General features: G+C 42.0%; 1 protein-coding gene across 2 annotated transcripts; it reads right to left on the minus strand.

Moving 5' to 3' along the window:
- Nucleotides 1-28,803: 28,803 nt before the first annotated feature.
- On the minus strand, nucleotides 28,804-47,272 carry pih1d1 (PIH1 domain containing 1). 2 transcript variants are annotated; one of them, XM_085402937.1, is made up of 11 exons: nucleotides 47,195-47,272; nucleotides 44,721-44,811; nucleotides 42,123-42,180; nucleotides 41,805-41,993; nucleotides 38,129-38,190; nucleotides 37,895-37,976; nucleotides 36,549-36,645; nucleotides 36,333-36,359; nucleotides 36,166-36,253; nucleotides 35,025-35,168; nucleotides 28,804-28,915 (listed from the first exon to the last, which is right to left on the minus strand). In XM_085402937.1, the coding sequence occupies exons 2-11, from the start codon at nucleotides 44,799-44,801 to the stop codon at nucleotides 28,880-28,882; spliced, it is 864 nt and encodes a 287-aa protein (XP_085259063.1). In that variant the 5' UTR covers nucleotides 44,802-44,811; nucleotides 47,195-47,272; the 3' UTR covers nucleotides 28,804-28,879. The 2 variants fall into 2 exon arrangements, with proteins under 2 accessions (XP_085259063.1, XP_085259064.1); XM_085402938.1 differs by lacking the exon at nucleotides 47,195-47,272 and adding an exon at nucleotides 47,094-47,187.
- Nucleotides 47,273-72,089: the final 24,817 nt, after the last annotated feature.

Below are 72,089 nucleotides of genomic sequence, written 5' to 3' on the forward strand. Positions count from 1 at the left end.
CTCTTTCATCAGTTCATCTCAGGCGCTCCGGTCCCTGTCGCATTATTGTGTGCCCTAATACAGTACTGTGCAAAAGTCTTGAGTCAGCCTCATAACCTCCACGTAGGAGGTTATGTTTTTGGTTGTGTTAATGCGCATCATTGTGTCTGTAAACATGATAGCTCAAAAAATTGTGAAGGAATTCTGATTAAACTTTGTAAGCGGTGTGTCACGTTAGCAACCCATTAAAATGTGAAAACTGACCCAACAAAGCAATATAATTTAGAAACTACAATGTGGTAATGTTGGCTCAGCACATTTGCACATTACAGTATAAGCACAGTGTGAGAGAGAGCTTGAAAGAGTGTTTGATTGATTTCCTGTTTAGATTTAAGTTTAACAGACAGTGAAAAAAGTTCCATGTAGGAAGACCGGTCTGTTAACAATTAAAAAAATAAATAAATCACAAGACCCGTTTATCACCATTTCCATCGTGGCCTGGTCCTTTTCCTTTCATCTTGAATCATTTATGAATTTGTGCAGTTGAACTGAAAGAGGCAGAATTGTTATTCTAGGCCTCTGTGATGCAGTGCCAGCATTAGACCCACAGCTTTGGCATACCCATCGGCTCCTTAATGCTACGTCTTAAAATCTGAAATCTTCCATGTGTTGTTACTCACCCCCTCACTCTGTGTGCATGTGTATATACAGATGGAGGAAGGCCTGTACATAAATCAGCCACAGCATTCGGAGTTGCAGCATGGCCTTAATTTTCTCTCTATGCACACTAGCCACAGGTTAGCTTAGCTTAGTGCATGATATATAACTTCCAGAAACGTACTGATCCAAAACACTATCATGGATAGACATAATTATTCATCTTAAAGGACTCATCATTAAATCAAAATATTATAAAGATTCAGTCTCACTTAAAGACACTTAAAGATCATATGCCAAAAGTACACCTCCAAATCATTTGGTATGTATAAAACATAAAGCAAATTCCACACACTCACGTGGAAAGGAGGGTTAACCTTTCTGGGATTTTGATTACTCTTTATAGCAGAAAGGCCTTGTTTAGCACCCGTGTCCACGCCATTTATTAAATGCTGGATGAAGGGGCCTTTCATGTAATGTCCTTTGTGGTCTCTGGCCAGCTGCAGAGGAGGGGTGACGCAGTGAGCTCCCGGGGCGGCGCAGGGGCGGGGTGAACAGGTGTGCTGGGATCTGACAGTGATTGTGTCTCTTTATATGTTGGCAGTGACAGTCGGAGGGGAGAAGCGGACGTGACAGCAGAGAGAGCGGGAGTGTCTGTGTCCCAGTAAACAAACCACAGTATTAAACAAAAGTTATGCTGTCATCATATTCGCTCCAGCGTATGTTTCTTGGGTCCAACGTTACACCCTTCCTGTCCACCCTCTTAGCTATGTTCATTCAAAACAATATTACACATCTTTCTCTTACAAAACACATGATGGGCATCATGATTGTTAATTAAAATAACACAACTAGCAGTAAATTCCCAGTAACGGACACTTATGGCAGATAACCTTAAAAATATTCTGCAGTAGATCAAAAATGGAAGAAAACCATGAATTAACATATAAGTATTACCTGATGCTGCTGAAGTGAAGCAAAGTCACAGAGGTTGGATTAGACACAGCTGAGCATTTTGCAATTTGGCATGATTTTAAACAGTTTACATTTCTTCAGTATTGAACAGAAATGAGACTTTCTTGTCGGAAAACAGTTAAATTAAAAAAAAACAAAAAAAAAACGACAGCGCTGTATAACGGTGGATTTGTGCAACCTGCTCTCATTTAAGTTTTTAGCTGTTTGTTGGTTGTCAAACTTCTGTGAGGTTTAACCTGAGATTCTGGCGTTTTGGGCAAAATAAATTTATATTTAAAAACCGATTCAGGATTTTAATGAATCGATATCATATTATCCAAGCTAGAATCGATTTCCCGATTAAAATCGATTCTAGCTTGGATAATATTGGATAATCAAAACCCACCCCTAGTTATAAAGCTGGATTGCATTTCATTTAAATTCATTTTTAATGAATTTGAACTTTTATTTTAATGCTTTTATAATACTGGTTAATTAGCACCTTTTAAATAGAGCTGCAGAGCAATTGTTTGCTCAAAACACTTCTTATCAGGAATGTAAAATCCTAGAGCTTCATTAATATCATTCATTTTATGAAGTGACATTTCCTGCAGCTGTACCACCCGATTTTTACAGCTATTTCTCATTCTAACAGACTTTGTCATGGATCCAAATGAAATATATGAATAACATTTTCCGAGAACAGCGTGGTTTGAAAGTCAGGGAACAACGAAAACAGGAACTGAGCATGAGATATTGTTGGAGTGCAGACAGAAAAACGCATTAACCTCCATGTAAACTCAAATCAAAGCCATGTGTCTGAAAGTACAACGATGGGTAAAACCTTAATTATACAAGCTCTCCTCTCCCATTGGGCGAGTGGGTTGTGCTTTCTTGCAAGAATAACAAAAGTGTTTTCAGTGCATTGACTGAGGTGGATTTGGAATGAACACCAACCTAACTGGTTTACTGGTTTCATTGTGACTGTAGGCCCACATCTGGGTGGGCCCAGCCATTTTTTACAGCAGTGAAGCCTATGAATAAAGTTATGACGCATGGTAATGAGAGAAATGACAATTGGATTCCTTAAATATTTATATTTCAACACTTCTTGCCGGTATAGCTGGAAAGTGCCTATTTGGAACTGAATGGAGGGAGGATAAGTAAACCAGGGGATCTGGAGAAGGGTCAAGTTTCAGTGGGCAACTAGCACAGGCTTTAGTGGGTTAATTTTAGTCAAGGACAACAGGTGTGTGTGTGTCATGCACAGCGCACAGCACAATATATCATTAGTTTATTTTGAGTACGAGCTATTGTGTTGTCATACTCAAAAGAGTTTGAAAGTTGGAGTTTGGAAAACAGTTTGTAAAAGGAAACAAAAATGATTCCAGAACAGCTTTTTTAAAAGCTTTTTTTACAGGCTTGTATCCATCGTTGTCAGCACATCTCTGCTTCAGTGGTTTTTAGGTTGTGTGTCCAACTTAGTGTAACAGGAGTGTAACTTTATTTCTTAATGAGTCGCCTTTTTAGTCTCGTTGACCATTCAAAGTACTTTAGACTACAAGCCCTATTTTCAGTCATACAGTACTCCATGCCCTTTATCCACCTCACACACGTCCAACTGAAATGGCATGCGTATCTTCCAAATGTGGGAAAGATTCCAAAATACTTGGCAGAAACCTGTACAAGCACAGGGAGAACATGCAAGTTCCCACTGTGTTGTTTGTTTTGTTGAAATAAAGGCTCTACTGAACACGGGAACAATCCAGGCCTGAAAAACACTGGATAGTGACTAACCGGATGATGAAAGAAACAGGCATGATGTAACTGCTGGAAATGTACCACAAGCACATTTGTGCACACTTGTTAGTACATCATCCGAGTGCTAAATGAACCAGTCTGATATCAGACTATCAGCAACTGTGTCTGCTGCTGACAGTGACTGCAAAGCCACAGCGCTGATGGTGGTATGCTACTAGGGGTGGGTTTTTATAATCGATTCATCGATTAAAATTGATTCTGGCTTGGATAACGTAAAATCGATTCATTAAAATCCTGAATCGATTTTTTAATATAAATTTATTTTGCCCAAAATGCCAGAATCTCAGGTGACATCTCACAAAATTTCAAGAACCACCAAACAGTTAAAACAGTAAATGAGAGCAGGAACACGGATTCTGCACAAAGACTTAAACACACAGCGCGACCCGCGGATCAGAATCAGTTAGATGTCGCTTTTCTCACAGTCGGGGCTGAAAGCCGACAGCTCGCTGATTCTGATCTGTCGGCGGGTCCGCGCTTTGTGTTCACGCCCTTTTTGCGCTGATCATAAAGCTGTTAGTTTTATCTCTCTCCAAACAATATTGACCGAACCAGCAGCAGAAGAAGATCCAAACGCTTCACATAAACATCGTCATGAATTCACTCTGACTTTTACTGTTTTGCTTCCACCGCGATGCACAGCTCTCTCTCCCTCTCTCTGTACTTCAAGAACAGTTTCCCTTTCTTCATTATTCGCTTGCTTGTTACGCACAAGTCTACTGTTGTTTACAGGCTGTCGGCCGCTGTTTTTTTCCCTTTTACATTCTTCCGAAAAGAAAACCTCATTTCTGCTGTTCAATACTGAAGAAATGTAAACTTTTTAAAATTATTCAAAATACAAAACGCTGTGTCTGTAATAAAACCGCTGTAACTTCAGAGGTGATGTTCATATGTTGATTAATGGTTTTCTTTCGTTTTTGATGTACTGCAGAATATTTTTTATAAAATCCCAGGCCAGGAAAACCACCTTCATGTTTTTCTGTGTTTTATCTTCAGCTACTTTGACACAAAAGCATCTGCTGTGACGCTCACACCTTTGATAAAGTCTTGCGTGTGTCAGCTTCCTTTTTATTGATACAAAAATATGTAAATGTACTGATCTGAATTATATTTCTGACTGTCAAAATTTCCCAGATTTAAATCGAATCGAATCAAATTAAATCGAATCGTGGATCGAATCCATTCGGGGCCTTGTGAATCGGAATTGAATCGATTCTAGAAATCAGTGACGATACCCAGCCCTATATGCTACACACGCACACACATACTCATAAGAGTTAATTTGCTGTCAGACAGCAAACTCTGAAGAAGCTATACAACAACTGTGTTGTGTTGACCTCTCCTTGAACACTTAATTGCTGCCTTAACAATTGTCCTGTGCAGTAACAAATCTAAAATTTATTTGGATTTTTCTCTCATATTAACACATTTAAGTTTGCTGTGTTTTCCATTTATTTTATCTGGCCTGAATTGCTGATTTTAATATTCGTATTTTACAGATTTCTCCTTTGTGGTGCGTTCAGGGATGAACATACTACAAATTTAGTTTTACTTATATTATCCCACAGAGGGAAAAAAAACCTCCAGAAAAATCAAATTAGAAAAAAAAGGTTATAAAATTTGCACTCTATGATGTTTAATTGTCTAACTGTTTAATTATGCTAACTGGTGAGAATAAAACCCCAGAAAGATCTCATTAAAAACCTGAAAGACATACCTGTGTGATGATGGGGTATCAGCAGACGACAAAGGCAAACAGAGGGACAGGGACAGACAGAATGGCTTTTGTACAGAGACCAGGGCAGTTTTATAGAGAGCGGCGGCGTGGCACAGTGAGTACACGTGTGCTATCTGAATGACTATGCGTGTATGCATGCTGTGAGAATTACTGAGTGTCTGACTATACAATACAAGAATAACTGCAAGTCTGTGTGCAAAAGCATGCACATGTGTATGTGTGGCTGGAGCCAGGGGCCACAGGCGGATTAAAGGGAGGCAGAAAGATGAGCACCTCGCAGGATTAGATGGAACAGAGGGATGACCTCACTAGACAAATGGAGGGATGCCACAGGGCAGGTGGAGAGGGGTGATAAAACAGAGAGAGGGTGGGTTTGATGGATGGGGTGGATAAGGAGTGTTTTTCTTTTACTAAGTCAAACTGTTTGAACACTGGGAGGTGAATAATGAGGAGTGGAGAAGATAAAAGAGAAGAGAAGAAGCTGCTACTACAGAAGCTCACATCACGCTCGCATTTAAATCCGTCTCTCCGTCTCTCTCTGTACGGGGCCTCTACCACTACACGCTGTCTTTGGAGGAGGGCAGGACTGGGACAAAAAATCAGCCCAGGCATTTTGACCATTGACTGGCCCACCGTGGTATAATAGGAAAAGCCATAAAGCCTTTATAATAAACTTAAACTTACACCATCCTCCCTATTCTGGTATTCTAAACAGTACTTAGCAAAAATATAAAACAACCTGATTTATAATTACATATATCTCACTAATAGGGTTGCCAACTCCCAGCAAAAAAAGAAAAGAAAAAAATAGGGAACCACTCCCCCACCCTCTGCCTCAAGATGCTTAATTGACAAAACCGATTTTAATTTAATGCACGTATAAAACAAATGCACAGAAATCTGTTATTTTTCTCCAGTAATTAAGTAGATTCAACATCTTTCTTCAACAGAATTGCAGACTGCACTGATGGTACCTTCCCAAAGGAAAGAATACCACAACTTACTAGAGTATATACTAGACTTGATATTTACTGAATACAATAATGGATTTCTATACATTTTACATCAGATGAAAACTTTGGTTGTAAGATTCAGATGATTATTTATTAAAAGCTCGACATTTTAAATGACAAAAAGAAAGAAAAGTATTTCTATTAGTGGCATAATATTTAATAGTAGGGTGACCACATTTTGATTTCCAAAAAAAGAGGACACTTGGCCCAGTCATGAAGAATTTTAATAATACTGTTTGTTTAAAGAACATTTTAACATATTTAAAAGATACCTTATCTGTGCGGTTAATGAATGGTGAAATAAAAAATGTCATATAAGCTTTTACAAGTCAACAAGTGCAAAAAACCCCCCAAAACTTAAAAACCTCTGGAATTAAATAATGTTACAGAAATAATGCTTCATCTGTGTAAGAAATATTGCCAGTGAGGTATTGTGCAGTGGTTTCTGCTGCCTCATTTGTCGTTTCTAACCTCAATTAATTTTGTTTGCACACTACCATTCTTCCAGTCAAAGTATGATCGGGAATATTTTCTCTGCTCCATGATTACTTTTTTTGATGCCCAACGGGTTAACTTTACCAAATGGACCATCCCAGCCTTACAGTATTGGTCTATTTGATTCACCTTTTATATTTTATTTTATCTTATTTTCACTTGTTAAATACAGGACAGACTTGACTGGGGAAAAGGGGAGAAAGAAAGAGGGAAAGAAAAACAGCGGGGAAGAGGAACAGTGATAAAGGGCACAAAACAAAAACCAACAAAACTAACAGACAAAAATACAAATATCAATCACCTGGATCAGCTGTTGAGAAAGAAAAAAGAGAAAACAAGCAAAAAAAAGAAAAAAAGAAGAGCAACATAATAAACAACATCACGATGATCTATGTGAATATAACAGTAAATACTAAATATTAAACATTATTGTGCAGCACGTAAGATCAACAGCACACAGTGTGCTTTGAGGTAGGAGCCAAAAAGGGTGTAGTTTGTGGGTGTGATCACCCGTGTGTACACCTGTGAGCATGGACGCGCTTGTTTTTAAAAGGTTCCTTCATGTAATGATCTGTTAGAGGGTGTGGGGGGGCCACAGCCCCGTCCTCCAGGGTATGAAGCAGGTATGGAGGAGATCCAGGCTCCAGACATCCAGAGGCCCTCAGAGCACAAGAGACCAAGGTTCCATGATTACTTAAGTCTGAGAAATGCCACAGTACTGGATTTCATTAAGAGCTTCAAGAGTGATTTCCACTGAGTGTAGCACTATCACACCACTGACAACAGCTTCAGTCTTGGTGGGGCACTGCTGAACTTTTTAGCTGTGTTAAAGTCTGGAAATGCTTTTGATTTTTTTAAGTTATTATTATTGTTGTTAGCAACACACTATCCATAGATCAGTAGCTATTGGGATGCTTCATATGAAATGCCAGTGCACCTGCTGCTGCAGATACAACAGCATCCTCGTTTTTCCCAGGTGTTTTCACCTCGCACAACCTTTTTATGTTTTTCTGTGTCCATGTAAGCAGCAAGATCTACGGTACCTTTGTTAGACACACAAACGTCTGTGCCAGCTCTGCATACAGTGCACTACGCTTTCCATTTATTCCGAGCGGGATGGTACGAGGGAAATTTCTTTTGCAGTTTGTCTGAAAAGATGCTCTTGCGCTTTGACATCTTTTCAGTGCGCCGCTGTCCTTTCTGTGAGCGTGGAACAACACTTAACACAGCAGTTCGGGGATGGCGTTGCACATATGGGTCCTCTGTAGGCCGATAGGAAAACCCCAGACATTTTTACCCGTCTCGAAAATCCCCCTGGACAAAACGTGAAAAGTGGACATGTCCGGAGAAAAGAGGACGGTTGGTCACCCTAGATATTAGCAAACACTGAAATACATTTTTTGCACGCAGCAATGAATTTTGTTTACTCAAATTTAGCTTTTCTTTGCTCAAAATAAATTTCTCCTTAAAATGCAAGTCTTGCACCTGCAATTTTTTTTTACGTGCGCTCAGAACAGTGGCACAAAAATAACCCATACAACATCAAGTGGATGAGCTAGCGGATAAATAGGGATGAGCAAGTTTAGGATTAGAGAAAAGCGACTTTTCCAGCAGGTGAGAAAGTCGGCATGACATTGTTGTTCCAGTTCCTCTCGCTATGATTCCTGCTCGTGTAATTCCGTTTCCTGTTGATGCCACAGTTAAAGCATAGTCACTAATCAAAATCTGCAGAGTCAACTTTAGTCCAACAAAAAGATCTGTTTCCCAGGCATTTTAAGGACAGTTTTTTGTGACTACTGGAGAACTGAATAAAGTGGAAAAAGAAGCTCTGCCAGTTCTCTTTTCCTGGAGTCATAATAAAATACCTACACCATAGGCTCAGGGTTGGAGCAGTTGCCCTGGACAAAGAGTACGTCAGACTTCAATCACAGCTCTGTGGCCACAGTAAATGCAGAGGAGAAGGGAGCGCCAAAACCACAAAGTGTCACGATGAGTTGTGTGGCTGTCAGTGGCTGGACCCACGTGCAGGACTCGGAGACAAAACATTAACTTAAACGACGGCTTTATTTGCTGGAGAGTCACCCTTGGACGATACATAAACAACAACTTAAACTAACTAGACAGGAGATGCTGAAGGTAGCCGACCATGGATACACACACAGCAAACGTGGAGGACGCAACAACTGGCAGGGAAAAACACAGGGCTTAAATACATACTGAGGTGATTAGGGAATGTGAAACAGGAGGAGAGCACAGCTGGGACTCATCAGACATGACAAGACAACGGGAGGCAAAACTCAACACATTGACATAGTACACAGACTTTCAAAGTAAAACAGGAAACTGAACAGACGTGGACTAAACTAGGGGATACAGTGACAGAAATCAAACCCAAGAGAATCAAAACACATCATGAAAACAAAGATAACTAATACAAACAGAAAAACACTGAGTCCACAGACTCAGGACCGTGACACAAAGAAGTGCTATCAGACAACTGAGCAATCCCTGACCCTCACTGAGTTTTCATAGCAGTCTACATACAACTGACGCCAAAGCAATCAAACATCTGTGCCAGCTCTGCACACACACACACACACACACACACACACACACACACACACACACACACACACACACACATTGAGTAGCTTTTCTGGGAATGGGGGTACAACAGCCAGGAAAAATGTGACTTCTGGAATAGCAGTATGCGTGCTGCTCCAGACGCCACAGTGGCAGTACAAACCTTCATAAACCTCTCATTGGTACATCCCACATGGCACAGGAACAGCTCGTGCATTGACAGTAAACGCTCATCTCTTGAGTGCACAGGTCAGCGGCAGCTCTCATCTGGATAATCCTGCACTGCAGTCCCTGGAACACTTTGCTGTGCCAGGAGAGTGCAGTGTCCATTCATTTCTATCAGAAGTTTTCCTTTTTTTTTTCTTTTTTTTTTCTTGGGCATATCAAATTTTTATTTATTTATTTATTTTATTTTTTTTGCCTGTCCCGTTTGGCTCTTTTGCCATCAGAATTGTTGTCTAAAGGCAAAGAAAGATGCCCAACGGATTTACTTTACCAAACTGACCATCCCAGCCTTGCCATAATGGTCCATTTGATTCACCTTTTATTGTTTATTTTATTTTCACTTACTGAATACGGGACAGACTTGACTGGGGGAAAGAAGGGGAGAAAGAAAGAGGGAAAGAGAAACAGCTGAGAAGAGGGACGGGGGAGAAGGGCAAAAGACAAAAACCAACAGAACGGGCAGAGAAAAAAAAATGCATATATCAATCACCTGGATCACCTGCTGAGAAAGAAAAAAGAAAACAAGCAGAAGACAACAAGAGTAATAGAATAAACAACATCACAATGATATATGGGAATATGACAGTAAATACTAAATATTAAACATTATTGTGCAGCACATAAGATCAACAGAACACAGTGTGCTTTGAGGTAGGAGCCAAAAAGGGTGTAGTTTGTGGGTGTGATCACCCGTGTGTACACCTGTGAGCATGGACGCGCTTGTTTTTAAAAGGTTCCTTCATGTAATGATCTGTTAGAGGGTGTGGGGGGGCCACAGCCCCGTCCTCCAGGGTATGAAGCAGGTATGGAGGAGATCCAGGCTCCAGACATCCAGAGGCCCTCAGAGCACAAGAGACCAAGGTTCCATGATTACTTAAGTCTGAGAAATGCCACAGTACTGGATTTCATTAAGAGCTTCAAGAGTGATTTCCACTGAGTGTAGCACTATCACACCACTGACAACAGCTTCAGTCTTGGTGGGGCACTGCTGAACTTTTTAGCTGTGTTAAAGTCTGGAAATGCTTTTGATTTTTTTAAGTTATTATTATTGTTGTTAGCAACACACTATCCATAGATCAGTAGCTATTGGGATGCTTCATATGAAATGCCAGTGCACCTGCTGCTGCAGATACAACAGCATCCTCGTTTTTCCCAGGTGTTTTCACCTCGCACAACCTTTTTATGTTTTTCTGTGTCCATGTAAGCAGCAAGATCTACGGTACCTTTGTTAGACACACAAACGTCTGTGCCAGCTCTGCATACAGTGCACTACGCTTTCCATTTATTCCGAGCGGGATGGTACGAGGGAAATTTCTTTTGCAGTTTGTCTGAAAAGATGCTCTTGCGCTTTGACATCTTTTCAGTGCGCCGCTGTCCTTTCTGTGAGCGTGGAACAACACTTAACACAGCAGTTCGGGGATGGCGTTGCACATATGGGTCCTCTGTAGGCCGATAGGAAAACCCCAGACATTTTTACCCGTCTCGAAAATCCCCCTGGACAAAACGTGAAAAGTGGACATGTCCGGAGAAAAGAGGACGGTTGGTCACCCTAGATATTAGCAAACACTGAAATACATTTTTTGCACGCAGCAATGAATTTTGTTTACTCAAATTTAGCTTTTCTTTGCTCAAAATAAATTTCTCCTTAAAATGCAAGTCTTGCACCTGCAATTTTTTTTTACGTGCGCTCAGAACAGTGGCACAAAAATAACCCATACAACATCAAGTGGATGAGCTAGCGGATAAATAGGGATGAGCAAGTTTAGGATTAGAGAAAAGCGACTTTTCCAGCAGGTGAGAAAGTCGGCATGACATTGTTGTTCCAGTTCCTCTCGCTATGATTCCTGCTCGTGTAATTCCGTTTCCTGTTGATGCCACAGTTAAAGCATAGTCACTAATCAAAATCTGCAGAGTCAACTTTAGTCCAACAAAAAGATCTGTTTCCCAGGCATTTTAAGGACAGTTTTTTGTGACTACTGGAGAACTGAATAAAGTGGAAAAAGAAGCTCTGCCAGTTCTCTTTTCCTGGAGTCATAATAAAATACCTACACCATAGGCTCAGGGTTGGAGCAGTTGCCCTGGACAAAGAGTACGTCAGACTTCAATCACAGCTCTGTGGCCACAGTAAATGCAGAGGAGAAGGGAGCGCCAAAACCACAAAGTGTCACGATGAGTTGTGTGGCTGTCAGTGGCTGGACCCACGTGCAGGACTCGGAGACAAAACATTAACTTAAACGACGGCTTTATTTGCTGGAGAGTCACCCTTGGACGATACATAAACAACAACTTAAACTAACTAGACAGGAGATGCTGAAGGTAGCCGACCATGGATACACACACAGCAAACGTGGAGGACGCAACAACTGGCAGGGAAAAACACAGGGCTTAAATACATACTGAGGTGATTAGGGAATGTGAAACAGGAGGAGAGCACAGCTGGGACTCATCAGACATGACAAGACAACGGGAGGCAAAACTCAACACATTGACATAGTACACAGACTTTCAAAGTAAAACAGGAAACTGAACAGACGTGGACTAAACTAGGGGATACAGTGACAGAAATCAAACCCAAGAGAATCAAAACACATCATGAAAACAAAGATAACTAATACAAACAGAAAAACACTGAGTCCACAGACTCAGGACCGTGACACAAAGAAGTGCTATCAGACAACTGAGCAATCCCTGACCCTCACTGAGTTTTCATAGCAGTCTACATACAACTGACGCCAAAGCAATCAAACATCTGTGCCAGCTCTGCACACACACACACACACACACACACACACACACACACACACACACACACACACACACACACACACACACACACACACATTGAGTAGCTTTTCTGGGAATGGGGGTACAACAGCCAGGAAAAATGTGACTTCTGGAATAGCAGTATGCGTGCTGCTCCAGACGCCACAGTGGCAGTACAAACCTTCATAAACCTCTCATTGGTACATCCCACATGGCACAGGAACAGCTCGTGCATTGACAGTAAACGCTCATCTCTTGAGTGCACAGGTCAGCGGCAGCTCTCATCTGGATAATCCTGCACTGCAGTCCCTGGAACACTTTGCTGTGCCAGGAGAGTGCAGTGTCCATTCATTTCTATCAGAAGTTTTCCTTTTTTTTTTTTTTTTTTTCTTGGGCATATCAAATTTTTATTTATTTATTTATTTTATTTTTTTTGCCTGTCCCGTTTGGCTCTTTTGCCATCAGAATTGTTGTCTAAAGGCAAAGAAAGATGCCCAACGGATTTACTTTACCAAACTGACCATCCCAGCCTTGCCGTAATGGTCCATTTGATTCACCTTTTATTGTTTATTTTATTTTCACTTACTGAATACGGGACAGACTTGACTGGGGGAAAGAAGGGGAGAAAGAAAGAGGGAAAGAGAAACAGCTGAGAAGAGGGACGGGGGAGAAGGGCAAAAGACAAAAACCAACAGAACGGGCAGAGAAAAAAAAATGCATATATCAATCACCTGGATCACCTGCTGAGAAAGAAAAAAGAAAACAAGCAGAAGACAACAAGAGTAATAGAATAAACAACATCACAATGATATATGGGAATATGACAGTAAATACTAAATATTAAACATTATTGTGCAGCACATAAGATCAACAGAACACAGTGTGCTTTGAGGTAGGAGCCAAAAAGGGTGTAGTTTGTGGGTGTGATCACCCGTGTGTACACCTGTGAGCATGGACGCGCTTGTTTTTTGTTTTTTTAAAAGGTTCCTTCATGTAATAATCTGCTAGAGGGTGTGGGGGGGCCACAGCCCCGTCCTCCAGGGCATGAAGCAGGTAATGAGGAGATCAAAACTCCAGACATCCAGAGGCCCCCAGAACACAAGACACCAAGGAAGACCAACAGAGGGGCAGCCGCGCCACTGTCCCAGAAAGAGCTGAGGAGAGTCCCAGATGAGGGCTCACTCAGCAGCCGCGGAGCAGAAGCCAGGGGGAGTTGCAGTGACGCGCCCGTGAGCTCCGCCGGCAGCCAGCCGTGCCTGAGTGACCGAGCCCCAGGCCGAGAGGCCGGGGGCACCCCACCTCCGAAGTGGCCCGAGCGAGCCCCAGGCTCCAGGCCCCGATAAGCGGCCGCCAAGGAGTGAGCCGGTGTGTACCTGGACGCCCATCCCCAGACACAAAGAACCACCAACGCACCGATGTCTGAGGGAGTCCACCACTGACAGGGGAAGTGGTGGTAGGGGGAGATAGACCTCCAAACCTTGGAGGGCCTGAGATGTCCCCAGAGAGGTGGCGCCTGACACCCAACCTGACATATAGACACAGACATACAGGCACACACAGATACAAACATCCATTCCCACCCTCATGCTCTCATATGCACTTACTCCACACTCAACCAACGTGGAGACAGACATAAAGAGACGCTGTACACACGATCACACTCCCCAAGCATACTCTACGAACCGGGTCTAGGTACCCTTGCCCCTGGAGGGGGAACTGCACCCAGACCCAGGTGGTGTTACCCTTTTCCCTGCGGTGGGGGGAGGCAGACCGCCCCGACTCCGCAGCAGCAGGAAGGCCCCACACTCCAGACCGCAGTCGGACGGCCAACTCCTCCTCCTAGCCCCCCCGCTCCAGCAGGTCGCAGAGAACGGGGGTGAGAGAAGACTCCGAACCTCCCTCCACCCGCTCATTGTAGTGTTGATGCATGTGTGTTCTAAAGTGCATTTAAAACCCAGGAGGGCATGGAGCTACCTGCCAGAGAGCAGCAGGTAAGCGCATAGTCCCTCCTGCTGGCCCTCAATGTCTACGTGTATTTAACCTTGAGAGGTGGGCAACGACGCCAGGGGTGGGGTGTACACCCTGATGGTACTTTGGATTCCGTGTATCGTGCCCACCCCCAAGATCCTATATGTATGTGTAATGAGAGTGTGAGTAATGTGAATGTCTAAGTTGTGGGTTAAAATTGAGGCAGAGGCAGCCAGAAGGGGACAGGGGGGGGGGGGGGGTGGCCTCCTCTGCACCCTGGTGACATACCCCTACTCCAAGGTCCTGCATGTGTGGGTGGTTGTGGTGGAGCGGGAAGAGGGAGGCAGCTGGAGATGGGGAGGGAAGGAAGGGAGGGGCAAGTGACCCCTCCCTGGGGCCAGCTCCCCCGCACTAAGGGGGAAGTTGGAATGTTACATTTCAGACACTTTGATAAGTCCTCACATATCTCGCGCCAAAACTTCTGAACTGGTGGACAGAACCAAAGAGCGTGGATATAATTGTCCGGTGAATTGGTTTGGCAGTGTGAGCAGTTGTTGGTAGACGAAAAGCCCATCTTGAACATCCGATGACCTGTATAGTGCACTCTATGTAATATTTTGTATTGAATTAATTGAAGACTGGGATTTCTAATTAGATGAAAGGTTTTTAAGCAAGTCTGAGACCAGAAGTTTAGGTCTAAGTTAACTGATAAATCCGCTTCCCATTTTGCAATAGGAAGTGATATTGATTCATCTGTTTTAGAAAGCATTCTGTATATTTTGGATAGTAATTTGGGGGGTTTAAGAGTAAGAAATTGAACCACACTTGGTGGTGTTTGTAGTTCAACTTGACCCGGTTTAAATTTCTTTTTTACTATGGATTTAATTTGTTGATATTCTAAAAATCTTTTCTTGTTGATCCCATATTGTGTAACTAGTCCGTCAAATGAAATAAATTCTGTTCCTTCTAGTATATGTTCTAAATATTTGATTCCTTTACCACTCCAATCTGAAAAGTTTATCATATTATTGTTTTGTAATATGTCAGGGTTGTTCCAGATAGGTGTACGTTTGCATGGGATTAATGAAGACTCCGTCAATTTTAGAAACTCCCACCATGCTGTCAGAGAAGAGCTGATGTTGATGCTTTTAAAGCATTCATGTCGTTGGATGTTTGAGCTGATAAATGGTAGGTCTGAGATCTCTAGATTATTGCAAAGTGCTTGTTCTACATCTAGCCAAGGTTCATCTAAGAGGGTATGTTTTAGCCATCCTGAGATAAACTGAAGCCTGTTGGCTAAGAAGTAGTGCTGAAAGTTAGGCAGTTCTAGTCCTCCTTTATCCTTGGTCTTTTGTAGTGTTTTTAAGCTTATACGTGGGGGTTTATTTTTCCAAAGGAATTTGGACATTCATGAATCTAGAGATCTGAACCAATCTTGTGGCGGTTTAGTTGGGATCATTGAGAATAAGTAATTTATTTTTGGTAAGACCATCATTTTTATAGCGGCAACCCTTCCCATGAGTGATATGGGTAGACATTTCCATCTAGCCAGATCATCTTCTACCTTCTTTAAAAGTGGGATATGGTTTAATTTAGTTAGATCTGCGAGCTTGGGAGAAACATTAATACCTAAATATTTTATATTTCCCGATTGCAGTGGTGTAGAAGAGGAATTATGGAGGGAGCAATTAATCAGTAGAACTGTAGATTTTGACCAGTTAATTGAGTAATCTGATATTCTTGCAAAAGAGTTTATCAATTCAATCACCCCAGAGATATTGGTTTGTGAATTTTGGAGAAAGAGTAACACATCATCCGCATAAAGGCTGATTTTATGTTCCACGTTCTTGCATTTTATGCCCTTAATTACTGAATTCTGTCTAATTGCTGCTGCTAGTGGTTCAATAAAAATTGCAAACAGTGAAGGGGAGAGTGGGCATCCCTGCCTGGTGCCCCTCAAGAGACAGAAGCTGGAGGATGTCTGGTCATTTGTTCTAACACAAGCTGTTGGGGAATTATATATTATTTTTAACCAGTTTATGAAAGAGGATCCAAAACCAAATTTGTGTAAAGTTGCAAATAGAAATTTCCAGTTAACTCTGTCGAATGCTTTTTCTGCGTCTAAAGAGAATATTGTAGTTTCTAGGTTTTTACTGTATGAGTAGTCTATCAAATTAAGTAATCTACGTGTATTTGTTGATGAGTGCCTACCTTTTATGAAACCAGTTTGGTCAGGATGAATTAAGAGGGGGGTTATTTTCTCCAGTCTCTTTGAGAGAGCTTTGCAGATTATTTTAAGGTCTACGTTTATAAGGGATATTGGACGATAGCTTGAGGGATATACAGGGTCTTTGCCTGGTTTTAGCAGGAGATTAATGTTTGCAGAATTCATATTTGATGGAAGTCTGCCCTTTTCTTTAATTTCCAACAACGTTCTGTAGAAAACTGGTGCTAGAATCGACCAGAATTCTTTGTAGAATTCTGCAGGAAAGCCGTCTGGACCTGGAGCCTTATTATTGGGCATACTTATCAGGGCTTCCTGGAGTTCACCTGGTGTCAGTGGTGAATCCAGTGCCATTGCTTGAGTGTCCAATAATTTTGGAAGAGTTATGTTGTCCAAAAACTGATCAATTTCTTTTTTAGATGGGTTTATTTGTGGTGAATACAACGTTTTATAGAAATCCCTGAAAATGTTGTTTATTTGTATCGGTTCATATAATGTGTTCCCAGATGAATCTTGAACAGCACATATAGTTGTTTTTTCTTTATTTATTTTTAGCTGGTTTGCTAGAAATTGACCGGATTTATTACCGTGTTCATAATTTTGTAGGCGTAGTCTTTGTACTAAGAATTTTGTTTTTTTATCAATTATCTCATTTAATTCTAGTTTTGTTTTGCGTATTTTGTTCAATGTTTCCTGATCTTGGTGGGACGCGTAGGCTTCTTCTAGTGATTTGATGTTTTTTTCTAATTCCTGAATATTTTTGTTTTCTTTTTTCTTTTTATGTGATGAGAAAGAAATTATTTTACCTCTCATCACAGCTTTCCCTGCTTCCCATAGAACAGAAGCTGATGTTTCGGGAGTGTCATTATAGTCCAAATATGAAGTCCACTCTTTTTTAAAATATTTAATAAAGTCTTCATCTTTAAGTAGTGATATATTAAATCTCCAGTTTTTTCTTGGCGTAGTATTATTCTTGTGCATTAGTGTTAAAGATACAGGACCATGATCGCTGACAGCTATAGGATGAATCTCAGTGTCTGAAATGTCGTTCAGCAGTGAGCTGCTGACCAAAAAATAATCCAGACGAGAGTAGGAGTGATGGACATGTGAGAAAAAAGTATATTCCTTACTGGTGGGGTGAAGGGAGCGCCATGCATCGCAAAGACCAAAGTCGCTCATATACTGTTTGATTATATTTATGGACTGCCAATTACGCTCAGTTCCCGCTGTATTGAGCCTATCCATGTCTTCATTTAGTCCAAGGTTGAGGTCGCCTCCAAGAACAAGTGTGCCATCTAAGTGTTCAGAGAGTGCACTGAAAAAACCGTGAAAGAATGAGGGATCATCAACATTTGGACCATATACACTTGCAATACATAGCTTTTTATCAAGTATAGATATTTTAATGATTAAGAATCTGCCCTCTGGATCTATAACTGTATCGAGTACTGTGAAATTAATATTTTTATGTATTAAAATTGCTACTCCCCTTTGTCTAGAATTATAACAAGCTGAGAACACATTGGGAAACTCAGGTGTTTTAAGTTCATTCGAACCTCTAAGAGGTCTGTGGGTCTCTTGTAATAGGACAACATCCGCCTGTAGTTTTTTGAGTTGGTTAAATATTTTTAACCTCTTTACTCTGGAGCCAGCTCCATTTATATTCCATGTAATGAACCTCAGTGTACCCATAGATGTTTGTGTATAACTAGGGATGTATGCTGTGTGCGTCGCTTAGCCAGGTGGAGAGAATACGTCACTTGTTCATAAATAAAGACAAGGAGAGAGAGAAAAAATGTGTGGCGAGATGCTCCCTGAGTCTGACTTTGTGTATGCATAGTTACTAATATGAGTAGGCTTGGCTTAAGTGTGTGTGTATCTTATATGACTGTGTGCGCTGTCTGACTGATGTAAATGTGCTGCCGTTGAGCGCATGGTGCGTATGTGTCGAAATAAAGGATGTTTGTGGATGAGTGTCGAAGCAGGTGATCGAGGCAGTGAAAGGAATAAAGAAAGAAACCAAGGACAGGGGTGAGCAGCATAAAACCAAGAGGGGGAAAAGAGAGGAGGAAAAAAAAAACGAGAAGAAAAAAAACAGAAACAAAACGTAAACATTCCAATTAAATCACTGACGGAGAGTGACGGTGTTAATTCTGCTATGAAATCACACTTTAAGATGCGATTTGATGCTGGTAAGTTAAACAGATGTTAATGCAAGTTAGTGTGAGTGGATAAGGAAAGGGTGCAGCTGATTCTTATCTGGTGTGAGGTTAATACAGCCACGGAGTGATGTTGGGGTCGCGGTGGAGCTGTCCGTCCACGTACAGCCGGTCCACAGCGATGACAGCGCGGGAGCCCTTCTGGATGAAGCCGCGTCGGATTGGGAAGAGGACCCTGCGTCGTTCCAAGATCTCTTTGGGGAACTGGTCGTTCGCGCTGAAGTCCGTTCCTTTTAATTCCCTGCCGCGGCTTTTCACATGTTGCTTTTGTTTGAAGTGGCCGAATTTGGCCACGATAGGACGTGGTCTCCCGGCCGTAGCCCGAATGGGGCCGAGGCGATGTACCCGATCGAAGACGATGTTCTTCACAGTGTCCTCCGGCAGCTTCAGGTGGGTTTTGATGAAGCTTTTTACCGTGGTCTCCGCGTCCTCTCCAGCGGCTTCTGGAATACCAGAAAATACCAGATTATCACGCATGCTACGAGCTTGTAGATCGATAACTGTTTCTTTTATTTTTTTATTTTCTCTATTGAGCTGGGTAACATTTTCTGTGAGACATTTCACCGACTCCCTTAGCGTGGCATTTTCAGCAGCAAGCGTTTCCACCTGCTGCTGGCTGTACTCCAGGGATTCTCGCAAGCATTTAAATTCTCGGTGAAGAATCTCCACCAAGGACAGCCTTGCGTCGAAACTGGACAATCGCTTGTCGATTGACTCCAATATGTCGGCAATATCTTTGCCGGCTGGCGATGTTGAGCCGGGGGAATCTGCCGGGCGTTGTCTTTTCGACGACGGCGTCTCAGGTTTGGCCGGGGGAGCTGCAGACTGGGTCTTCTTCATCACGAGATCCTGAAAGCACTGATCGATGTAATCTTGGAGAGTCTCTAAACTCTCCTCGTTGTTCTCCAGGGTGTTGGAGATTATTTAGACAAATAGTGTTAGTTATAAGACAATTGATAAGTGTATTTGGTAATACTGAAGCTTAAATGAATTTGTTCAGATCTAAACTACCATTTGCTTTAATTTTCCGCCAAAATCTCCGGCGTCTGACGTCAGTTACAACATGAGTCGCTTACCTTGTCCGTCACTTCCGTCACTTACCTCACTTACCTTATCAGAAGTTTTCCATAATATCAAAAACATACTGATTCTCCTTCAGCCTCCTCTCTTTGCTTGAAGCATAAGCGTGAGTGTCATGTTCGGAGGCAATAAGACGCAGGGTTCTCAAGCACGAACCACTTTTTATTGAATTGTAGCAGCAGTGTACGTGGCTACATCAATTTCTGGAAAAACACATATACACACCGGTCTGCTAGCGACCTCTAGTGGCTGCCCTCATGGTAGCCTTACTAGGACAACATAAACAGATTTCACAACATCTCCCCCTTTAACAAAAGTACTTTAAACATAAAACAGTGTTGTCAGAACGCAGGACATCACGGGGGTAGACTACCCTCAGTCCTGATAAGGGATTATTCTGCCCTTAGAACATAGAAAGGAGATAGTCCTCAGTCTCTGAATCTGAGAGGTACTTTAATCTCCCGCCCCCTGGAAGTCACTCTCACAGGTGTGGTAGGGTGGAGAGGAGACCCCGGGACAGGGATTGGCAATGTCTGCCTTACTAGTGGTTCTCGGGAAGCGGCCGCCCCTTTAGTTGGAGTAGTCGGTGTAGGTGGAACAGTGCTCTGCTGCTGCTCCTCAGGATCAGCGGTGCCTGGGACAGGCTGAAGGTGTCGTCTGTTGCGGCGAGTCACGTTCCCATTCGCCATCTCCACCAAGTAGGATCTCGGCTCCTTAGACTTACTGATGACCTTGGCTGGAGTCGTCCACCCCTTTTCCCCGTCAAGCTTCACTACAACATCCTGGCCTGGGAGAAGCTCAGGAAGTGGACGAGCTGAATGTCTGCGGTTGTAGAAGAATCTGTAAGAGTCCTTAGCTGCAGCATCTCTTTGGCACACTGTGTCCCTATTGACTGGACTGGGCAGCAATGTCTTTTCGAGTACTGGGACGGTGGTGCGGATTTGACGTCCTGTCATAAGTTGAGCTGGGCTTGCACCGGTTGCTGCAATTGGTGTAGAGCGGTAACTCATTAAGGCTAAGCAGGGGTCAGGCTGTTTGAGAATGTACTTGGCCGTTTGGACAGCTCTTTCAGCAGCTCCATTTGACTGGGGGTAATGAGGGCTCGACGTAGTGTGGGTGAAGCCATAACTCAGTTTGAAGTCTTGGAACTCTGATGATGTGAACTGCGTCCCATTATCACTGACCAGTTCTAACGGGATGCCCCATCTAACGAACATGTGTTTAAGCTTGTTAATGACCTGTCTGCTGGTTGTTGTAGTGAGGGAAGCAATCTCAATGTCTCTTGAAAAATAGTCAACAACGACAAGAAAGTTCTTACCCTCAAGCTCGCAAAGATCAGCTGCAATCTTTTGCCAGGGGCCATTGGGCAGAGGAGTAGTCACGAGAGGTTCCCGTCGCTGTGTAGGCTTGTGCTCTCTGCAAAAGTTGCATGACCTCACCTTATGTGTTATTTGAAGTCCAATGTTGGGCCACCACACTGTTGATCTTGCGCGCTCTCTACTTTTAGTTAGTCCTTGGTGGCCTTCATGTAATCGGTCAAGGACACTGGGTCTAAGTGCTGTGGGAATTACGATGCGATCGTGGTAGAGCACTAGACCATCTGATTCTGAAAGGTGGCTTCTGGCTGCATAAAAGCCTTGCAGTGGTGAGCTCTTTGCCATTTTCCGAGGCCACCCTTGTCTGATGAAGATGATTGCTTTTTGAAGCTCTGGGTCCCTCTGTGTAGCTCTACGAATTTCCTCCAACTTATGTGACTTGATAGGTTTGCTTGTCACTACGTTGCTCACATATGCCTTGACATGGCTGTCTGTCTCGGACGGGTAGCATCCATGCAGTGGATGTCTGGAGAGTGGAGTGCGTCCGCCACCACTAACTGTTTACCGGGAACATGCTCAGCAGTGACATTGAATCGCATCAGTCGCATCAGCAATCTCTGACATCTCAGTGGCGTTTTATCAAGGTCGTATGAGTTGATCAAAGGCACCAAGGGCTTATGGTCAGTTTGTAGACGTACATGACCCATGCCTTGGATGTAGCGGGTAAAACGTTCGCAGGCCCAGACAGATGCTAAACACTCTTTTTCGATCTGCGAATATCTTTTCTCTGCGTCTGTGAGCGTGCGAGAACAAAAGGCAACAGGCCGTAACTCCCCGTCATTGTCCTGTAACAGTGCAGCACCCAGGCCATAGCTGCTGGCATCCGCACTGACAACTGTTGGTCGGCCTGCATCATAATAACAAAGTGCTGGTGCAGCCACGAGCATTGCTTTTGCTTTGTTGAATGCTTGCTCCTGAGGCTCACCCCACACCCATACAGTCTCTTTTTTGAGTAGATTGGAGAGGGGGTGCAGCACCGTGGACAGGCCTGGCAGGAATTTTCCAACATAGTTTATTAATCCGAGTACCTGCCTGAGTTGTTCTACATTGGTGGGGCTGGGCATCCTGGCAATAGCCTCCACCTTGCCACCATCAGGTTTCACACCATCCGCACTGATGATGTGACCGAAGAACTGTAGTTCATTCTCTCCAAAGTGGCACTTGGACCTGTTGAGCTTAAGTCCTGATGCTTTGATTGTCTGTAATACTGCACCTAAGCGTTGGTCATGTTCCTCTTTGTTAGCCCCGAAAACCAATATGTCGTCCATCACGACGACAGTCCCCTCTAGGCCCTTGAGCAAGGTGCTCATGAGCCGCTGGAAGATCTCGGGTGCTGAAGTTATGCCAAATGGCAGGCGTCTGAAGCAAAACCTGCCCATGGGAGTTATGAACGTGGTTAGTTTTTGGCAGCTGGGATCCAGTGGTATTTGCCAGAACCCACTGGAGGCATCCAAAGTGGAGAAAACTTTAGCCCCTGCTAACTTAGGAGTTATGTCATCCAATGTGGGCAAGATGTACCGTTCACGCTTTACTCCCTTATTCAGACGTTTTAAGTCCACACACACCCTGACCTCATCCTTGTTGCGCTTTGGAGCAGGCACCATTGGTGCACACCAGTCTGTTGGCTCGGTGACTTCCTCAATGATGCCAAGTTTGAGCATGCGCTTTATTTCCTTTTCCACTTTTGGGAGGAGAGGAAAAGGCACCCGGCGTGGGGTGGTTACACTGTACGGCACTGCATCTTCGGTCAGCTCGATTTTTACAGGTTCACAGTTCAGCAGGCCAATTTCTCCGAACACATCCTCTGTTAAGTCACTACTGATTTTGTTAACTCTAGTGACTAATCCCATGCGCTTTGCCACTGTCTTCCCCAGTAGGTTACTTGCATATTGCCCTTTTATAACTGTAATCCAGTACTGGTACTTTTGGCTTTTGTACTCTGTAGTAGCAAGGAATTTACCCATGCACTTGACTTTTCCACCAGGGCTGTACACAGTTGGCTTACACTGGATAAGTTTGGGTCTCTGCTGTAGCTTATTAAGGGTCGTTTCTGTCATAACAGTGGTGTCTGCGCCTGTATCAATTTTGAAATCAACTGGACTGCCATTTACCAATAGCTCAATGTCCCAGTCACCATCTGAGCCTGACTCCTCAATGACTGTTGTTTTTGGCTCAATTACTGCTCCCAGGAAACGCTCCCCTATGAAGAATGAATCCTCATCTGAGTCCTCTACAGCCTCAGCCCTGACCTCTTTTAGCATTTTGGTTTTGCATACAACTTCAAAGTGTCCCAACTTATTGCACTTTCTGCATCTTTTATTGCGGGCTGGGCAGTTTTCTCTTTTGTCATGCACCCTGTTGCATCTTTGGCATTTTGGTTTACTCTCACCATGTTGTTGCTCACGTACCTGATGAGGTTGGTAGTAACTCCTTCTCATGCTGTTATAATGCCTCTGTTTCACCTCATTCACCGTGCTTTCCACTCGGTCTGCACTTTGCTGTTTGACTTGTTCGCTCTGGCGTGCTAGTTGAATGGCTCTATCCAAAGTTAAGTCCGCCTCGAGCTGGAGTTTTTGTGAAACATCTTTGTCAATTAATCCAATGACGATACGATCCCGGATCTGCTCGTCTTTACTGCCGCCGAACTCGCAGTGCTGCGCGAGCTCGTACAGGCTCCGCACGAAAGCCTCGACCGTGTCCCCGGCCCTCTGGCTCCGTTTGTGAAAACAGGCACGGTCGTGGATAACGTTTCTCTTTGGGACAAAGTGCTCATCGAACTTTTGTATAACCAGATCATACTCAAACTGCGGACTTGGCCTGGCCTGCGTAGCAGCAGGAAACACAAACGAGCCATATATTGGTTCGGCATCTCTACCCATGGAGTAAAGAAGCGAGTTCACCTGCACTTCGCCGCTCTCCATCCCTAGCTTGGACGCCACTCGAAAACGGGAGAATCTCTGCCGCCATATCGGCCACTCTGCCGGCTGTGTAAAGTCGAACGGCTCCGGAGGTCCAAATTTAGCCATTTCTTCGCGTAACTTGGCGTGAAGTCCTCCATTCTGGCACGATGTCATGTTCGGAGGCAATAAGACGCAGGGTTCTCAAGCACGAACCACTTTTTATTGAATTGTAGCAGCAGTGTACGTGGCTACATCAATTTCTGGAAAAACACATATACACACCGGTCTGCTAGCGACCTCTAGTGGCTGCCCTCATGGTAGCCTTACTAGGACAACATAAACAGATTTCACAACAGTGAGTCTCAGTCTGAATCTGAGTCTCAGTCCTCTGAGACAAACAAAAGTGTGTTGTTTGTTTCAGAGGACTGTTTATATATAAACAAACAAAAGCAATCAAGCAACTTACTAGAATATGAAAAAGTACAAGTGCACCAACAACTTTTAATGTACACCAAGTGAGTACACTACACAGCCCTGATAAAAGAGGTTTCTGTTAGTTGTCCTCTTACTAAATCTGCCCCATAGCATCTAAACCAGAATATTTTCTTGTTATCCGGTGCAACTCCTTTGCTCCCCTTTCCCTCCTCCCTAAGCTTCCAGCTGAAAATTTGAAAAGGACAGTAAAAATTAATTTCAACAAACTTTTCTTTTTGATTTTACAGAACCTTAAACACACTTTGATCAGTTCAGCTTATAATGAAATGGAAAATCCAGCTACAGCTAACATTTATATGATCTCCACCACTTTGTTTATGATGTTGACTGTTCGTCGAATAGTTCGCCGCGATGAATTATGGCATGACAGTCTCTCCTATTCTTTCTTAAAAGATGGTTCCAGTGTTTCCTGTGCAATAAAGGAAGCACTCAAGAGTTTTTCCTTTGTTTTTGGAAAATTAGAACAGCTCTTATTGTGGTGGCCACGCAGATACTTCCAGGTCACTTCTCTTGGCTATTGGAATACACCCTAAGACTAACACCAGGACACAGGGAATAAAGGGGAGGCTTAAAAAAGAGAAAACTCCAGGACTTAAATGTAACCTATGAGGAAACTCAAAAGACAACCTAATGACAAAAGCACAGGGTGCCAGTGGTGAACGTGTCATTTCTGGTATTCTATGGCAAATGCCAATCATGCTCCATGGTAGTGAGCACAGGACCCACTAGAGGACCTCAGGCTAAACTCATGAAGTCTGTTCCTGATTCACACCAGTGGCCACCTGAGGGTCATTTTGTAGCTCTGGCATGGCTCATCTTGTTCTGTCTTGCATAGAGGAGCAGGTAACAGTCCTGCTGATGGATTATGGATTTTCTACGTCCCTGTCCAGATCTCGTAGGGTAACTTCCTGTCTCCTAGAATCTCCTCCATGCTCTTAAGAGCATGCTGGGAAACAGTAAACCTTCTGGCAATGCCATCCTCGAGTGGCTGGACTATCTGCGAAACCTCTATAGAGGCCATACTGCTTCACGCTAACGTCTTCTAGGACAATTACACAGTCTAATAAAATGTAGTCAATCAGATTCAAAAGCTAAAGGTCATCAGTTCTGTGCACATAAATTGATGAGCTTTATCAGACCTTCAGCGCTAAAGCTAAAACAAGCAATAATGGTGATTGTTGTGCTACCTGGGACAGTTCGGCGAGTATTAGGAAAATGTATGGAACAGTCTGGTGATCTGCTGTGAACACACAACTGATATTCAAAGGTTATTTTGAGATTCTTGGATAAGAGTTCATTCTTTGAAGACTTGGATCACATGGGTAGTGTAGGACACCAGATATCCAGCCCCATCCCGGAGTGAACTGGAAATAATAACTAAATCAAAACTGTTTTTAATGTTACGGCTTCCTCCCCAAGACCCGAGACAGCTTTTGATCATTCACGGTGACTAAAATCAATAAAAGAAACAATTCAAATAATGAACACATGAACAAGCAAAGCCACCTGTTCTGGTGACGCATACACATGCATGGTAAGGAAACATTATATCAACACTATTCTGCTTCTCGCCTTGTGGCATTGAAGTCATTAAGTGAAAGAAAATGGATGGATGGATAGTCCCAGGATACCTGGAATATAAAACTCAATTTACAACATACAGTTCACTTTGATGATGAGAAGTGAACTCCCCTTCTGCATGACTGTTTGTGCTTAAATTGTAAGAAATTTGTTTGTAAAATACTAGAAAAATGTGATTTGTTCATCTTTCATTTATTTACTTTGTAGTATTAATGGTCATTAATTGGTATCAGCAGAAAAAGATGTAAAAACACAAGTTTTACTATTTAGTTTTTTTCTTTCATTTGAAGGCGACTGTGGGCTGATAAACTGCTTTAAAAGAAGTGCAGTCGAATCAAATCAACAAACAAACAAACTACAGAGACCTACTTGTTTTAAACGGCTTGTGTGGACACAGACGTGAATGTTTGTGTTGAAGGAGCTGATTCTGAAACTGCTGAGTTATAAGAGTGATACGAACACAGGGGAGGGTGCCGTTGAGCAGATCAGAATGGGTGAGGAAATGTGTGCGGGACAATTCCTGATTGAGAGATGAATGTTTGGGAAATTCCAAATTGTTTCTGAAAGATCAGAAGTATTTTGTAATTTTACAGCCAAAATTGCAAAATAATTCCAGGCAGCCTGTTTGATAATAATAATAATAATAATGGATACTTTATTGATCCCCATGGGGAAATTACTTGTTTTTTTTTTCTCTGCATTTGACCCATTCACTCAGTGAAGCAGTGGGCAGCCCACTAAGCAGGCGCCCGGGGAGCAGTGTGTAGGGACGGTACCTTGCTCAGGGGTACCTCAGGGTAGCCGTTAAGTGGATTCGAACCGCCGACCTTCCGATCATGGGGCGACCACTTTACCTACTGAGCTAATGATGCTTGGGTAATAACATTCATTGATGAGCCGAGGGTGTAACAGCCTGTGCAGCCTGAGAACATATCAGCAGATCATGCCATGCCTTTAAAAAGAACAAACACTCATTTTTCCAAGATCTGTGATTTGCCAGTCATGTTGAGAGCTTCCTGTCGTAAAGGATCCTCCAGCGCTTTCACAGATACTTGCGGGTAATTTCATTAATCGTCGCAAACATATCTGACAACACTAAGCTCTTTGGAGTGAGACCATGTTTTTACTCCAAGCTGATTACCTCTGAGCTTTCAGTTACAGAATCTTCACCTATCCAACATCAAGATTGCTTCACAGATAAAACTGAAATCTTTCCAAGTTTTGAAAACATATTAATTTCCCACCAGACACAAAGAACCAGCAGCTGGCAGCAAATGGAGCCAAGCCTGGAAACCAGTTCAGACAGGTAAATCGAGCCACACTGGAACCACACACTCTAATGTATCTCACACTCTCTGTATTAAACACCTAGAGTCCCAGAGAGCAGCCATTTGGCTTTTCTACCTTTTAAAACCCGCCTTCCAGCCAAATGGCTGGTAGGCTTTTAGCTAGGCTTTAGCTTCAGCCAAGTGGAAGCTAAATTGTCTAGTCATCAATTTATATTGAAATTAAGTTGTTACCTGAGAATTCTAACTGCCAACTGCCTCTTTGTTTGTCTGGAGGGGGGGGGGGGCTGCTAAAGGCTGTGAACTTCCTTTTGTGTTCGTCTTGATGCATTCTCAATCATCCAGGGAACTAAATCTCCAAAAGTCACCAACTTGGAGTGGTTAGTTTCCTGAGCCACAAGGAAACTTGTGTTTCAGTTTGCCATCTTAGGGAGAAATCATCACACATGGGTGTATGTCCTTTGTTGCTGAGATTGATTGATAAAAACAGTACAAAAAACCCAACTATTTGTACACATATTTACAAATAATAGTAAAAAGTGAGTCAGCACATTTCAACATTTTCAGCAATCACTCACAATCCTGGCACTGCCATGGTATCTGTAGTCTGCATTTACCACATGTGTATCTGTAGCAGTGAACACATCGCATTTCCCGGCGACTCTTGCTGGCTGTGCCGAGGATGGTGGTTTTCCGTCTAAGAAGTTTTTGCTCAAGTGAAAGCGATGTGAAGAAATTGTCCGTGGTAACATTTCTGCCCTTGTCTAGGAATGGTTGCACAGAGGAAATCTGGCAGTCAGTCAAAGTTGCAAAATCACTTCTTGCTCTTTCATCATCTTCACTGCCCTGAGGGACCATGGTTGGTATTTACTGCACTGGCTGTTGTTGGTTAAAGTAACTTTAAAGTAACTCCAGGCTTCTCTACAGTCAGAAATCTTCTCCAACAAGATAATGAATTATTATGAGCGTTTTATGTGTTTATGATATATGGCAGTCCTTTTGCTGCTATGTTTGTTTCTTGTCCTTTTTCTAAAAACATTTGGTTTTCCAGAATAATGTGAAGAGGCATTGCCTCGCTTCACTCAACAGGTGCTCATTAAGCAGGAGTTTCACAGAGATTAGAGGCTTTGCTACAGGATTAGCAAAATGTGAAGTGTTATTAATATTTTCTTTTCCACCTTCGAGCGATTTCCCTGTTATAACATATGTCATCGACACCTGAAACTTACCTGTAATTACTACATGGTGTGTGAATATTTCAAAATGTCAAAGCACTCAATCTGACAGGTCTAACAACTGCTGAAACATCTGCTTTAGAAAAGAAAAATAAACATGAACTGTGGGGCAATAGCCTGAGAAAACTTTCAAACAGGTTTTACAGACTTCAGGCCCTCCAGATTATCCTTGTGATAACTGAGGATTAATGGAAAAACAACACTAAACGACTTTATGAATAACACTTTTATTGCTGCAGTATTATTTTTTAAAGAAACATCACAAACTGAACAAGACTTCTGCAGTTTCATGAAGACACTACGGGCATGGTGACTGTGAGGATCTGGGGGAAAGAAAACAGAAACACATCGTACAGCAGGTTAAAAGACTGAATTTGACTGAGTTGTGTGTGTGTGTATGTTTGCTGCAACGTTAAGCTGTTCTTTGCTGGTGTGGTTCCTGTGGCTGCTGCGTCATTTGAATTCTGAACTGTTACTCGTCATCTCACGTTGTGCAGTCTGCTAATTCACTCATTTTTATACTTATTTCAGATTTATTTTGACTGTTCATCATTTGGCACTTGCAGATTTGGGTCGTACATCACCACCTGCTAGCATCTCCTCCTCTTATTCCAGAAAGCATGTCCAACAAACTGTAACGGATCAACTCGCAACTCGGGTGTTCTCGAGCAGAAAACTCCAAAACATCCGAGTGTTTATCCTGAGTACTCCTACATCAGTAGGGAAAGAAAGCATCCAGCAATGCAGCTTTGAGATCAGGATTCACCATGGCAACAGGTAAATGGAGGGCTGACCATGATATTTATCAACCTCGTTTCATTATTTCTGAATTATTAGATAAAAATGATTAATGACATTCACAGCAAACCTTGCTTTAATGCTCCACAGTTTTCTAATCTGATCTAATGTCAGCCTTCACTGATAGATGTTGGCTCTCTAACAGCCACAGCAGGGATGCTTTACTGAGTTTCTGTGATAACCAGAGCTCTGTAGTCGTTTCACGTTTAGCTGAAATTTAAAAGAATGTTTTAACACTTCACCTCAATACAGATGTATTGTACTTGGTCCAGCCCAGAGTCGATCATGACCAATTGGCTAATCCACCACCTTTCATTGTTTATACCGTTACAAAAACAACAAATAAACATAAAAAGAAAAAATCACCATCGGCCCACCGGGTGTGCCCGATGGGCAGTCCAGCTGTGCGGTCAGCTGGTGGGTAACAGGCATCTCGGAAAACGTTAGAACACTTATGCAAATATGTGACGTCTTGATAAATCGAGCAGGTATTTGAAGTTTACACAACAACATTCTCGCCTGAAAATACAGTGGCTTGCAAAAGTTTGAACTTTCCCACATTTTGTCACATTACAGCCACAAACATGAATCACTTTTATTGGAATTCCGCGTGAAAGACCAACACAAAGTGGTGCACACGTGAGAAGAGGAACGAAAATCATACATGATTCCAAACATTTTTTACAAATAACTGCAAAGTGGGGTGTGCGTAATTATTCAGCCCCCTTTGGTCTGAGTGCAGTCAGTTGCACATAGACGTTGCCTGATGAGTGCTAATGACTAAACAGAGTGCACCTGTGTGTAATCTAATGTCAGTACAAATACAGCTGCTCTGTGACGGCCTCAGAGGTTGTCTAAGAGAATATTGGGAGCAACGACACCATGAAGTCCAAAGACCACACCAGACAGGTCAGGGATAAAGTTATTGAGACATTTAAAGCAGGCTTAGGCTACACAAAGATTTCCCAAGCCTTGAACATCCCACGGAGCACTGTTCAAGCAATCATCCAGAAATGGAAGGAGTATGGCACAACTGTAAACCTACCAAGACAAGGCCGTCCACCTAAACTCACAGGCCGAACAAGGAGAGCGCTGATCAGAAATGCAGCCAAGAGGCCCATGGTGACTCTGGACGAGCTGCAGAGATCTACAGCTCAGGTGGGGGAATCTGTCCACAGGACAACTATTAGTCGTGCACTGCACAAAGTTGGCCTTTATGGAAGAGTGGCAAGAAGAAAGCCATTGTTAACAGAAACCATAAGAAGTCCCGTTTGCAGTTTGCCACAAGCCATGAGCCACGAGCTTCACCTTCCAGCAGGACAACGACCCTGAACATAAAGCCAGGGCAACAATGGGATGGTTTAAAACAAAACATATCCATGTGTTAGAGTGGCCCAGTCAAAGTCCAGATCTAAATCCAATCCAGAATCTGTGGCAAGATCTGAAAACTGCTGTTCACAAACGCTGCCCATCTAATCTGACTGAGCTGGAGCTGTTTCAAAGAAGAATGGGCAAAGATTTCAGTCTGTAGATGTGCAAAGCTGGTAGAGACAGACCCTAAAAGACTGGCAGCTGGAACTGCAGCAAAAGCTGGTTCTACAAAGTATTGACTCAGGGGCTGAATAATTATGCACACCCCACTTTGCAGTTATTTATTTGTAAAAAATGTTTGGAATCATGTCTGATTTTCGTTCCACTTCTCACGTGTTCACCACTTTGTGTTGGTCTTTCATCTGGAATTCCAATAAAACTGATTCGTGTTTGTGGCTGTAATGTGACAAAATGTGGGAAAGTTCAAGGGGGCCCAATACTTTTGTATGTTAAAAGTTTATTTTGTGATCCAGAAAGAGTAATATTTTAAACTCCGCCACTCTGCGTTCTTCCGCCGCTGCCTCATTTGAGGTTTGGAAGAAATGCATTCTGGGATATTTGCCTGGGTTTGGCTACAGTAGCTAGCAAGCTGATTGGAGACCAAAACAGCCAGTTAGATTTTTTTTGCATCCAAGTCTGTGATTGGTTGGTTTTGTGACACACTTCTAACGGTGTACAGAAAGAGTTGAGCGCACATGAAGCAGAAATGTTGTGAGCGCGAACGACACACTGAGAGCAGGGGCCCGTTCTTCGTACGTCGCTTACTACATCCAAGATCAAATGACACATCCAAGATCAAATCATCGCGCTAACCGTGAGCTCGCTAATCCGGTTCCCCGAACACACCTGCTGTTGACGATTAGTACAGCTGGACGCAGTAATGTGACATCACTGGGTGTCGTAAAAGGGGCCACGCATCGATAGTAGAAACATTGATCGGCAACCCTCTGATTGGTCGGCGAAAATGTCGACGGAGCGCGCTCGGCTCGGTATTTTTCGGCAGCAGAGCAAGAACTCTTGAGTGAGGGATTTCAGGAGTTTCAGAGTTTAATCAGAACGCAAGGGAACACTGCAAAGGCTGCAAAAGCAAGGAGCGAGGGCTGGCAGGAAGTTGCTGACAAATTAAACTCGTAAGTAATTTAATAATAACAATAATAATGGAGTGGATTGATATAGCGCTTTTCAAGGCACCCAAAGCGCTTTACAATGCCACTATTCAGTCACTCTCACATTCACACACTGGTGGAGGCAGCTACAGTTGTAGCCACAGCTGCCCTGGGGCAGACTGACAGAAGCGAGGCTGCCATATCGCGCCATCGGCCCCTCTGGCCAACACCAGTAGGCGGTAGGGTAGATTTATTATATTACACTATATTATCCAATATTATATTACATTATATTATAATATGTTATATTTTATCCTCTTTCACATTAGAGCCACGACAGGACCCACTAGAACATGGGAACAGGTAAAAGTGAAATATAAGAATATCCTACAGAATGGTAATATTTATCACTTATATTGCTTTTAGTCTCTTGGAAAGAGACCCTGGAATAATCTGTTTGTTTATAACAGCAACCAAGAAAAGGGCAGAGGAAAAAAAGACAGGTGGTGGTCCTGCACCCCCTCGTCAACAAGTTGGTTAAGTGAATAATACCCTCACGGGAATATCGATATCTCTCTATGAGCACACTGTCGCGCTGAGCTAAAGGATCCTGTCTGTCCCGCAATATACGCTGAATTCTGAGGACTCTCCTTATCAATCTTGCACCTTCCGCAATGGGTGGCTCGCGTATACGGACAGGACATGGCTGCGACAGGCTTCCCAAATCCACCTTCGCTTTTATAGCCGTGGTCTCTCATCTTGATTACACGAAGTAATTTACAATTGCTACTCTGAAATATGAATTGAATCTGTAATAATCACATACATGTAATAGAATGTTAATAGTACATTTCCCTTTTTTAGGAAATGACCTGTGTGAAATCAATAAATGGATCAGGTGCTGCATTGTCTTTAGTTACATTGATGTTATTTATTTATGGTGAAACAGTGGTGGAATATCGCTGTTGCTTTCGTATGATGACGCGGACATACCTGCGTGGCCGCGATCTAATCCTGTTTACATAAAGTAAACCTGCTCCCGAGCAGGTTTACGCTTACGGCTCTGTTGCTATGACAGCAAGTCCCGGATGAGCTTTGGGGAACCGACTGATCCAGGATCACGCGAAATCGTCAACAATCTAATCCGGCTAACCTACTTAGCGAGGTACGAAGAACGGGCCCCAGGTCCGCAGAGATCTGAGCAAGAGCAAATGCCAACAACTGAGCGAGAGGGGCTGCTATTGTGAGTGTGTGGATACTAGCAAACACTGAAATACATTTCTTGCATGCAGAAATTAATTTGTTCGCTCAAAATCATTTTCTCCTCAACACACAACATTTTTTTTACGTGTGCTCAGAATAGAGGCACTAAAACAACGCCATATTTTCCCATCAGTGTGATCACTTATACATCTAACGATTGATCACTGATCAGTGTGTAGCATATTATAAAGGGGAAACTGACAGTCTCTGTGGACTAGCGCTACCATCTCACACTTCTGTTTAATCATTTGTCTGCTTGATGTTTATTCAGCTGTGTAAAAACTATAACTTTAATCTCAGCCAAACCGATTTACTCAGGAACAAATAAAATACTGAAAAAAGCCAAACAATAACATTTTTAAGTTATCAAAGTGACTTATATATGTTTAACCTGAGTAGCGAAAAGGATGTGCAGGGAGTTCGTTGTTCTCGCCAGTTCTCGTGAGCCTCGAACCCCGGCTAGCTACGAGCTGGTGGGTAACAGACGTGTCCGAAAACGTCGGAGCGCTTTTGCAAATATGTGATGTCTTGATAAACTGAGCAGATATTTGGAGTTTACACAGCAACATTCTCACCTGAAAATATCTTAAAAGTTTATTTTGTGACCGAGAAAGAATAATCAGAGTAATATGAAAATAAATAGCTGCTACCATTGTTGGAAACTGGAACTGGCTGGGCCGCGCTATGAATTCTGGGATAGGTTGGGCCACAAAGGATACACCCGACCAATCCTTCAAATCCAGGGAAATGAAGGCCGCATTTGGAGGAGTCTTCGAATTTGGACACCCTTCATCGCGACACTGTAAAGTAATCGGCCTACAAATGCGACCTCCGAAGGATGCGGCCCCTAAATTTGGACACAACTACGATACCGGACACAGCTTCTTCTTCTTTGGGCTTAACAGCAGCTGGCATCCTTGTACATGCAGTGCTGCCATCTTCTGTTTCAGTCCGTTATTACACTCTTAAATCCTACTACTTATTCCTGCGTCTTTCAGGATCTTGCAAAGCTTCAAACGACGCGTCGACTATTAAATTAGTCGTCGACGATTTTAATAGTCTAGACTATTTGTGGCAGCCCTACTGTGGACATCATCACTGTCTCAGAGTCTCAGAGTTACAAAGATGCAGAGCAGAGATCTTTTTCTGAGATGATATTAAATCTGTGCTGTCTTCTTATAGTTCAAGGACTGAACAACTATTAAAGTGCTCGTGTTAAGGACACAAAGTTACAAATTAACATCTGACTGGGATTTCAGTGACTGTAAAAACATAAACTTTTACAGATCAACTTGCTCTTGAACTGAACCTGCTCACTCTCTTACCCCGGTAAGATGAGTTTACTCTCTTTCCAGAATAGAAAACCAGAGTTTCCCTAATGTGAAGGTTAAACAAACTAACCAACCAGCTTCCTGGAATAAGGCCCACACAGTGTGTTTTTGTCTCAAGTTTCTGAGGCTGACACACTGCTCTTGCACTAAGGAATGTGTTGCAATAGCAATGATATTGCTGTATAACATTTCTATAGCACATTAATATTTAAACTGGTGTTACTGCAGTCGACATGACATGGCACAGCTTGTAGTCTGAAGCTTGCACGTTCTTCTTGTGCCCGTTTGAATTTTCTTCAACTGCTCTGTTTTCTCTCCAGAGTGAAAGGATGTGCATGATGGGTTAAAAGGTTTTACAGAATGACCTCAGAGCACATTTAGTCCTACGCCGCAGTTTCCAGAAACATAGCCACACTTAAAGTGATGCTGACCTCAGCAAGCTTGCTGTTGCTGGTGGCACTGCTTGGTAAGAAGCTCGTGTATAAATCCCAAAAACAACAATGGGCATCGAACACAATCCTGTATGTGACAGGGTCCAAGAACAGGGTGTATATTTTCTGTACCTGTGTGCTGCTGTTGTACTGTGCCACGCTGTTCTCCTGGTCAACCAGGAAGGGGTGGAAGATGTCAAGATGGAAGAGCGAGGGCCGAGCCGTTAACACCAGTCGATCCTCCCCCACATCCAGAACCAGAGAGCGAGACGACCCCTGTGCAGGAGACATCAACATATCGTATCATCGTGTTTAAGAGCAGAGCTGTCGATCTCTACTTTTAAGATGGTTTTGAGCAAGAATAACTAAGAAAGCAACTTTTTAATTTTAGCCAACTGGCACAGACCTCTCCAGCTGTTTGTGGAGGCCATCAGGTACATGTGACTATTGTAAGCTTGGTGTAAATATTTAAACAACAAGATAGGCATATTTTTAACTTTATGCTGGACTTTGTTAAATGGAGAGTGGTTTCCACACTGAAGTGTAAGTTAACCACTCAGGTTGTTTCTTGTTTCTGATATATTCAAAGACAAATATATCAGTGTGTTTTGGACAGACGTACTGCTCCTCCTCTATGTTTTCTCTAGGCTGGGGTAAAGCTCAAGGTAAACGCAAACCCTAACACTTAGATATATACACACACCAGTGCCTTGCTAAGACACCTCAGCTCTGTGACAGCAACAACAAAAAATGACCTTCAAAACATTTTTAATCTCATCTCATTTTCCCTAACAGCAAAGTAAAGCTAAAATAAACCAGCCTGTATTTGAGGATGACGTCTACCCTGAAAGAAACAGGTAGGCAGAGAGGACTGGAATAAATGTGTGGTTAATTATTATTATTATTAACCTTTATTTAACCAGGAAAAGTCCCATTGAGATTAAAAACCTCTTTTGCAAGGGAGTCCTGGCCAAGAGGCGACAACACGTTGAAATTACAAAGTTACATACATATTATAAATAACAATTACATTTTAAAAACATTTTTCTCTGGCTCTCTCAATCTGGACTTAAAAGCATTTAATGAAATGAGATCTGCTATCTTCCAGTCTTTTTGCATCATGTTCCATGTGAAAGGGGCAGCATAAGTAAAAGCCCTCTTTCCCAGTTCAGTTCTGGCAAATGGAACATTGAGCAATAAAAGATCGCTTGAACACAGGCTGTAAGAAACAGTACTTCTCCGTGTGTTTATGTGTGTTTGTTTAATATCTCACCACTCCGGGAAGCTTTATCTCTGCAATCAGATACTCTGGTTCACCAGCAGGAGGCTCAACAATCATCGTGAACTCTGGTCTGCGCAAACTGAGGAAAGGGTTGACATTTCAGATCACGTTGCTTTTCGTGGAAAATGAGACAAACAGGACAATGAACAAAGGTTCACCTCTTAGTGGTTGCGGGTGACTTCTCCCTGCGGGATGAAAGAAAGTCAAAGAAATTTCAACATGTGTTGCAAATTATACAGAAACAGATTCCTGTGATGCAGGCCAATTTGCATCACTACAGCAGTGATGCAAATTGGCCTGCATCTTTATTGAGTAAGCCGAGTGCAATGATGTGTGTCAGTGTGTTTTCTGTTGAGCACAGTGGGGGTACATACGGAGGCTGCAGCTCTTCAATGACCGGCCTGCTCTTTGTGCGGATATTCTGCTCACTGACAGAACCCAAAAACTTTCTGTTTTTCAGGACCTTCCACTCTGCAAAAACACACACAACAAGTAGGGCTGGGTATCGTCACTGATTTCTAGAATCGATTCGATTCACAAGGTCCTGATTCGATTCCAATCGTGGAAATTTTGCCTTGAACAGTCAGAAATATTATAATTCTTATCATTTATCAGTACATTTCCATATTTTTATATCTATAAAAAAAAAGCTGACACTTCTGAGACTTTATCAAAGGTGTGAGCATCACAGCAGAGGCCTTTGTGTCAAAGTAACTGAGGATAAAACACAGAAAAACGTGAAGGCGATTTTCCTGGCCTGGGATTTTATAGTAGATGACCTTAAAAATATTCTGCAGTAGATCAAAAACAGAAGAAAACCATGAATCAGCATGTGAACATTACCTGATGCTGCTGAAGTGAAGCAGAGCAAAGTTACAGAGGTTTTATTAGAGACACAGCTAAGCATTTTGCAACTTTGCATAATTTTAAAAAGTTTAAATCTATTTAGTAGCCGATTAAACAGCAGAAATGAGGCTTTCTTGTCAGAAGTAAAAAACACAGCGGCCGACAGCGCTGTGAACAACGGTAGACTGGTGGGTGATAAGCAAGCGAATAATGCAGAAAACAGATTTTTAGATGGGAAACTGTTCATGAGAGAGAGAGAGAGAGCTGTGCATGAAGTGTGATTTTTATCGTGGTGGAAGCAAAACAGCAAAAGTCAGAGTGAATTCATGACGATGTTTGTGTGAAGCGAAATGTGAAGTTTAGTTTGGATCTTCTTTTGCTGCTGGTTCAGTCAATATTGTTTGGAGAGATAAAACCTGCAGCTTCAGAATCAAATGCAAAAAGGACGTAAACACACAGCATGGACCCACCGAAACATCAACATCAGTGCGCTGGCGGCTTTCAGCCCGACCGTGTCCGTGTTCGTGTCATCAGGTGAGAAAGGCGACATCTCACTGATTCTGATGCGTCGGCGGTCCGCACTTTGTGTTTATGTCTTTGTGCAGAATCTGCTTACATGCTCTGGTTTGCTGTTTTAGCTGTTTAGTGGTTGTTGAAATTTTGTGAGGTTTAACCTGAGATTCTGGCGTTTCGGGCAAAATAAATTTATATTTAAAAATCGATTCAGGATTTTAATGAATCTGATAATATGGCGTTATTCAAGCTAGACTCGATTTTAATTGGAAACGCGATCATCGAAACCCACCCCTAACAACAAGCGCGGAGTACGTCCAGAACAAGAATTATTAACACAGACACACACAGACACACTAACCTCTACTCAGCTCCAGATTGTATTTGTTTTCTAAACCCTCTACAGACACGAGGATAACAAACTGCTGGAATAAGGGATCCTTCTGCAAGACAAAAATCATACAACACTTTTTATGCAGAGTTTATAAATTAAGAAAGTTAATGAAGGTCAGTGCAATGAGGAGTCAAAGGAATATAAAATAAAAAATTCCTTTTTGATTGCAAAAGGAAAACAACCACAGGCACATGAACACACCTGACACTTCTGGAAGAAGTCCTGGTTAATGACAACGTCATAAGCTGTGCAACCCTGAGAGCCTGAAACAGACAAAGAAACATTAAAAATATTTTCACCACAACACAGGAAGCTGAAACGCTTCCATCCTGTCGGCAAATTGAATCAGGAAAGACGATGAATACAGACTGATGTTGTGTAGACCTTAGACCAGTCAGTCACAACATTAAAATACACAACTGAGAGATGAGGTAAACAACACGTACCGTACATTGTTACAATGTTACAATGTTATCGTTATTCAGAAACACTGTTTCATTAACCTTTAAATTAACCATTGGCCTTCATTCATTCTGGTCGGTGTGTGTACACCATCGTATATACACCAGGCTCAGTGCTCACTTGCCAAAGAATCGCAGACTTCTTAGTTATTGTTCTTGGTGATTTTAACAGAGGAAGCCTCAGTCAGGAACTCCCCAAATAAAGACAATTTTAATAAATCCAGGCAGTGGACTAAAATGTAACTTATGATCCTGCAAATGTGCCCATCCGTGCTGGAACATAGAAGTGACCAACAGCTCAGGTTAAGCAGTTTGAGGCAAGACTGACATGTGCAGAGGAGGGCTATTGGATATACTGGGCAAAGAGGAAGACTACATAGTAGTCAGACTGAGCAATAATGCATTTGTTGCATTTCTCATGGGTTCTAATGGGGGCCTTTCTTAAAATGACTGGTCCCAGTAACAAAGGCGCTTGTCGACTCAGAAATCGAGAGAAAACCAACAACACACCCAGCAGAACATTATGTTATTTACACGGGTGCACATAAGTGGTCCGCATGTGCGCATTCGCTGTCAAAATAAAAGACACACCAGATAAGAAGTTGCAACGCGCGTTTGCGTCCATATAAAAAGCACTGTTTTTGTCCTAGAGTGGGATTTTCAGGGCACATTCTGCACCACATCTCTGTGCGTTCATCATTTGTTTGAAGCCAGCTCACCTCCTGCAACCACTTTTCCGAGAATACGTGCTTCTTTTGTGGTCCGGACTCCTTCTGACATTTCTTTGGAGGTAGAGGAACACCAAAGTAATTGCTTAAAGGAGCTTGCTTCTTCGACATCTTTAAGAGTTCTAAACAAATGTCTGTCCTCCTCCTGAAAATCTTATGTACGCAAACACGCGTTGCAACTTCTTATCTTGTGCGCGTTTTTTTTTTTGACAGCGAATGCGCACCTGCGGACCACTTATGTGCAGCCCTGGTCCATGAAACCATAAAGCTGCACTTTCTTTTTGCCTTATAGCCTGATTTGGGCGACCGTGGCTCAGGGGGTTGGGAATCGCATCTGTAACCGGAAGGTCGCCGGTTCGATCCCTGGGCTCTCTGTCCTGGTCGTTGTGTCCTTGGGCAAGACACTTTACCCTACTTGCCTACTGGTGTTGGCCAGAGGGGCCGATGGCGCGATATGGCAGCCTCGCTTCTGTCAGTCTGCCCCAGGGCAGCTGTGGCTACAACTGTAGCTGCCTCCACCAGTGTATGAATGTGAGAGTGAATGAATAGTGGCATTGTAAAGCGCTTTGGGTGCCTTGAAAAGCGCTATATAAATCCAATCCATTATTATTATTATTATTTGTCATAACTTCTCCGTTTTGTGGTAAGCTTTTCTTTGGCTGTCACTTCTTCACCCTGACCTGTCTTATTTGGCTCAGCAGAACTGAAATATATATCCTGCTGCTTTTACACACGCACTCACATAAGCTCAGCGATTCTCTGCGCGATCAACCTCTCACATGTTTAAGCTGCGGGAGATTTCACTTGTCATGTTTGCATAGTAAGCTAACGATTAATAAGACGATGTCAGAGGAATTGGTGCACAAATTATCATCACTCTCAGATCAGTGCTGTCGCTCTCTATACACAGTTCGCACGATTGCAAAGTGAAAGCAAAAAAACAAGCGCAAATTCAAACGCGATTTCAATATGTCACATACAGTGGGGCAAAAAAGTATTTAGTCAGCCACCGATTGTGCAAGTTCCCCCACTTAAAATAATGACAGAGGTCAGTAATTTGCACCAGAGGTACACTTCAACTGTGAGAGACAGAATGTAAAAAAAAAATCCATGAATCCACATGGTAGGATTTGTAAAGAATTTATTCGTAAATTAGGGTGGAAAATAAGTATTTGGTCACCTCAAACAAGGAAAATCTCTGGCTCTCACAGACCTGTAACGTCTTCTGTAAGAAGCTTTTCTGTCCCCCACTCGTTACCTGTATGAATGGCACCTGTTTGAACTCATCATCTGTATAAAAGACACCTGTCCACAGCCTCAAACAGTCAGACTCCAAACTCCGCCATGGCCAAGACCAAAGAGCTTTCGAAGGACACCAGGAAAAGTATTGTAGACCTGCACCAGACTGGGAAGAGTGAATCTACAATAGGCAAGCAGCTTGGTGTGAAAAAATCAACTGTGGGAGCAATCATCAGAAAATGGAAGACATACAAGACCACTGATAATCTCCCTCGATCTGGGGCTCCACGCAAGATCTCATCCCGTGGGGTCAAAATGATCATGAGAACGGTGAGCAAAGATCCCAGAACCACACGGGGGGACCTGGTGAATGACCTGCAGAGAGCTGGGACCAAAGTAACAAAGGTCACCATCAGTAACACACTACAACGGCAGGGAATCAAATCCCGCAGTGCCAGACGTGTTCCGCTGCTGAAGCCAGTGCATGTCCAGGCCCGTCTGAAGTTTGCCAGAGAGCACATGGATGATACAGCAGAGGATTGGGAGAATGTCATGTGGTCAGATGAAACCAAAGTAGAACTTTTTGGTATAAACTCAACTCGTCGTGTTTGGAGGAAGAAGAATACGGAGTTGCATCCCAAGAACACCATACCTACTGTGAAGCATGGGGGTGGAAACATCATGCTATGGGGCTGTTTTTCTGCCAAGGGGACAGGACGACTGATCCGTGTTAAGGACAGAATGAATGGGGCCATGTATCGTGAGATTTTGAGCCAAAACCTCCTTCCATCAGTGAGAACTTTGAAGATGAAACGAGGCTGGGTCTTCCAACATGACAATGATCCAAAACACACCGCCCAGGCAACAAAGGCGTGGCTCCGTAAGAAGCATTTGAAAGTCCTGGAGTGGCCTAGCCAGTCTCCAGACCTCAACCCCATAGAAAATCTGTGGCGGGAGTTGAAAGTCCGTGTTGCTCGGCGACAGCCCCAAAACATCACTGCTCTCGAGAAGATCTGCATGGAGGAATGGGCCAAAATACCAGCTACTGTGTGTGCAAACCTGGTAAAGACCTATAGTAAACGTTTGACCTCTGTTATTGCCAACAAAGGTTATGTTACAAAGTATTGAGTTGTATTTTTGTTATTGACCAAATACTTATTTTCCACCCTGATTTACGAATAAATTCTTTACAAATCCTACCATGTGGATTCATGGATTTTTTTTTCACATTCTGTCTCTCACAGTTGAAGTGTACCTCTGGTGCAAATTACTGACCTCTGTCATCATTTTAGGTGGGGGAACTTGCACAATCGGTGGCTGACTAAATACTTTTTTGCCCCACTGTATTGACAGTGGCTCACCGATGCCAATGACATAATTACCCAGCTACATTTCTGAAAGAATGCAAAAGCATTGACATACAAAATCACATGTTTGGCGGTTACGTACTATTGTCTATTTCTGTGTGTGGCTCGCCAAGACTCATGGGAACTCGAAAGCCGCTAGGATCGTCTGATTGGAGCAGCTCCACAAGCTTCTCTCTGGAGAGTTCTGGAGGAGGCGGGACTGAGTTCGACTGACAGACGTTTATAAATACCTTCTCCTTGTTTGACTCTGAGAAAGTCTTCACACACATGCCTGACACGTGGGACAGGAAAGGCAAAGGGAAAAACACACAAAAAGAAATTTTTGTATTAATGAGCAAACTTAGAGTATTGTTCCAAAATGTAAAGATTATATATACTATCTATCTGTGACATAGCTCACCAGGCTCCGGTCGGATTACTTTGGAGTCTGGACTTTCACTGTTGATCTGTCCAAGGGTCTAAACAAATATTACACATATTATTTATTGTTTGGCAAACTCACAGCAAAGAAAAAACACCTGTAACATCAAATGTCATCTGTGATTCTCACAGTTTTTGTGCATGGAGATTTTTCAATAACATTTTCTGTACAAATTTATTTTCCCAAGATCGAACAGAGGACAATATAAACAATGCAAGTTTTCTGAGTGCACTTTAAATGTCACAGGCCAGCTCTGTTTATGGGTAGGCTTCCGTTCACATGTCTATCTTAAAGTTTACATGAACGTCGCAATATTCAGCACAGCTATGACTTTTGATTTTAGCTGCAGATGGTTCTACATGACGTGTAGTCATCATCTGGAATGCATATATGCCAACAATGTCTGTGCTTTCTACTCGAGCAGTGATGAGCTCTTCTGTTTATTTAGAAAAAGAAACACCTGCTTTATTTGGAGAAGAAAATACAGAGGAAACCCAGATGTCCCAGTTTTCCCACTGGGACTTGAATGCACCGTACATTTTCTGGATCTGCGGAAGGCTGGAGGGTGATATCTCTCAAAACCCCATGTGGGCCTGCAAAGTGACTTGTGCATATCATGCGATTGGTCCATGTGCATTTAAGTTATTGTAAGTGAGCGAGGTATGTTACTAGCTGTGTCCCAATTCAGGGGCCGCACACTTCGTAGGACCCGGGCTTCGTGGTCTACATGGGCCGGGTACTCCGAAGAGCGAGGAGGGCGGAAGTGCGAGGCTTGTGAAATGGGACGATCTAGCCTCTGTCGTGCTGCTCAGGTTGCCTAGCAACCATGAAAATAACCGCTAGAAAGGTTTCATAAGCATTGTTTGACAGAAATGAAGGAAAAAAATGTTTTTGTTCATTTGTTTTTTTATGAATGTTCCTTGATGTCACTCATGAGACTAGTGTATTACACTTTGGTAATGTAAATATAATATGGCCAATATTATATTTATTATTATATTAATTATGATTTATCACAGCAGTGAGCTTGAACTCTGTTTCAAATACTGAGCTTCAGTAAAGATTCAAGTTGATTCAAGACTGAATTCACAGAAGATGAAACTATCAGAATGAATATGAAGGATGAACAAAATCTGGAAATAGATGAAAAACACATACCACAACCAAGAGTGAGCACCAAGGGGGGAGAGAACTATCAGCATATTATTGGTCTTTATTGGCAGGCACAAGCATAAATACCTGGGACGCCATTGGCCCATTTATCTAGGTTATATTATAGACTTGACAAAGATTGCCCACTGAAGTCTAAATCACAGGAAACAATGAAAAAGAGAGAGAAGACATCCAGGGAGGAGAGAGCTGTATGCAGCATGTAAGAACTGATGAAGGCAGGAATCTTTCAATGTTTATACAGTTTCCTATTTTTCTATCAAAATATTAAGAAACACGGGGTTGCTCAAGACTTCTGTACAGGACCCTATATTTACTGTTCAAGAAACCCACCGTTTAACATGAGTGCTTTAAGTTTAATAAATATAACTTTAATCTTAGTAGCAAAAACACAATTGTGATTAGGATTTTTGACATAGTCAGTCAGTCCTACTATGAAAACAGAGTTTTAGGGACAGATGAGACCAACATTCTCAACAAAAAAAACGATGAGATCAAAATTTTTTTGTTGACAATGAAAAAAAGAAAACACATTCCACGTTTATCTCATATATGAGTCATAATAGTGAGCTCATAATGGTGCAGCTGCATTATCATTGTGAAACAAAGAGCTGTGAATGATAGCAGCATATCACAAGAAAATAACAGAACATCTGTTTGTAAACAACAGAGTTTGGCTGATGCAGCAAGACAACACATCTCAGCCTGTAACGCATCTTTGACAAGAGGCTGATGGGAAAAAAATTAAAATGAGTCTTTCAGGGCTGACTAGCAGTTACTGCAAATGCTTCCATTGCATTTCACCCACACATATGAAACAAATTTTCCTCCATGACCAAATGTAACATTTTGTCAGATTTTTGTTTCTCATGTAGCACGACTAAGTCAGAGGGCCAGCTTTACCTCAAAACAATTCACCTTTGTTCCTTTATTGTGTTTTACTATTTAACACCCTGTGGGGATTTCTGTCTCCAGCTAGGATCGAACTGCTGACCACTTGCCAAGTACAGTGGAACCCCGACTTACGAATATCCTGTTTAGTGAAAAATTCAAGTTACGAAGGCACTTAACGGCAATATTTCTGCCCGTGTTACGGCAAAATGCCTGCATAACGAAATCCGCTGGCTCTGATTGGCTGAGCCCAGAAATGCCCACAATGCGTTCCGAATCATGTGCCAACCCCCTTGGCTTTGGTACTTGCACTTCGTTCCACTTGAACGACATATTGTTGTTGAAGTTAGCAATTAGCCTGTAGCCTATCGTTCACTCAAAAGGTGCGATGGGTGCTTCGAGTTACGAAAATTTTTGACTTACGAAAGACCCTCGGGAACGAATTAATTTCATAAGTGGGGGTTCCACTGTAAATGCGTTACCATGTGATCACAGTTAACATAAAAGCAAACTTACCTGTAACAGTAGTTGCTGATACAACTCTTCCTGTTGCTGTAAGTCCAGCTCAGAGTTAAGAAGCGACGAGTCCGTCATCATTCAGCAACTCCTACAATCATATAAGAAATCAATTGTTTAATTGACTCATTTCTAATAATAACAATGTTACTAAATTTGCTCATACTTGCAGCTATTCTCATAAACTTTACAAAACACTGACAACCAAAACAACCAGTTTCAAGAGGCAGATTTACAGGCAGAAGCGTAAAGCTGTGGTCAGAAATTTATGCACACTCATCATCTTCATCATCAGTGGACATTCAGCCGCATGAAGGTCTGGTAATTTGGGCTTTTTAATCCTTAATTGTTTTTTCCAGGGTGGAATGATTGTGCAGTATACATCTTTAATAAGATAAAATGGATGTGTAATGTAAAATGTGAATACAACCTCAAATATCTACATATCCCCACTAATACTTGGTTCAGTGTCTCTTAGCAAGTTGCTCCTCAACCAGACGCTTTTGATAGCCATCAGCAAAGTGCTGCACAATCACGTCACCAAAGCGTGTTAAAACGTTTAATAATGCACAAAATACTAGTTTCCGCCATTGCTACCTCTGAATAGCAATAGCAGGTGCATCTCCTTTCAGTAGATGTTGACCTCTGACCTTGAGGTCAAGATTATCGAGGTTCAAACTAGTCTGAGATTTTTAGTAGATGCATCTATGGTGTCATTTTGAAAGTCATGGCATTCACAAACTACTCCATCAGCCTTTAGAGCTCAAGGATGAAAAAACATTGTACTAATCGGTGCATGCTCCTGCATGGAGCTACTGCATTCAAAGATAATGATTGTATGAGTTTTTCTCCCACTGTAGCCAAAGCGCTTGCTCATAGGGGTTTGTATGACTGTTAAGTTTTTCTCATGTATGTATTATTGTAGGGCCTACCTTACAAAATAAAGAGCCTTGAGGCAACTGTTCTCATAATTTGGAGCTGTATAAATAAATACATAAATAAAATTGAATAAAAAAAAAAAATTTCACTTATGGATCAGTTCATGGGCATAATTATGTGTCATGTGCAAGGTATAGAATTTCATGCAGAAAAGTGTATGGTAGTGTCCTACACATTAAGAACAACACAGGTAGCAGATCTACACCAGAGAAACACAAGCACTGAATTCACAGAAGATGAAACTATCAGAATGAACGTGAAGGATAAAAAAAGAAACAAATATGAAAAAAAGATACCACAACCAAGAGTGAGCACCAAAGAGCAAAAGAATTATCAGCATTTTATTGGTCTTTATTGGCTGGCATCACGTATAAAACATCAGGTCATGACCACACGGCCATTAACGCATAATGCACCACAGACAAGCATAAATACCAAGGATGCCACTGGCCATTTATATAAGTTACATTATAGGCTTGACAAAGATTGCCCACTGAAGTCTAAATCAGGCCTGGGCGAAAGAGAGCAGGCATCAATCCCACAGGAAACAAAGAAAAAGAGAGAGAAGACATCCAGGAAGTGGAGAGCTGCACGCAGCATGTAAGAACTGATGAAGACGGCCAGAGAGATGATGTCATGTTATTACACTCAGTCTGACAGCTGATCACTTTTGCTCAGTTAGAGTTGAATGTGGTAAAAGCTACAAGACAAAGGTGCTTGTGCACATGGACGCGTGCATGACCAATGAAGTCTCCTATTTAAACAAGTAGCGCTACACCTCTGATCTGACCCATACACAGTGCTGTGAAAAAGTATTTGGCTTAGCTTTTTGCATATGTCACACCTAAAGGTTTTAGATCATCATAGTAATTTTAAATATTATACAGATTAACAGAGTAAACACTAAAATCAGTTTTTAAATGATAATTTTTATTTATTAAGGTCAAAAAGCTATTCATACCTCCCTGGCCCTGTGTGAAAAAGCATTGCATGATGTTATTCAAGATTCAAGAGCTTTGTTCTCAATACAGTAACATACACAGTGTACAGTGTACCGGAATTCTGTTTCCGGTACACTGGAAACACAGCCCCCCATGGTGCATTTACAAGTATATATCATGCCAATATGTTCAATTCAATTCAATTTTATTTGGATATAGCAAAATCTTTGAAGAATGTCTCCAGAATTTTACCAGTTTATACCAAATAAAACATCAGATGAGCATCAGAGAATTAAAGTGAACACAATAATAATATTAGTAGCAAAACTGACACTATTAGGTGTACAGCCAAACTGGCGAATATGAACTCTTTCATGTTCCCAAAGCGCAACATAAAACTACTGGCTAGATCGTAACTACTTGTTTATGCACATGTTTGTCCATGTTGCTACCCGTATAAACACGTTAGCTTAGCCTTAGTTTACTAGCTTACCAGCCGAAAACCTCTCCTTTTAGCTTTCCGTTTCCTGTCATTTTCACTTCTGTTATGCAATTTATTATGTTTACAAGGTGCGTAAATAGATGTCTGTTTACCTTGTTTCTCGTGCCCGTAATCGCTATTAGATGTCGCGCAGTTGTTAGACGTCACAGCGTTCCAATGGCAACTTCCGAACCAGAAATTTCAGAATAAAATCATCCATAAACTGAACTGACCGAAAACGACTTCCTACAAATGGGCTGAAGCGATTCATTTGTAAACATAGCCTTGCTGCTACTGTGTAAATTGAGAAATTTCTTAGGTAGAGAGGTCGAAATTCAGCCATTCATCATAAATATTTGCTGTATTATTTTCACTGTTCCAGCACAAAATATATGGCAAACTAATCGTATGCACTCACCAGCCACTATATTTGCTTTATGTGAGTGAAGTTGCCCCCCCACCTTCTTCAAATCTAACAAAAGTGGTATCAAACGTTTGTGCCACGTTTGTGCTACGTTTGTGCTTCAAAGATTTTCGTTTGTGCCGCTTTCATTTTAAAGATATTAATAAAAATTTCTAGAGGTCATCAGAGGTCAAACCAGCCCCCCCATGTTAATTAAATCAAACAAAACTGGTGTCAATCAACTGTGCTACGTTTGTGCTGGTTTGTGCTAAAATTGTCGTTTGTGCTGCTTCTGTTTTAAAGATATTAATGGTCAAAAGATCGACCACCCACATCACCCAAATCAAACAAAATTGATGTCAAACGTTTGTGCTGCAAAAATTTTTGTTTGTGCTGCTATCATTTTAAAAATATTAATAAATTAATGTCTTAATGCGGGCTTAATCATCCAGATAAGTAAATCCCAAAAGGTTGATTCTGCAGATCCAGTTTGTGAATGATGGTGTTGAAAGCTGAACTGAAGTTCATGAACGGCATTCTAACGTATGAGTCTATAGTGTCCAGATGTGTGAGGGCTGAGTGAAGGGCAGTTGAAATTGCATCATCGGTTGAGCGTTTTGACCGGTATGCGAACTCAAATGGATCCAGGTTGGGGAAAAGAGATTATTTGATTTGATGCGTTACAAGCACTTCATAATGCTTGACTCCCTCAAGGTGGTGTCGGAGAGGCGGATGCTGTCCAAGATAAAGACAATGTTGGATAACACCTCCCACCCACTCCATGACATGCTGGTCAGTCACAGGAGCTCGTTCAGTGAGAGACTGAGATTACCGAAAAGCACCACTGAACGACACAGGAAATCTTTCCTGTCTGTGGCTCCCTGTACAACGCATCCACTTAACACATTGTTTACTGCTACAACTACACATGTTTCTTTTCCAGCTATTTATTTATGAGTGACTTATGTATATATATATATCTATGTATGTATTGTACTATTCTTAGTTAGCGTATTGTCTGTCTTGTTAATGTTGGTTTATAATGGAGCACTGTAACAAAAAAATAATTTCCCCCAGGGATCAATAAAGTATTCTGATTCTAATAATGATTATTATCATTATTATTATTATTATTCATAAGGATTAATTGTTGTGTGTATGAGGGTACAGTTGTCCATTTGTTTGTTTTGTCTGTTGTGTGTGTGTAGGTGGTTGTGGGTGTGTGTATGTTCAGTCCATGAGTTTAATGTTGGTCAGATGTCAGGAGTTCAGGAGTCTGACAGCTGTGGGGAAGAAGCTGTTCCGGTACCTTGTGGTACAGGATTTGTAGTGTGCTAGGACCAGCTGCTCTAAGCACTTTGTAATGATGGTGGTGAGGGCTACTGGGCAGTAGTCGTTTAGGCTTGATGGGTTGGAGTTTTTGGGCATGGGGACGATGGAGGTGGATTTGAAGCAGGCCGGTACCACAGCGTGGGCCAAGGACAGATTGAATATGTCTGTCAGCACTCCTGCAAGCTCCCCAGAACACGCTCTGAGAACACGCCCGGGGATGCCATCAGGACCTGCAGCCTTGTGGACATTAATCCTGCTCAGCACCGCTCCTACATCGGTGGGGGAGAGAGTCAGTGGTTGGTGGTCCGGCGTCACTTCTGCTTTGGTTGTAGTTGTTGGATTCCCTCGCTCAAAATGAGCATAAAAGTTGTTGAGCTTGTTGAGGAAGGAGGATGCGGGGGAGGGTTTGGTGGTCCTGTAGTCTGTGATGGTCTGGAGTCCTTGCCACATGCGTCGGGGGTTGGAGTTGGAGAAGTGTTCTTCTACCTTCTTTTTGTAATGGTGTTTGGCTTTTTTCATACCCCTCTTTAGCTTAGGCTGTACAGTAGGCGTGTGCATCTCCTGACCTGAAGGCGGTGTTGCGGGCCTTCAGGAGGAGAATGTGGCGTTAATGTGATCCGTAAAGGTTTCAAACTTTCCAGGCCTCAAACCACATGTGTGTTCTTCCAAGTAGTAAATCTATAAAAGTAAGGCCTTTATGAAAACACTGAATACATATTCAGGGTTTAAAATGTTCAATCGTGGTTTTGGTCGTGGCTATTATAAAGGCTTTATGGCTTTTCCTATAATACCTGGTGGGCCGGTCACTAGTCAAAATGCCTGGGCTGATTTTTTGTCCCAAACCAGCCCTGACTGATGCGCCAGCCTCCGGCTCACGCCAAGCCGCACACTGTCTACCCTTACAATAATCACACGGTTGCTGTAACAGTAAAGCTGCAGCTCTCCTGCTGCCAGCGTTACCCATCAACACAAAAACAACAACAGCACAGACAGCGCACAGGTTTTAAGCCGGCGAGACCTGATTGCAGACCACAACCTGCCACAATAATAAAGCATTTTTTAAATTTAATTATCAATAAATGATTTCTCCTAATTATGTACTGGATTTTAACTATTTAATAATAAAAAAGGAAACATCACAAAAAACACTTAAGGTCATTGAAACTAATAGCGATTTAGCAATTCAATCACGCATCCACCTTATACGATAGGGCGAGCGTGGCTCAAGAGTTGGCAGTTCGTCTTGTAATTGTAAGGTTGCCGGTTTGAGCCCCGGCTCAGACAGTCTCGGTCGTTGTGTCCTTGGGCAAGACACTTCACCTGTTGCCTACTGGTGTTGGCCAGAGGGGCCGATGGCGTGATATGGCAGCCTTGCTTCTGTCAGTCTGCCCCAGGGCAGCTGTGGCTACAACTGTAGCTGCCTCCACCAGTGTGTGAATGTGAGAGTGAATGAATAGTGGAATTGTAAAGTGCTTTGAGGGCCCCGAAAAGCGCTATATAAATGCAATCCATTATTATTATTGAAAAGTATTGGTATCGCTGATACCAGCCTTATTTACTTGGTAACGGATCGATACCAATATATGCAGCATCGCACACCACTACATGCAGGTCATGTCTATATCTGGTCAGTTGGTCCATAGCACATTGGATACAAACTAAATTCAAATTCAAATTTTATTTGTCACACACACAACCATACACAGAATGACATGAGGTGAAATGCTTATTGCTGTGCAATGCCTGATCATTAAATGACAGTAATATTTACAGATTCATAGATTTAACTTAGAAAGTTACAGTAAAATGTGCAAATAACAGTTGATGTAAGAAATGATAAATTATAAGAAAAAACCAGAGATGTGACGTGTGTGGGAGAGTCCAGTCCTACACCTGGTTCAGGGCCTGAATAGCCTGGTGGAAGGAGCTCCTCCTCATTCTCTCTGTTTTGGCCTTAAGGGAGCGGAAGCGCTTCTCAGACATCAACAGTGAGAAGAGTCCATTGTCGGGATGCAAGAGGTCCATCATGATCTTCCTGTCTTTAGTCTTGCACCGCTTTGTGCAGATGGACAACAGGTCAGGAAGCTCTGATTGAATGATGCGTTCGGCCGAGCGCACCACTTTTTGCAGATCTTGTCTGTCCTGCTTGGTGCTGTTCCCAAACCAGGTGCAGATGTTTCCCGTCAGGACACTCTCCATGGTGCAGGAGTAAAACTTTTTAAGCACCCTCAGTGGCAGATGGGCAAACTAGGTCCGCAATTTGGACGTCCAACCATGACCCAGTTTGGACATCAACATGACGTTAGACCTTTGAACTTTGGACTGGGTAACTTTTTTTTGTGAACATCAATGACAGGTGTAGGAAATTTACTTAACTAATAAATGTAATATTTTTTATTTACAAATGTCAACATTGTTGTTAGCAATATGATACATGCACCTGTTGTTCACCCGGAAGAACAAATTCTGTATAATCACTAAAATAAGCCTTATTTATCATTCATTGTGTGTTGGAACCAGTGTTGGTCAAGTTACTTGAAAAAAGTAATCAGTAACTAATTACTGATTACTTCCCCCAAAAAGTAATCCTGTTACTTTACTGATTACTTATTTTCAAAAGTAATTAGTTACTTAGTTACTTTTTAAAAACACGATTTACAACCTGAAGAGGTGATAAAGTGATAGATCTTTCAGCCCAATTCTACTTTTTCTACATAATCCATCATACAAAATGTAATCAAATGGAAAAGTCTCTTTTTTTTAACTTGTTTTATCAGTTTTAATCTTTTAACTTTATGCATCAAGCAAAAATTTAATTATATGCAACATTCTCTGACGTGATTAAATTAGTTTAACATTTAAACCTATTTTCTGCACATTCCAGCTCATAAAATAAAATAATTTTTGTGTTTACACTCAGTCTTTCAAATAGATGCAAGTAAAACACAGCAGAAAATAAATAAAGTCAAAGACTCAGCGGTCCTGTTGCTCTATTTTCACCTGTAAAGCAGGAGTGAGGTAGGCGGAGGTTTACCCTGGTGCAGGTGTGCCGCGGTCAGTTGAAGAATCCGCGACTTTCTCTGTGAGTTTCCCATTACGTCGTAGCTACTCGGTGCTTGTTGGAAGTTTAGGGGTTTTTTCGCTGTAAAAAGAAGTTTTCTTCCCACGCACAACGGACGCTAATGTTTTTGTCACTTTTTATGGAATCAAAGTCAAAGTAAGGTCAGTACTTCCACGCTTTAAACGCTGCACGCTCACACTCTCTCCACTCTCATATATGATCCATTGCTGATCTGCACACAGCTGTTGTCACTAACGGCGCACTTGCTTACGTCACTGTCGTGAGACATTCTCGCAAAAAAAATCACGGTTTTAGTAACGCAGTAATGCAGCGTTTCTACGGGAAAGTAACTGTAATCTAATTACCGTTTTTGCAATAGTAATCCCTTACTTTACTCGTTACTTGAAAAAAAGTAATCAGATTACAGTAACGCGTTACAAGTAACGCGTTACTGCCCATCTTTGGTTGGAACACGACACGCCGTGACCCGGCCCCAGCAGATGAAGATGGATGGATGTGTCTTGGAAACGGTACATAGATGATGTGTTTTTACTCTGGAAAGGACCGGTCTTTATATTACTACAGTTTGTAGAATTCCTTAATGTACATTTTGCAGGGTGAAACGTAAGCCTGCAAAGATTATATAGAAATTGTTCTTGCAGGCAACCAACAGGTGCCTTTTTGTTGGTTGCCTGCAAGAACAAATTCTATACAGTTTTTCCAGGCTTACCTTTCACATTCAATTACAGTACTGGTTTTTATATAGCGCTTTCCCACTGCGAGAATTCAAAGTGTTCTACACAATCTACCTCACTCACAAGCACTTTTCCCTCTCTGCTCTAAGTGCTTCTATCTACCTATTCAACCACATTCATACTCCAGTGGTGTTGATATCCTGCCAGAGGATATTTGACATGCAGACTGGAGCAGACGGGGCTCAAACCACCAACCTGACGGTTAGTATGTCACATGCTCTACCACTGGCTTGTAATCCAGAGAGAGACAATGAGATCGGTAACAAGGAGTCTTTCAAATGTATAAAATATCCTGCTGCACATATAATCATGCTGAAACCACATGCTCTTGTTTTATTACCCCATCAGCAGGGCTATGTCCTTGCTTTCAATTAGTTTAAGGGTCACTTTCCTGTTTCAAAAGCTGCTTCTAATAGTTAATTTTAGCATTCAGGTCACAGTCTAAAAAACAAGTAGGTCTTCCAATCAGCAATAGCCTTATTGTCTAAATTAAAATTAGTAATACTCATATAAGGTTTTATTCTCCATGGTGTCAGGATAAAGCAACATGAAATAATGGATCCTCTACCAGAAATAATCAGGGGACAGTGGGGTGGTTTGTGCCATCCCTGGTTTCTAGGGAACCATAGAATAAATTGGTCATGTGACCGCATATTTTTGAAGCATCAATCATTCTACTCATCCAGCAAAGAAGACAGCTTTATTGCATAAAAACCTTTGTAGTTCAAAAACTACTTTTTGCTTTTAAAGTAAAATTTCTATGATCAAGTTTTTTTATTGTTTTGCCCGAACAGTTATAGATAAGTTTGAAAACATTTCACAAATGTTTTAGTGCTTTGGTAAGCTACAGTCTACACACCTAGCATGAGTTTAGATAGAAACTGCTGGATAATGCATTTTTTGGGGGTGAATTGTGTCAAGAGGCCTGGGTTAAGCTTATAGATACATATTAGTTTATTGTAATTGTGATTGCATTTTTACTGTTTTTTTACTGTGACATTCTAAACATGCCTAAAAACACTTCACACACCACAAAAACACACAAAGACCTCAGCCATCCCAACAACAGACTGTTCTCTCTGCTGAGGTCAGGAAAGCGATTCCGCTCCCTGAAGACCAACACAGAGAGACTGAGGAGGAGCTTCTTCCCGCAGGCGATACGGTCTCTCAATCACACCACCACACAGTACTGACCCACACATATGGTTCTTACACACACACTGGACTTTCTGGACTTTGTTTACACTAATTCGATTAGATGCGTGGTCATCTAATCGAATCACTTCATCACTAAATCACTTTAAGCATATTTGCACTGCAAAAGACACTTACAAATGTGGATTGCACAACACTGGACATTATATTTCTTCATTTCCACTTAATACTGTACAGCTGCTGTTATTGTGTATATATATTTATATTTATATTTCTTCATACATTCTTATATATTTCTATACTGTGTATTTGTGAATTGTGTATTTTGCTGTACAGTTATTTTATTTTTAACTTTAATTTTTATATTTTATTCCTTCCTAGTTAAATTGACCCTTTTTAATTTTCATATTTATTTCCTATCTTATTCATAGCCTTTTTTTTCTGTCTCTTTAGGTCAGGAGCAGTTGTGTAGCATTTCACTGCATATCATACTGTGTATGACTGTGTATGTGACAAATAAAATTTGAATTTGAAACTTGGTGGTACAGCAAGAAGGGAGCATCGGGTAGCATCAACAGGTGTTATGGAGGAGGCCAGATATGTGCAGACAATTGCAGTTAACTTCATCTTCATTTGAATTTCATTTTGTTCTGTGCAAGGTGTAGCGCCACGCTACACCTTGTTTAGGAAAATTGACTTTTGGTATGTTCATGTGGCGCAATGGCCTTTGATGTTGTAAAATAACTGTAAATAAACCTTAGATAAGACATTTTTGTTGACGTTGTTTAGCCTTCGTGGCTCAAGAGTTGGGAGTTCGCCTTGTAATCGGAAGGTTGCCGGTTTGAGCCCCGGCTTGGACAGTCTCAGTCGTTGTGTCCTTGGGCAAGCCACTTCACCTGTTGGTCAGAGGGCCCAGTGGCGCCAATGTCCGGCAGCCTTGCCTCTGTCAGGGTGGCTGTGGCTACAATGTAGCTGCCATCACCTGTGTGTGAATGGATGGATGACAGGTTGTGTAAAGCGCTTTGGGGTCCTTAGGGACTAGTAAAGCGCTATACAAATACAGGCCATTTACCATTTAGCCTTTTATACAGCATTACAATTTTTGAGATGAAAAAGAGTTTTACTTTCATAATCAATGGCACAACTTACCCTGCACCGGGGCAAGTTGTGCCGCAAGACCACTTTTTTTCAGGAAGCTACATTTCTTAAAAACTATATTTCAGATCCATAGTGATTGTTTCCCGGGAAGTTTTGGTTGGAAGCTTTACTGTCATGGCCTCACTTTAAAGTCACTTTAAGTAAAAACTCACCCCACTCTCCCCTACAGTTTGTATAAATTCACACTGAAGACCAAAATACTCGTATGACACAAATGACACACGCACTAGGAGGAGACAGGGGCTGACCTAGGATGAACAAGCAAAAGTACCAGATATACTGTATATACTCAGGATATTCAACTAAAAACTAAATATTTTTATTTTTAAGTATATTCAAATTTCATAGTACAGAATATCTATTTTACCTGCATTTCATATTCACTTCACTTGCATGATTTCAAGTAATAAGCTCGATGAAACACGTAATAGCAAAACATAAACCCAGTGTATTTAAAATTCAGTACTGCATGATGTCATTTCTTACAATATTATTTCATACTAATAATATGTGTTAACATTTTCAAATATGCACTGCTTCACTGTTTAATAAATGTATTTCTACTTTAATTGCTAATTATTAAAATAGCATTAAATCCATGTTGTGGCTCATTGCTGTTGTGTGTTGCCATGTGTGACAGTCACTATTGCTTCTTTTCATGCCTACGTGCTGTGGATGACAAAAGTTCAAGGATCACTAAAAACACAGAAAATAAGTTGTTGGCAGTAGCTCAAGAATTCACAAGCTGTCAAAAAATAATAGAAATGTCTAACAGGACGAACTTTTGTCGCAATGATATTTTTACATCCAAAGGGTGAAGAGTTGAGTTCACAGTCTCATTTGAATATTGCGGTGAGAGAGAAACCTGGCCAAAAGTAAGTAACGTCACTCAGGAAGCAACTTCTCTTCAGGAAGAGCAGTCTGGGGATTTCCTTCCTGAAAAAGGACATCAGCTATGTGAACCTATCTAGGTTTTTTCTTTGCCTTGTATGTAAATCAAGAAACAGATAGCTCCTGTTTTTCTTGCAAAACAGTCTGGAGTCTTTCCATTCTGCAGGAATTGCAGGGCAATGACCTGTTCATACTTTCCAGCTCAGCAGCCATACCTGGTGACACTTTTGGCAGTTCAGTGAGAAAAGAATTTAGGAAATCAGAGTCCCCTGTATACTCCGATTGGAAGAAAGTTTTACAGAAACCAGCAGCAGGAATCAATTATCTTCCTCTGCCCGATTCTCCTCTCCAATTCAAAAAAAGAAAAGGTGAGAAGGAGCATCCATCAGGGTGACATTCTGAAACCTACTGCGTACCACAGCAACCCTACCAGACACGACCAGCAGATTCACTAAAGCGGACTTTTTATTTTTAAGGACCTCAATATGCCCTCGTTATCCTGTAGAATCTGCTAAAGACTGCCGCTCCACTCACTCCCTGACATGAACCCGTCTCTTCCAGTCAGCAGCATTACCCTCAGTACTGTGTGGTTCCCGGACAAAGGTGGCATTCGTTTTTTTAAGAGTTCAATTCAATTTTATTTATATAGCACCAAATCACAACAAAAGGCGCTTCATATTGTACTGTAGATACAGAGAAAAACCCAACAATCATATGACCCCCTATGAGCAGCACTTTGGCGACAGTGGGAAGGAAAAACCCTCTTTTAACAGGAAGAAACCTCCAGCAGAACCAGGCTCAGGGAGGGGCGGGGCCATCTGCTGCGACCAGTTGGGGTGAGAGAAGGAAGACAGGATAAAGACATGCTGTGGAAGAGAGACAGAGGTTAATAACAGATATGATTCAATGCAGAGAGGTCTGTGAACACATAGTGAGTGAGAAAGGTGACTGGAAAGGAAAAACTCAATGCATCATGGGAATCCCCCGGCAGCCTGCGTCTATTGCAGCATAACTAAGGGAGGATTCAGGGTCACCTGGTCCAGCCCTAACTATATGCTTTAGCAAAAAGGAAAGTTTGAAGCCTAATCTTGAAAGTAGAGATAGTGTCTGTCTCCTGAATCCAAACTGGAAGCTGGTTCCACAGAAGAGGGGCCTGAAAACTGAAGGCTCTGCCTCCCATTCTACTTTGAAATACTCTAGGAACAACAAGTAGGCCTGCAGTGTGAGAGCGAAGTGCTCTAATAGGGTGATATGGTACTACAAGTTTATTTACACTCAACAAAAATATAAACGCAACACCTTTGTTACTGCTCCCATTCCCCATGGGATGGACGTAGAGACCTAAAATTCATTCCAGATACACAATATAACCATCCCTCCCAAACAGTGGTCACACATCAGCCCAAATGTGTGGTAGTGGGCACATCTGCTATATTGAGATAATCCATCCCACCTCACAGGTGTGCCACATCAGGATGCTGATCTAACATCATGAGTAGTGCACAGGTGTACCTCAGACTACCTCAGACAGTTAAGATAAGTGAGATATGTGGATAATTCTACAGAGGCTATATAAAGTGCTGGTGGTTGTGAGTCAGTCCATGTTATTATTGTGTGTTTGAGGGTACGGTTGTCCATTGTGGGTGTGTGTATGTTCAGTCCATGTGTTAACTTGGGTCAGATGTCAGGAGGCAGAGTTCAGGAGTCTGACAGCTGTGGGGAAGAAGCTGTTCCGGTACCTGGTGGTCTTAGTCCGGAGGCTCCTGTGGCGCCTCCCAGTAGGCAGGAGGGTGAAGAGTCCATGTGATGGGTGACTGGGGTCTTTGCTGATTTTCCCAGCCCTTTTCAGACACCGCTTCCTGTAGATGTCTTTTATGGCAGGAAGTGGTGCTCCGGCGATGCGCTGGGTAGTTTTCACGACCCTCTGCAACGCCTTCCGGTCCGAGGCAGAGCAGTTCCCGTACCAGACTGTTATACAGTTGGTCAGGATGCTCTCGATGGTGCAACGATAGAAGTTCACCAGGATGTCTGAGGACAGGTGGTTCTTCCTCAGAGTCCTCAAGAAGAAGAGGCGCTGGTGAGCCTTCTTGACCAGCTTGGAGCAGTTGGTCGTCCAGGTGAGATCCTCGGAGATGTGGACTCCCAGGAACTTGAAGCTGCTCACACGCTCCACAGCCGTCCCCTTAATGTGGATGGGTGGATGTGGGTCAGCATTCCTCCTGTAGTCCACGATGAGCTCCTTGGTCTTCTCGGTGTTAAGCAGCAGGTTGTTTGTGTCGCACCACTCAGCCAGACGATCCACCTCCTCCCTGTAGGCGGCCTCATCGTTGTCACTGATGAGGCCAATCACCGTGGTGTCATCTGCAAACTTAATGATGGTGTTGGAACCATCAGCAGGTCTGCAGTCGTGGGTGAAGAGGGAGTAGAGGAAAGGGCTCATCACACAGCCTTGTGGTACACCGGTGTTCATTGTGATGGTAGATGAGCAGCGGTTATCCTGCCGGACATGTTGGGGGCGGTTGGTCAGGAAGTCCAGTAACCATTTGCAGATTAGGGAACTGATGCCCAGGTCTGTCAGTTTCCTGATGAGTTGTGAGGGGTGGATTGTATTGAATGCTGAACTGAAGTCTATAAACAGCATTCTGGCGTAGGTGGTGTTGTTGTCCAGGTGTGAGAGGACAGAGTGCAGTGCGATGGAGACTGCATCCTCTGTGCTCCTGTTCTGGCGGTATGCGAATTGGTGGGGGTCCAGGGTGGGGGGGAGACAGGATTTGAAGTGTGCTAGGACCAGCTGCTCTAAGCACTTAGTGATGATGGGGGTGAGTGCTACTGGGCAGTAATCATTGAGGCAAGATGGGTTGGAGTTTTTGGGTATCGGGACGATGGAGGTGGATTTGAAGCAGGCCGGTACCACAGCGTGGGCCAAGGACAGATTGAATATGTCTGTCAGCACTCCTGCAAGCTCCCCAGAACACGCTCAGAGAACACGCCCGGGGATGCCATCAGGACCTGCAGCCTTGTGGACATTGATCCTGCTCAGCACCGCTCCTACATTGGTGGGGGAGAGAGTCAGAGGTTGGTGGTCTGGTGTCACGTCTGCTTTGGTTGTGGTTGTGGGGTTCCCTCGCTCAAAACGAGCATAAAAGTTGCTGAGCTCGTTGAGGAAGGAGACATCAGAGGATGCGGGGGAGGGTTTGGTGGTCCTGTAGTCTGTGATGGTCTGGAGTCCTTGCCACATGCGTCGGGGGTTGGAGTTGGAGAAGTGTTCTTCTACCTTCTTTTTGTAATGGTGTTTGGCTTTTTTGATGCCCTTCTTTAGATTAGCCCTGGCTGTACTGTAGGCGTGTGCATCTCCTGACCTAAAGGCGGTGTTGCAGGCGAAATATTGAAATATTGATTCCTCCAGTACAAGTTATTTATGTTCTAGAATCGATTCTCATATTAAAATATCGATATTTTAGTAATTTGGAGTAAATTTGTAGTTTATCATACAGGAACACAGTGGAAAGAAACTATATCATTCGGATCATCTAACCTTAAAGGAATTACTTCGTCTTCCACCTTACGGCAGTGTAAATGTGTCGCAAAAACATTACGTTTTTGTACAAAGTATCGGTATCGTCGATACCACCCTGAATTGTACTTAGTATCAGATCGGAAAGGAAATCAGTGGTATCGCACATCACTACTGCATGCTCCTGCTCTGTGGAGGTGTGTGTGTGTGTGTGTGTTTGGTTTTTTAGCCGTACTGACAAACCTTTAAGTTTAGTGACCAACTTCTGGGTTTTGTTATTTCCTTTCTTTTAAAGGTGATAGTGGCTTTTCAAAAGTCAAAGTAAACTTTATTGTCATCTCTGCTATATCCAGTGCAGTATACAGAGAGACAATGAGGCTCAGTTTACATCAGTGCAAAAACAAGCTAATAAATCGATATAAAAAGGAGAAGAAAATAAATAAATTTATGCATAAGAGTTACAATTAGAATTTACACTTTGGTGTGGTTTAAGGTGACTGGTGTAGCAGCTTGTAAACCCGGAGTAAAGAAGATTGTCCATAGAGCAGCATCAATTGTCCATAGGTCAGCGTGTCTTACAGGGGTAGTGCTGTGTAAAGTGCAAAAAAGTCAGATCACAGATTGTATGGGTGTGTGTGGTGGGGAGAGAGGGAGGGCTGATAGTGAGTTCAGGAGTCTGGTGGGTCAAGCACGATGCCTGCAGCCTTACTGATGCAGCGGTTTTGGAAGATTTCCTGTATCACACGGAAATGCAGCTGGTCAGAACGCTCTCTATGGTGCCTCTGTAGAACGTGGTGAGGATGGGAGGAGGAAGGTTGGCCCGCTTCAGGGGTCACAAGAAGTGTAGGCACTGCTGGGCCTTTTTGGTGATGGAGGTGGTGTTGGTGGTCCAGGTGAGGACGTCTGAGATGTGAATTCCTCTTGATGCTGTTAACAGTCTCTACCATGGAACCATGGATGCTGAGTGGTCTGTGGGTGGAGCGAGTCTTCCTGAAGTCAACGATCATCTCCTTGGTTTTGTCCACGTTCAGTGACAGATTGTTTTTGCTGCACTAGAACGGCATCTACTGAACCTCATCTCTGTGTGCTGACTCGTCGTTGCTGCTGATGAGTCCAACTACGGCTGTGTCGTCAGCAGGGTTGGTCAAGTTACTTGAAAAAAGTAATCAGTAACTAATTACTGATTACCTCCCCAAAAAGGTAATCCCGTTACTTTACTGATTACTTATTTTCAAAAGTAATTAATTACTTAGTTACTTTTTAAAAACACGATTTACAACCTGAATAGGTGATAAAGTGATAGATCTTTCAGCCCAATTCTACTTTTTCTGCATAATCCATCATACAAAATGTAATCAAATGGAAACGTCTCTTTTTTTTAACTTGTTTTATTAGTTTTAATCTTTTAACTTTATGCATCAAGCAAAAATTAAGTTATATGCACCATTCTCTGACTGGAAGAAATTTGTTTAACATTTAAACCTATTTAAATAGGATTAATTTCAGGGATAAATTTTTGGATTAGCTGCTGGATTAGCTGCTGGATTAACAACCTTATTTTAAAAATCCTGCAGCTATTCAAATTAGCCACACCGTGGAATGTAAGGAGCTCTCTGATTGGTTGGATCAACAGCTAATCCAAAAGTTAATCCCTGAGCAAATAGGAAAAGGAATTTGAAATGCAGTTTATTAAAGTGCAATTGGGAAAAGGGGTTGGAAATGAAGTTTATTAAATTAGAATTGAAAAATGTTTTTTGAAATGAAGTTTTTAAAAAGCATTTTAAAAATCAGTTTATTAAATTGGAATTCAGAAATGAATTTACAAATGGAGAATTTATTCTACAATTCATTATTTAAGCGCAGAATTCTTTATTTCGATGAACGTGGCTGTTGTGGTCCTCCATACTTTAGTAGAATGTAACAACCACCCATCGGCCTCATCCAGATGCAGGATGAATTTTTAACTGAAAGCGAGCCTTTATTTTGGTGGCTGTACAAAAAACACTTCACAGCAATGAATGAAGGGATGAACTGAAAACACTAACAAAACTAAACTGGGTGAAGCTACACAAAAGAACATGATGAACAATGAAAACCCTAACAAACACCTGAAACCAGGAGCCCGAGCCATGAAACACTGAGGAGGAAATGCAGTAGCAACATGGAGGATGACGAATCAGCAACAAACAGGTGGCAACAAACAGGCTTAAATACACAGCAGGACAACAAGAGAATGGGGAACAGATGGAGACACAGCTGGGGCAATCAGATCACTTATCAAATCACTGAGAATCACAAAGCTAGAAACACAAAAGACTAAACTCTGGAAAACATAAAATCAAAGGAAAACCAAACATAAACACTGCAGACCCAGGACCATGACAGATGTGGCGTGAACCGCACTGACTTTAGCATAATTAAGAGTTTTGTAGATATTAACAAGCATCTTTTATAAGGTAGTAGTTGATGATAAAGTTCCAATCATTGTTATTGAAGTTCAGCCAACAGGTTTCGGAATGATACATTAGGAGAAAAGATCTTTGTTAAAGGCATTTTATTCTCTCTTTTTGCGTGTATAGAAGCATATATGTTGAATATAAAATAAGAAGCCCTTCTCTCAGAATCAGCAGCACCAGAAAATAGTGTATGTAAGACTGCAGCAGTATCACCATGAGTGTAAAGATTTAAAAGAGGCACTTTGCAGTTTTACAGCCTTAATCACTCAGGATCAAATTACATAATGTCAGCAGGAAACCACTTAACCACATCCAAAAATAATCCATCCTTCCTGCCTCAAATCACTTCCTGAAATCACTACAAACGTTGACACAATTCCTACTGCCGATGATATAGAAGATGCAGAAAAGCAAAGGCTCCTTTAATATAGTGATGAAGTCTACTCAGCGTGAAATTATTTGGTGTAAGTTACACTGCAGTAGTTTTACACTGCACTACATACTGTACATTAATGCCACGGTTTTGCACAATATCCAACTACACACCTCTGTATATTTTATATATTTTATTTTATTGTTTACTCTATTTAATTTGTAAAATATACACACACACACACACACACACACACACACACACACGCACACGCACACGTAGTAAAAAAAATCTAGTATACACATCCAGTAATGCATATACTATTATATATTGTACATATATTTATTAGTCTCAGATGTAGCCATTCTTATATTTTGCTTGTTTTACATTATTGTATTTTGCACAACTCTGTTGCTTGTGAAGCTCACACACAAGAATTTCACTCACATGTACTGTACTAGTGTACCTGCACATGTGATGTGACAATAAAAGTGATTTGATTTGATTTAAATCAGCTACATTAATCCTTTCTAAAAGTGTCATGTGAATGGCATTTTCTATGTATTTATAGAAATACCCTGCAACTTTAGGGCAAACTGTTACTGTGTTACAGAGGTTTTGCCAGTGTGTAACATGCTGGCAGAGGTCACACACAAAGCGAATAATGTATATTAATGGGTGAAATGCTTTTAATGTTTTAATGATTATTGGACAAATAATGCTGAAACTTATACACAAAAAGACACATCGCAGTGTTGGTATGAATAGCAAAACCTGACATTTAATTGGACAGCACAAAAAAAAATCTAAATCTACCACAGTTTCTGCAAAATAAATCATAGAGCCCGTTGACTGTTTTGCATAAATTAAAAGGAAATGTGGCAGTGTATGAAAGTGGTCAGTGCTGAAATTGCTAAATGATAGCTGTAAAAATGAAATGTACACTTAATTGTAGCATAAAAAGTCTATCCACCCAGGAACTCTCCTGCTGACACGCCCAGGAACTTATTTGGTCAGTTATGTTGAAACACTTTTTAATTAGCTGAACATCAATTAAAGAACATCAAAAAATCCGATTTAGATTGTCTAAAAGAAAAAGAATGATTTGTGGAAACGTAATCTTTTGATACTTTCTCACACATCAAAAGAAAATTGATTTACTGAATTGGTAAATGGCCTGTATTTGTATAGTGCTTTTCTAGTCCCTCAGGACCCCAAAGCGCTTTACACAACCAGTCATCCACCCATTCACACACATTCACACACTGGTGATGGCAGCTACATTGTAGCTACAGCCACCTGGGGCGCACTGACTGTAATAAATCTTACAGCTGATTTACAGTCACAGTAGCTGCAGGCAGGCTGTGACTTGCCTGCAACTACCGTGATATTTAAAGGTTGTTTTGATAGCTTCTTTCTTGGCAGAGAGCAGCATGGCAGACAGATGAATAAAACACAGGTCTACTTCAAATAACTTTCCTTCTTGGGTCTCTGCCTCTCCTCACAGGTCTGTGGATAGAAACCTGTCTTTACAAATAAAGGCAGCTTTTCATAGCAAAACAAATAAAATAGAATAAATACAAATAAAACAAAATAAAAAACAAACACAAGTAATTTCTAAACAGCCTAGAGGCATGCAAGGATAAATCTTTCATCAGAGAACGCTGAATGATCTCTGACTGATGCAAGCAGAAATATAAACGCAAACGCCCACACAGACACGCACAGGAAATGATGAGCGAGCAACATGTTTGAGTCAGTGACGAAGAGCTGGCACTGAACAGTGTGCTTTCTGTCAGGGACTGATTAAACCCAGCTTTCACAGCTGGGTTTAATCAGCTTCAGGAAATCAGCCATTCTCAGCAAAACTGCATAAAAACTCTTCTTTCTCTGACAGATGAGGTGTAGGATTTCACACACATATTTCTATATTGAGTCATTGATTACAGTCAAGAAACTTGTCTTATGTTCCCTAGCTCTGTGTTGTCATTTACCGTCCCCCAAAATATAATAAGACTCTCATTGAGGATTTTGCTGACTTTTTCGCATCTCTTTATTTAAATTGTGATCGTGTTCTTATCACTGGCGGTTTTAACATTCACATTTGTTGTAAAGATGATGTGTTTGCCAAGGATTTTTTAGCCTCTTTTAATCTCATCCTGTGGGTTTGTTTGGCTTTGAGGGTCCTCGACGTCTTGTTCGCATAATCAATCCTGTGACTGTGGCTGAATTTTCGGCTGCTTTCTCCAAATCTGTTCTTCCTGACATTGATCGTTCTACACCCTCTCCAGTTGATGATTTTGCCAACTCCTTCCTCTATACATGTTCTTCTTTACTGGACGTTGTGGCCCCTATAAAGGTAAAACAGCTTAGAAGCTGCCCTCAACCATGGTTAAATGACTCTTTACGTGCTCTATGGCGCATTTGCCGCCAAGCTGAAAGACGGTGGAAAAAAGATAAGCTCCAGGTGTCTTTTGACCTCCTTTGCAGGACCCGCCTGGAATTCCAGAAATCTGTTAGGTTGCATAAGGCAGGTTTCCTGTCGGCTGTCATTACGGATCACAGTCACAATCCTTTGCTGTTCTCTTTATACTTGTTACCCTTGGGCCGAATCTTTGACTAATACAATATTTCCTTTCATTTTTACACGGATGACATTCAAATCTATTTTGAACTTGCTGAGGATGTCACGTCGTCGTTGCAACACTTTTTTGATTGAATTTTTCTTTATTTGATTTTGAGTGAAGTTGAAAACTGTTTACTGAGCAATTACCTCATTTTAAATGATAAGAAGACAGAAATTGTAATCTTTGATACTCCCATCCCTCGGGCTGAACTAACTGGTATTTTTGGGCCCTTTGCTGACTCCCTTTCTGATACTGCCAGGAACTTTGGTGTTGTCTTGGACAGTTCCTTCAAGTTGGACAAACATGTGTCCTCTGTAGTTATATCTGGTTTCTATCAATTACGTCTAAACTCTCAGACCAAGCCCTACATACCACGTAAGGACCTGGAAAAACGTATCCATGCCTTTGTTACATCAAGATTAGATTTACTGTAATTCCCTTTATACTGGTCTCCATTCTGCCCTTATTCACAAACTGCAGCTCGTTCAAAACACTGCTGCACGTCTCTTAACCGGAACTGGTAGGTGTGAGTCTATTACTCCAGTTCTCTCCGACCTGCACTGGCTCCCTGTTAAATTTCGTATTGATTTTAAAATTGTATTGCTCACTTTTAAAATCATAAATAACACCGCGCCCAGCTATCTTAAGGGTCTCCTCAGCTTTTATACCCCTGGGAGAGCGCTTAGATCAGCAGGCCAAAGGCTCCTGGTGCGACCTAGATCCCGCCTTAAGACTGGAGGTGGCCGCGCATTTGCCTCTAATGCACCCTATCTCTGGAATAATCTTCCCCAAGCTGATTCAATTCAATCTTTTAAATCTCGATTAAAAACGTATTTATTTAGCCTTGCCTTCCCTGCCTCCTAGACCCTGCATTTTTAACTGTACTGTAACTTATCTTTTTTTGCTTTTATTAATGTTGTTATGTTTTAACCTTAGCCTTTTGACTTGTGCCTACTATGCCTGGTATCATTGGTTCGTTATGGCTCCCACCTGTTAGAATATTCTATTTGTGCTTATATTATTATTTTATTTACTTGTATTTATTATTGCTCTTATTTGCTTTCTGTGAAGCACTTTGGCATACATCTTGTTTTTACATGTGCTATATAAATAAAATTGTATTGTTTTGTATTTAAATAATTTCCCCCAGGGATCAATAAAGTATTCTGATTCTGATTGATTTCAAACTTTCCTTTCCTCTCGTCTTTCTTGATCATTACTTCCTCATACACTTTCCTTTTTGGGTCTCTGCCTCTCCACACAGGTCTGTGGATAGAAAACCATCTTTACAAATAAAGGCTGCTTTTCGCAGCAAAACATAATAATAAAATAAATAAAAAATAATGCAGACTTTAGTGACTCTAAAACATTAGTGTAAACAAATAAATGTGCTGTACATTTACTCTGGATGTCTGCATTTCCAGGTGGGCTTCAGCTTATGACAAAGTTCGACTGCTTTAATAATAATGGATTGCATTTATATAGCGCTTTTCGGGACCCCTCAAAGCACTGTACAATTCCACTATTCATTCACTTCTCACATTCACACACTGGTGGAGGCAAACCACAGTTGTAGCCACAGCTGCCCTGGGGCAGACTGACAGAAGCGAGGCTGCCATATTGTGCCATCGGCGCCCCCACAACTCTTGAGCCACGATCGCTTTACATATAGGACATGTTTATGACCACAAATCTACAAACCTTTGGTCCAGTTTGAGCATTGCTCAGTCTGACACTGGGGAGAATTTGCTGGGGCGTCCATTCTCTGGGAAACTTGCAGCTGTTTTTAATTCTTTCAACATGTAGAAGTGTTCTCAGTGTAGAGTTCATAGTATTTGAAAATGGCCTGAAGATCTTTTTCCAAACTGATGACCGACAACAGTTGCTTATCTAAGATAATCTGATGCCTTTGGCACATCATGCCAATGACTCACACCAGCCACTGGGGATCATGTGGCTGCTAATGGAAGTAGCAGAATGAATTCTAAAGTGTTCAGGGCTATGCTCTCTGCTCAGGTTATGGGTAATAGCAGTAACTGTGATATATTTGTTGAAGGTGAAAAAATATTTTTTATAGAGATGCACACTATTGAAGTTTATAAAAGTGTCTTTTTTTAAAAACTGGCATCACTTTATCAAGAATTTCCTGAATACACATATTGTCATCAGCACAGCCACATTACATTTTTATAGTTGAAAAACACCTTGAGGTTCTGCTTAAAAACTGCCTCCAAATTCATCAACAGTCACAATCTAAAACTAAAATCCATTTTTTGTTCAGCTCAGTTTTTTTCTGTCAAGCCACATTTCTATTTCTAAATATCTTAAAAGTGTATTTTGTGACCCAGAAAGAGTAATATTACAACTAAGTAGCTGCCGCCATTGTTGGAATTCAACATTTGCGAGATCTCGCAAAAGTTTTGCGAGATCCCAAGTTTGTTTTGCGAGATCTCCCAAAAGTTCATCGTAATTTTTTTTTCTCCCATGTCCCTTGCGGGGCTCCGTATTTTAAGCATAGAATCCCCTGAGTAATAAAACAAACAACAGTTCCAAAACGTGACCTCCACAGCAGAGTATTTCAGACTCCTGGCACACTGATCCCAATACTGAATACTCCCTTCACAGCTTCTCTCTAAATATTTACAAAGTGGAAACTCTCATCAATGTCCCAAAAGATAAGAGCGCCAGAATATGCACACACACACACACACTCACACACACACCACTGTTGGGTAAATAGTAACTTAGTTACATTACTAGTTACTTCTCTGAAAAGTAACTCAGTTACTTCAAGTTACTCGTTACTTTCAAAGTAACTAGTTACTAGGGAAAGTAACTTTGGTTTTACTCAGAATTCTCTTGTTAATGTGTTTCTTCCATAACTTTGCCAGTCTTCTAGCTTGCTTACTTGCCACAAGTGCACTGTGCCACCTACCAATAGAAAGGAAAAGATAATGTGCACATTTCCACGAGAGAAATCCCACGCCTGGATCCCCGTTGACCGCCGCTATGATTCTAGCCTACGTCACAGCGTCATGTGCGCCTTTTACATCCAACACAAAAACTGCAGTCGTGGTTCTTTCAATTGTACTCAGAACTCGGAAATTCTGTCTTCTGAATTGGAAGATGTAGGCAACACCAGACTGCAGATGAGCTGCATACAGGGCTGGACTGGGACAAAAAATCGTCCCGGGCATTTTGACTAGAGACCGACCGCCATTATAGGAAAAATCATAAAGCCTTTGAATGAAAATAAACACTGTTGTGATAGTGATGTACACTGTTCTGATGGAATATATGCATCAATGGGCGACCGTGGCTCAGGGGGTTGGGAATCGCATCTGTAACCGGAAGGTCGCCGGTTCGATCCCTGGGCTCTCTGTCCTGGTCGTTGTGTCCTTGGGCAAGACACTTTACCCTACTTGCCTACTGGTGTTGGCCAGAGGGGCCGATGGCGCGATATGGCAGCCTCGCTTCTGTCAGTCTGCCCCAGGGCAGCTGTGGCTACAACTGTAGCTGCCTCCACCAGTGTATGAATGTGAGAGTGAATGAATAGTGGTATTGTAAAGTGCTTTGGGTGCCTTGAAAAGCGCTATATCCATTATTATTATCTATCAATCGTTGGTTGTAAGATTCAGATAATTATTTTTTAAAAGCTAGACATTTTAAATGAGAATAAGAAAGAAAAGTATTTCTTTGTGCCCCCCTTTCCCTGTTAATGCCCTACCTGGCCCCTGGCAACACTTTGCTAGACCCGCACAGTTACCAGCTGTCAGCTACCTAAAAAAGGATCCTGGTGTTATTTGTCTCTCAGAAACAGTTCATAACTTCCCTTCAACTCATTCATGTCACCTAAAAGGTAAACCTGTTCCTCCATCACCTGTTCAGCTCTGATGATTCAGTAAGGACATCTCCTGGTTTCATCTTCATGTTTCCCTCTCACCACATATCCAAACCATATCATGACCAGCAGCTTTTTTGCAGCTGTGGCTCCAGCAAACATCAGCTGATACTAGAAATTAATATTAAATAAATTCTAACAACAGCTGATCAGCTTAAACGTGCTGCTGTTGTTTAGCGCGACATCCGCTGGTTTCCTCTTTCTGGTGCAAAGTGGACGATAAACAAACAAGAGAGACGATCAGCTGATCATTGATCAGTTTCATGATTGAAGTAGAAACGGGAGAGGGAGGGGGGAGAATGAAAGAAGAGGCAGCTGTGCAGCAAAGACACAGAATAACTCCAGCTTTGTGCCTTTTTCATTGTAGCTGAATTACGGGACAAACTGTTCCTTTTCACCTCAACACGAAACGCGTAATATTTTCTCTGAATACCAGACGGGACGGTTGGCAACTCTAATAACTTATGAACAAAATAAAGTTCAACATCAGTAACATAGCACCACCCAGCTGTATAGAAACTCCGTCATGCTAGCTAGTACCCAGCACGAAAAAGTCAGCATAACGAAAATAAACTCCACCTAAACTTGGTTCATATCTGACACAGAGAGACTGCAGGTCATAACTTCTTACCTGAAGTTCAGTTCACCTGACACTCGGACCAGCGCCCGCCTCGGGTCTCTCCTCTTGCCTCCCTTTTCCTTCATCCACCTGCTGGCCTCCACCACTTGCTAATGTTACTGAATCTGTGGAAGCTCCGCGATAGCCACCACACAAAGTAACGAGTAACGACCCTATCTAAATCCCAGTAACAAGTAACGCGTTCCTGATTTTGGCATAATAACTAGTTACCGTGCTCGTTACTACAACAATAACGTAGTTACTGTAACACGTTACTTAATAACGCGTTACTTAATAACGCGTTAGTCCCTACACCAGGGGTCGGCAACCGACATGCGGTTCTTTAGTCCTTATACTGCGGCTCCACGTGGTTTGGAAAAAAATTATAAGTATTTAACTGAAGTGTATTTTATTTGCGTTAGTTCTTTTTAAACTTGTAGTTCTAAATTGGAAGATTATTGTGATCTTGAAATATAAAAATAAAACTATGTTATTATTTTTCATCGCTCAAAATAAGCGTCACACTCGCATAAACCATACCCGCTGAAATGCTGTGCATTTATCAAGACTTTCAACCCCAGGTAGGCCAAGTGGTAAAAACAAACACCGCTCACACCTCACAGATGACAGCTTACTAGTGACTTCGTACAGCCCCGGTCTGCAGACGCTGTGCGCAGACGGTCGGGAGCAGAAGTCCCCTTGTCAACATACCACGGCAGACCCAACGATGTTCGCATGAACATGCTTTTTTCCTTTATTGACTACTTTTCACACAGCCAGCTGTAGTTTTACAGCTCACAGCCTGATACATACCAACACAACAGCAGAGAGAGCACAGAATTTAAGCCGGCGAGGCTTGATTGCAGATGCCGCTCAGGTGCGTCCACCTCCCCTGAAGCGGCACTGCAGACTACGCCCTGCCACACACATTAACCACGTAAAATAAGTATTCATGCAGATATTTTGCAAATACTTATTTTTCATTTTTTAGCAGCATATTGCTTTTTTCAAATTATTTTTAAAATTCAGATCAAGGCTCCGCTACAGGCTGCGAAATCCCAAAGGTGATAAGGATGACGCCTCACTACCGTTTTTGTTTGTATTTTTAGTTTAGTTCAAAATGTGTTCATTCCAGAAATAAAATGTAATTTTCTCTGTAGCACTTCGTGTATTTCATAAGCAACACACTTTAGTTGTTTATACAAAGCATAAAGGTAAAAAAAAAAAAAGTGTTATCTTCATTTTAGATGTCAAAAACTATTTGCGGCTCCCAGTGTTTTCTTTTCCATGGAAACTGGGTCCAAATGGCTCTTTGGGTGTTAACGTTTGCTGACCCCTGCCCTACACTGACACACACATACAGAGAGAGAGAGAGATAGTTGAGGGAGAATGAGCTTGAGGATGAGAGAAAGGCAGATATGGCAATAGACCGGCAAGAACAGGACAACAACACAAAAGAGCAATCATACAACACACACACTTGGTTGGTGGCATAGCCTAAGGCTTACCAGCACAAAAAGACTGTGTGTAAGATACAAATACATTTTTGTTGCAGCCAGTGATACAAAAGTCAGAAATTTAAATTCTACACAAAGGCTTTAACAAAAAATTCTTTTTTAAGGCTGTCATTACATGGGTCAAACTTAAAAGGCAACATTACTGTCTGACAGAACAATAATTGAAGTGTATGGAAAAGTCCCCTTCTTGAGGCTTAAATACCACTTCATCTGTTTAAGGTCAAAGTTCAAGTCAGTATTTAAATGTAACCTTAACTAGCTGATTCTGACCACCCTCGACTGAAGGTGTTGACCCTCCACTTTTTATTTGCCAGCTATACAGGATATTAGGATTTGATAAGGAACTTAGTATTACAGAAAACATCCTGAGGGTTGGGTCTGGCTCCTAGCCTAAAAGACCTTCCAATGTGATGCTGTTTGGGGGTTGTCAGGCTTTTCTACCTTTGCTTGATTGGCTAGTTTGAACCAACAAGGAAGTCAAAAATGCCGTTTAACCAATGCAAATGTACCAAATGTTGGCACCTGGAGAGAGACAGACAACGTTCAGAGGCAACAGCGATGAGTGTTGTTGCAGCATATAAACCAAACCTCACATTTAGTCAGTATTTGTTTAAAATCAAATAAACACACTTAAGGTACAGGATCAAAAAATAGATTCCAGGAAATCCCAATTACAGGATCATATGCTCCAGTGTGTTGTGTAAACCTGAAATCCTTATCTCTTGCTAAGTTTAAGAGACATTACCAACAGGAAATGATTGGCACAGCTCACGTTTCACAGCCATAATGGAGTGCAGATTTGTTTTGCTATCTGTTTCATCATCAGCAGTCACTATGTCTACATCACTACCACCACTCCCAAAGCTGTAATCTGCCAAATGACAAACATCATCCTTTCCTTTTTGCTAAAGCATATAGTTAGGGCTGGATCAGGTGACCCTGAATCCTCCCTTAGTTATGCTGCAATAGATGTAGGCTGCCAGGGATTCCCATGATGCATTGAGTTTTTCCTTTCCAGTCACCTTTCTCACTCACTATGTATTAACAGACCTCTCTGCATTGAATCATATCTGTTATTAATCTCTGTCTCTCTTCCACAGCACGTCTTAATCCTGTTTTTCCTTCTCTCGCCCCAACCGGCCGCCCCTCCCTGAGCCTAAAAGGGAGTCAAAGCAGCTTGCAAAGAAAAGCGTCTGGACTTCTTTAAGTTGCTTGACGACGTTTCACCTCTCATCCGAGAAGCTTC

The sequence above is a fragment of the Rhamphochromis longiceps genome, linkage group LG4 (genome assembly GCF_057381845.1).
Source record: "Rhamphochromis longiceps isolate RC_006_pf linkage group LG4, R_longiceps_female_GT1.1, whole genome shotgun sequence".
Lineage (NCBI taxonomy): Eukaryota > Metazoa > Chordata > Actinopteri > Cichliformes > Cichlidae > Rhamphochromis > Rhamphochromis longiceps.

Coding starts and splice junctions, on each gene's coding strand:
- pih1d1 (XM_085402937.1), bottom strand. CDS start 44,801: ATGATGACGGACTCGTCGCTTCTTAACTCTGAGCTGGACTTACAGCAA. Junction 36,646..37,894: donor CAATCTGGAGCTGAGTAGAG/GTTAGTGTGTCT, acceptor GTGTTTTTGCAG/AGTGGAAGGTCCTGAAAAAC. Junction 36,254..36,332: donor TCACCCGCAACCACTAAGAG/GTGAACCTTTGT, acceptor CCCTTTCCTCAG/TTTGCGCAGACCAGAGTTCA.